This window comes from Coptis chinensis, chromosome 6 (assembly GCF_015680905.1).
Source record: "Coptis chinensis isolate HL-2020 chromosome 6, ASM1568090v1, whole genome shotgun sequence".
Taxonomy (NCBI): domain Eukaryota; kingdom Viridiplantae; phylum Streptophyta; class Magnoliopsida; order Ranunculales; family Ranunculaceae; genus Coptis; species Coptis chinensis.
Window position 1 is genome coordinate 6,859,180 of NC_141461.1, and position 53,321 is coordinate 6,912,500.

General features: G+C 36.8%; 1 protein-coding gene and 1 long non-coding RNA gene across 2 annotated transcripts; one reads left to right on the forward strand and one right to left on the reverse strand.

The window, feature by feature from the left end:
* The first annotated feature begins 12,386 nt into the window (after positions 1–12,386).
* LOC147491150 (uncharacterized) lies at positions 12,387–14,309 on the forward strand. Its single transcript, XR_015200018.1, has 3 exons — positions 12,387–12,491; positions 13,531–13,629; positions 13,942–14,309. It is a non-coding gene; the product is annotated as an uncharacterized LOC147491150 (long non-coding RNA).
* A 19,015-nt stretch (positions 14,310–33,324) lies between these two features.
* LOC147491151 (uncharacterized) lies at positions 33,325–33,957 on the reverse strand. Its single transcript, XM_086567192.1, has one exon. It carries the CDS (start codon positions 33,955–33,957, stop codon positions 33,325–33,327), a length of 633 nt encoding a protein of 210 aa, XP_086423318.1.
* Between the last annotated feature and the right edge of the window lie 19,364 nt (positions 33,958–53,321).

Below are 53,321 nucleotides of genomic sequence, written 5' to 3' on the forward strand. Positions count from 1 at the left end.
CAGTAAAGGATGAACTTCCTTAAGCTGTGTTTGTAGCTGAATGCACGTGAGAGGAGGAAAATTCTCCTTCACTGGAAAATATGATGTGATTCCTAGAGTGGATATATTGAATTAATCGGACGACCTCCAACATCATTGGCCGTTTCTCGCATAATAGAAGTGCAACTAAGAGCTATTTCTAGAGCAGGTTGGTTTTTCAAGCCGGGAAAGACATGCACCTTTGGAAAAACTATATGAATGGATCTTGAGGCGGCAGGAGGAAAGTTCAAGAGTGACAACATCGATATTTTTCTTGGAACGAGCTTGACTATGATGGTGAGAAAACATACCCGGCTAGTCAAAGCGCAGACGGAACAAGCTTCAAAACTTCTCTTTGCGGCGCCTATTCGTTGGATGAGAATACAATTTTTTTATGGATTGGGATATGCAGCCAAAGACTTATATAGGATTATTTGGTTTTCCAATGTTTGGTGGGATTCTTCTCCAACTCCAACTTTATCTAGACTCTCAATTCTTATCTCATCCTCCAACACACTTTGAGTCCAATTCATATTTAACTACCTTTTATTTTTTTTTATTACTAAACTGCCCCTACGTTTAATTTGTAACGGTATAATCCAAGTATCGCTATTCTGTTGGCACGATCGTCAATTCAAATTTCAGATATTACGTGAACGCCGCTTCGGGTACAATTTTCGCAATCGATTTCTTTTTGCAATTTTATTTATGTGCATTTTTTTTTTTTATGCATTTTCGCCATCTTTTATTTAATTATATTGCGTTTCATATACGCTTAGTTTGACATTTTTTCGTTCCGATAATTCCACGATTTTTTTTTTTTTTCGACAAATCAATTTTCCTATCATTTCCTTTTCGCGACGACACTTCGTTATAATTTGTTTCATTTTTTTTCTTCTTTGCCATATGAACTTTGTTAAGATGCCAAAGAGGGGCGGTGTTTCGACCCCACCCACGTGGCAAACGCCCATTGGTAGGAGTCTCCACTTTATTCGTTTAATCGACAGGGCTAAAGCCCAATTTGCAATACCATGGATCAATGTACAGGCCCATTAACTCATGTGTCTAAGGCTGAACCTTAGCCACATGGCTTGCCACTAATGTACATTGATTTATGTCCAGATTCATTTCTTATCAAAGAGATAATTATCAGTTGAGAGTTATATTCTATCACAATGACTCAAACTACAAGAATACTTGATCTACAAGGACTCTCTACTCTACCTATATAAATACCAAACTATTTTTCATTCAGAACTACGTTCTTGAGACTTGATCCCACTGATAATTTGGGTACGTAGGCAACCGCAAGGTACAGTCTCATCATTCCCTCGATCACCATCATTTTTCTAATTACTTTTCTACATTCTTCGTCTTTTTCATCAACACTTAGTGTTTTGATCATATTTGGTCGAAACAACCAAAAAATGAAAAATATAGCCAAAAAGTTGTGATGATATAAATAAATTATCTATTATAATAAAACAAAATGGGTAGACAAAGAGTGGTTAGGATCGCGTGGGGATCTGAGTTAGATGTGTGTGGGGATTTGCATAAAGAGGCGTTTTAAATACAAATTCAATGCATACATTAGATGCCTAATGTAATCAATGTTTCAATTAATTAAAAATAATTTGTGTTCAATACATACATTGGTTATACATTGGATGCCTAATCGTAATTAATATTTTAATTAATAAAAATTTAATAGGAAAAAATATTTTGTGTTCAATACATACATTGGACGTTTTTGACACATATGGGGTAATGTGGACATTTGAAAGGTCTCCTTAATAACATTTAAAGTGTTTACTTAACACATTAAATGCGCCTTTGACAAGTCTTCATCGATATTATGTATGATTTTGAAATATATTAAACCCCAAGATGTAAGCTTGAAATACACTCGAGTATCAACCAATTTAAGATTGTTAGTTTGTAACCGTAGTGTGTAAGGTCTACTTGAAGACTTTTGGGCTTAAAGATAGTTAATGGTTATTTGAAAATATATTAATGCGTTTTGAATACCAAAAGTTATCTTTGGGTGAATATTTCCACCGCTATTATAATAAAACAAAATGGGTAGACAAAGGATCACGTGGGGATCTGAGTTAGATGTGTGTGGGGATTTGCACAGAGAGAGTTTTTATATACAAATTCAATGCATACATTAGTTACATAATGTAATCAATATTTCAATTAATTAAAAATAATTTGTGTTCAATGCATACATTGGTTATACATTAGATGCCTAACCGTAATTAATATTCTAATTAATAAAAATTTAGTAGGAAAATAATATTTTGTCTTCACCAACAAAATGGGTAGACAAAGAGTAGTCGGGATCGCGTGGGGATTTGAATTAGATGTGTGCGGGGATTTGCATAAAGAGGATTTTAAAATACAAATTCAATGCATACATTAGATGCCTAATGTAATCAATATTTCAATTAATTAAAAATAATTTGTGTTCAATGCATACATTGGTTATATATTGGATGCATAATTGTAATTAATATTTTAATTAATAAAAATTTAATAGGAAAAAAATATTTTGTGTCCAATACATACATTGGACGTTTTTGACACCTATGGGGTAATGGGGACATTTGAAAGGTCTCCTAAATAACATTTAAAGTGTTTACTTAACACATTAAGTACAGCTTTGACAAGTCTTCATCTATATTATATATGATTTTGAAATATATTAAAACTCAAGATGTAAGCTTGAAATATGCCCGAGTATTAACCAATGTAAGGTTTTCAATTTTTTATCTATTATAATAAAACAAAAATGGGTAGATAAAGAGTGGTCAGGATCGCGTGGGGATTTGAGTTAGATGTGTGTGGGGATTTGCATAAAGAGGCGTTTTAAATACAAATTCAATGCATACATTAGATGCCTAATGTAATCAATGTTTCAATTAATTAAAAATAATTTGTGTTCAATGCATACATTGGTTATACATTGGATGCCTAATCGTAATTAATAAAAATTTAATAGGGAAAAAATATTTTGTGTTCAATACATACATTGGACGTTTTTGACACATATGGAGTAATGCGGACATTTGAAAGGTCTCCTTAATAACATTTAAAGTGTTTACTTAACACATTAAATACGCCTTTGACAAGTCTTCATCGATATTATGTATGATTTTGAAATATATTAAACCCCAAGATGTAAGCTTGAAATACACTCGAGTATCAACCAATTTAAGATTGTCAGTTTGTAACCGTGCTAGACGGTTTATGTGACGTTTTGTTACCCGTTCATTTTCAACCAATTGGTTTCTTACCAGTTCATTTTCAACCAATTAATGCTAATTTAAGAAATCGCGTGGGTTCTGAGTTAGATTGGGGCAGATGTATGATCTAGAGCATTTTGAAACCCCTTTGATGCTAATTCTCAATGACATTTAAGTCGATTCCTTACCTATATTAAACTTATTAAGTGTTTTTAAAGATTGTATTAAAAGAAATTAATCAATTACAAAAAAAAAAAATGGTTGTATTAATAGTAAGGATTAATACACCATCCAAGAAATTTTCAATTAATCAATTACAAAAAAAACGGATGTATTAATAGTAAGAATTAATACACCATCCAATAAATTTTCTACACCATTTTTGAAATTTTGAAACGCCCGTAGTCTTTTGGAATGACCTTTTACACAATATTATACTCATAATCAATTTGTAACATTCTCATAATTATGAATCATCAAATGACCCATCAATATAATGTACCTACGTTACATTTTAGTCTTTGGAATTATCTTAATTTTTCCACAATTGTTGTTCTTCTTAATTAAAACGGTAAACAAGCTATGATATGAGGTTAATTAGTATTCTCACATTAATTAGCACTATTAAAAGGCACCTCTAAAATGTAACCACTACTCAATAGTCAATAAAAATGACAATTTCTCTTAGACTAGCTCTTAGTTTTATTTGTTTTTGCCATTGCTTTTCTTCTCTATTTTTCATTTTTCATTTTATTTTCTCATCAACATTTTATGTGTTTTCTTCGTTTATTGCTTCTGATTAAGTTTTAAATTATTTCCATTTAATTCTAACTAATTTGTTTTAGTCATGTTTTTTTTTTTTTATGGTGTGTAACTTTGATTTTGGTACTTTTACATATTTTTGTGAAGCTAATGAATACTATTGGCAGGTTTAATGCATTTCTAAAAACCAAGGACAATGATATGGGGTTCAACAATATGACGTAAATTCCATTGTTAGTTTGTTACGTACGTTGTTACTCTGTTCACTCTATGTTGCATATATGGTATTACCAATGTTTAAGACATATTTGTCTTGATACAAATTATATATAATACTAATTAACTGTGTTGTTGTTGCTTTAAGAGCAGTACGTACATGTTTCTTTATCAATTTTAATCTATCTCGAGATTCAAGAAACTATGGCTTCATGATGTTCTCAGAGTTGCTAACCATGCAAGGTAAAACTATATTTGTTCATTTCTCTTGCATTGCCCACAAATATTTTGTATGTTTTTTTGTCGTGCAATTTTAACATTAATAGTAGCAATTAAACATCAACAATTTCTTTATTTGCTTTCAACTTTTTAGCATGTTTGAATTGATTTATTTTGTAGTTTCAATTTGTTGATGATGAAGATGTCTAGGTGCAAGACAATATAGCTTGAGCCTTGAGGTACATTTTTTCTTTTCTTTTCTTTTCTTTTTCTTTGATAAACAACTCAAGGTAGTTAGTATGCTGGTAGAAGCTAGCCATATCCCATAAGTCTAACACAATGTGTTGGTTATTTTAATCGTTTTTGGTATGTTTACAAACAAAAAAAGGAAAACGTTTTTTTTGGCTGTAAGTCCGTAACCGACCTTTAGTTTGGAACGTTATTTTTTGACAATAACATTGAGAGTTGACCAAACGTTACACTCTCTCGACTCTATAAAAACAAGGCTTTACAGTAGACCAACCACACCAGTTTTTCATATCTTTCCTCTCTTTAAGAAAAACTTCTCTCCCTGATAATGGCAGTAGACTATTAGTTCTTGTTCTCTCTTCCAGTTTTGGTTTTTGCTGTGCAGTGATCATCAAGACTTTTATAGAGGCTGTTGTATCCTGGAGGTTTCGTGTCTATCTGCACCAGGAGGAACAGACCCGCAATACCTTAAAGAGAGCGACCTAGTCCGCGCCTCAGCTTCCAATTTCATTGTTAATCCTGTTTTTGCAGATTGTTTTCCAACAATTTTAAGGTAGTCTTTTGTCTGTTTAACAATGGAACACGAGGAAGGAAGCCAGTTCAAAAACGACAACAACAATAATCGCCCTTTCAAGTTTGCCGGTCAAAACTTCAAACGGTGGAAAGCAAAGATGACATTTTATCTGACCTTGGTGAAGGTTGATAATGTTCTGACAGAGAAACGACCTACGGCGGAAGATCCATTTGGAAACCGCTCTTCATCATTCATTGTCAACAAATGGAATGCTGAGGATTTCAAGTGCAAGAACTATATCCTGAATGCACTTTATCGACAACTTATACGAATTGCATCGCTATCTTCCAACATTCTTCGATGTGTGGGATGCCTTGCGGAAGAAAAATATGACACCGAGGAGGTCGGGCTCGAAAAAAAGTACGCGTTGTAAGTCGTTACCTTAAATTCCAGATGGAAGATGACAAGTCGGTTGTGACTCAGTGTCACGACCTACAAATAATTGTTCATGAAATACTTTCTGAGGGAATGAAGATTGACGAGCAATTTCAAGTTGCAGTCGTCATTGATAAGCTTCCTCCCTCATGGAAGGATTTTAGGAACATTCTTAGACATAAATCCAAGGAGTTTTCGATGGAGAGTCTCATTATGAGACTTCGGATTGAAGAAGAATCCCGAAAACAGGATCACAATGAGGAAGTGGCTATGTCATCTGCCAAGGCTAAAGTTAATATTATAAATCAGCATGCTAATAAAACCAATTCTAATCTGAAACCTAATAAAAAGGCAATGAAGAACAAACCGAATAATAACAAGAAAGCTCCACATAAAACCGAACCAAAGGTTAATATGAACCAAAGGCCACCGAAGAGACATGACGAAGTTGTATGTTATACATGCAAAAAAGGGACATTATGCTCGTGAATCGCAAGTACCGAAATGAGGCTAATGTCACCGAGGACACTTTTGTGGCAATGATAATCAAGTCAATTTCACAATGTCTCGAGGGATGGTGGGTCGATCCGGTGCTTCTAGGCATGTCTTTTTTGATAGAAACCGGTTCAAGAGTTATACTACAACCGTGAACCCAGAAGTTCTATTAGGCGACAACCATACTATCAAGGTTGTAGGTTCCGGTGATGTGGAGTTGGTGTTTATACGGGAAGAAACTGGTTTTGAAGGATGTTCTTCATACACCGATATTAGGAAGAATTTAGTTTCTGGTTTTATTTTAAACAAGGCTGGTTTTCAGCAAGTGATAGGTAGTGATCAGTATGTGATCACTAAGTCTGGAATTTTTGTTGGCAAGGGATATGCATGTAATGGGATGTTTAAGTTGAATGTTGCTGACATGAATAAAACTTCTACTTCTGCTTACATGATTGCTTATTCTGTTAATGTTTGGCATGGTAGATTATGTCATATTAATAGGAAGTATGTTAGGAACATGAGCACATTGGGTTTAATTCCTATCTTGAAGAATGATGTTTTTGTACAATGCGTGAATCATGCACCAAGGCCAAAATCACTAAGAAACCTCACAAGTCAGTTGAGAGAAGTACAAATCTGCTAGCATTAGTACATTTTGATATTTGTGAACTTGAAGGTGTTCTAACTAGAGGTGGTAAAAGATATTTTATTACCTTCATTGATGATTTCTCAACATTTACCTATGTTTATTTATTGAAGAATAAGAGTGATGCTTTAAATGCTTTTAAAGCTTATGTGATTGAGGTTCAAAATCAGCATGATAGAAACATAAAAGTAATTCGAAGTGATAGAGGTACTGAGTATGATTCTACTGATTTTAATCTTTTCTTACAATCACATGGTATAATTCACGAGACGACAGCTCCTTATTCACCTGAAATGAATGGAATAGCTTAACGTAAGAATAGAACACTTAAGGAATTAACTGTTGCTATGTTGCTTAGCTCTGGAGCATCCTCAAGTTTATGGGGTGAAGCTGTTTTAACTGTATGCTATGTTTTGAATAGAATTGCTAGTTCTAAGACTAAGGTTACACCTTATGAGCTATGGAAAAATAGGAAGCCCAACTTGAGTTATTTCAGGACATGGGGTTGTCTGGCCTTTGTAAGAAAGCATGACCCCAAAATCTCTAAGCTTGATAGTAAGGCCTATGAGTGTGTCTTTTTAGGCTATGCTATGAATAGTAAGGCCTATAGATTTCTGGATATAAAGAGTAATGTTATTATTGAATCATCCGATGCCGAGTTTTTAGAAGATAGTTTTCCTTATTTATCTAGAAATAGTTGGGGTGCATCTTCCTCTAAGACCCCTACCAAAGATGTTTCTGCTTCTGATGTATCTAGATTGCATGATAGGGACACACAACAGAATCGAACCAAGAAGGAGTAAAAGAGCTAGGGTCGCTAAAGATCTAGGATCTGATTTTGTGACGTTTTCTTTGGATGGAGATCCCTCCTCCATAGAAGAAGCTCTTGCCTCTTCTGACTCTGAGTTTTGGAGAGAAGCTATTCAAAGTGAGATAGATTCTCTCATGGAAAACAAGACTTGGGAGTTAGTGGATTTGCCTCCTGGTTGTAAAACTATAGGAAGCAAATGGGTTTTAAAAAGAAAGTTTAAAACCGATGGTTCAATAGAAAAGTTCAAAGCCAGACTAGTTGTCAAAGGTTTTCGACAAAAGGAGAACTTTGACTTCTTTGATACATATTCACCAGTTACTAGGATAACTTCAATCAGAGTATTATTATCTATTGCTGCTGTTCATAATCTAGTTGTTCATCAGATGGATGTTAAGACAGCCTTTCTAAACGGGGATTTAGAAGAGGAGATTTACATGGAACAACCAGCAGGTTATGTGGAACAAGGTAATAGTAAAAAGGTATGCAAGTTAGCGAAGTCACTTTATGGTTTAAAACAGGCACCGAAACAATGGCATGAAAAATTTGATAATTTTATGATTGCTAATGGTTTCTACATAAACGAAAGTGACAAATGCATATACTATAAGTACCATGATGGAATATGTGTTATAATATGCTTATATGTTGATGATCTACTTATTTTTGGGTCTAATTTGCAAGCGGTAAAAGAGACCAAAGACTTATTGTCTTCTAACTTTGATATGAAAGACTTAGGAGAAGCAGAAGTAATTTTAGGGATTAAAATTACAAGATCATTAGATGGCATATGGTTAGATCAGTCACACTACGTTGAGAAAGTGTTAAAGAAGTATAACTATTTCGATTGTAAGCCTGTTTGCTCACCTTTTGATTCAAGTGTTAAATTGTTTATTAATAATGGTGAACCTGTGAATCAGAAGGAATATGCTAATATCATTGGTAGTTTAAGATATGCTACAGATTGTACAAGACCTGACATTGCCTATGCAGTAGGTGTTTTGTGCAGGTACACTAGTAACCCTAGTGTTGAACATTGGCAAACAATAGGCAGGTTAATGAGATACCTAAAGAGAACAATCAATTTGGGTATTCACTATCAGAGATTTCCTGCTATTCTTGAAGGGTACAATCGATCTCGATTGGAATACTCTTTCAGAAGACTCTAAGGCTACTAGTGGATATGTGTTTTGCATTGGTGGAGGTGCTGTATCTTGGAAGTCCAAGAAACAGACCATTATAGCACAATCTACTATGGAGTCTGAGTTGATTGCTTTGGCTAGTGCAAGTGAGGAGGCTGGTTGGTTACGGGACCTACTCACTCACATACCGGTTTGGCATAGACCGGTACCAACTACCTTGATACATTGTGATAGCACTGCGGCTATCGGGAGAGTCCACAACAAGTTTTATAATGGTAAATCACGACAGATACGTCGTAAGCATAGTACTGTACGGGATTACATATCCAAGGGTGCAGTGACTATTGATTTTGTGAGATCCGGTGATAATCTTGCAGATCCATTTACTAAAGCTCTGGCCAGAGAAAAAGTGTGGACTCTTGCCAAGTATGGGACTGAAGCCTATTGTAAGATAAATGTATATGACGGTAACCCAACCTAGGGACTGGAGATCTCAAGAACTAGGTTCAAAGGGAACAACAAGTCATAGAATGTTTGAGTATAAGACATACAATGATACTTATCTGTCCCGAATTTTAGATAAGTAAATTGTATGTGATCCTGAAGCGATTAGAGGTTGTAGTTTTATGGAAAAACTCTTAATGAAGTTCTATGGTCCTTATGGACGGAGTGCCTAAGCTACAGGAGCACTCTTGATAGAACTCACCTAGTGAATGTGAAAGTATAGGCCGCTTTCTATGAGAATGAAGGCTGATTCTTTAGATCATTCACTTAATCCAGATGGAAGCACAGGGGCCTTTAATGTGCGAAGTTTGTATATACAAGACCTAAGTTCAAGATGATAACTCATTGTATATACAAGACCTAAGTTCATCTTATACTTTATGGATCTTATACTTTGAGTAGTCTTCACTACGCAAAGGTTTAAGTCTTGAACACCTTTATCTATGCTTGATATATTGGAACTAATAGTGATTGCCATATTTCTTTTTATTTTGATTTACGTTATTAAAATAAGTGGGGATTGTTGGTTATTTTAATCGCTTTTTGTATGTTTACAAACAAAAAAAGGAAAAACGTTTTTTGGTACGTAAGTCCAGAACCGACCTTTAGTTTGGAACGTTATTTTTTGACAATAACGTTGAGAGTTGACCAAACGTTACACTCTCTCGACTCTATAAAAACAAGGCTTTACAGTAGACCAACCACACCAGTTTTTCATATCTTTCCTCTCTTTAAGAAAAACTTCTCTCCCTGATAATGGCAGTAGACTATTAGTTCTTGTTCTCTCTTCGGTTTTGGTTTTCTTTGCGGTGATCATCAAGACTTTTACAGAGGCTGTTGTATCTCGGAGGTTCCGTGTCTGTCGCACACCGGGAGGAACAGACCATAATACCTTAAAGAGAGCGACCTAGTCCGCGCCTCAGCTTCCAATTTCATTGTTAATCCTGTTTTTGCAGATTGTTTTCCAACACAATGTTATTCACGGAAGAAGAATGATTAATGTTCTCCAATGAGGCAATGAGTACAATATTGGTTTTGAGTTCAATTTGTTTTCAGTTCAGTTTGAAATTTTTGTTTTTGTCGTTGTAAAAAATATATGCCTTTTCCTATTGAGCACCGTTGTGACTATCATTCATTCTTTTCGCGAAACCTTGCTGCAATCTCTATTGGTAATAATATTATTATTTCTTGACCATATCAGTAGCGAGTTTCTTTTGTATCAAGTAAGATCGTTGGGTACTTGGGTAGATTTGTACATCTTTTTCAACCCCATTTCTTAAATTTTGATTTTCTATGGTATTCCTATGTTATTGATATTTTATCATAAATTAATTTGCTTATTAGTTTATTAACAATAATTCCCCCCACCTACTATTATGTCTAATTTGTTCTACCCAAAACGGTTGATATTATAGTTATATAACTAATTAAGTTCGTGGAGAATCAATTAATATATATAAATTTATTGTATGAACGCATACAAAAATTTAACGTTTATGTTGATTGCATTGCTTTGTGACTTTTAACAGAGTGGTACTACACAGACCTACTTTAATTTTAGACCTACTATTGCGACTCACTATATTTGGATAACGTTAGTTTGCATTGCAATACACATGGACACGTATCTCTATGTAAATCAATGATATGATTAGGACTTTTAACACATCGGTAGGTTCAAATAAGTGGGTCGGTGTAGCATTACTGCTTTTAATACCCGACACAATTGTTAAATTTCAAGAGCATAATACAATGATACGATCTATTAGAAGGCTAGGAGCATTCAACTAGCTTGGTTATATATTTATTGTTTGTGTTGAGAGTATTGCTCTTAATACCCGACACAATTGTTAAATTTCAAGAGCATGATACAATGATACGATCTATTAGAAGGCTAGGAGCATTCAACTAGCTTGGTTATATATTTATCGTTTGTGTTGAGAGTTTGTGTTTATTTTCTTGAAAAGTTGTCTCGCAATGACCTCATCTTCAAAGTCATTTTTCTTAATACTTGATCTTATTTTGCTGATGAGAAGATTGTCTTGAAGTTGTTGGTAAAAAAATATGTAACACAAAAATACAATTTAGCATGAAAGGGTAATATATTGAAAGTTAAAATTATATCACATGAAGAGTTACCAAAATCTAAATATAAAAAACGATATAGCATCCACTAAATTTACAATAATGAAATTTGAAACGGTAGAGTACTTTAGAAAGACCATGCACTCAATTCTTTAGAAAGCCTAGCAAACATGTGGCGGTTTGTATTCCAAACGGAATCATTAAATTTTCCTTTTTCTTTACCAGAAAAATTATTTAATTTTTCAAGACTCCCATTAGTGGCAGTCGTTACTCAACTCCCTTTTCGACTTCCTCTCCCCGCCCCATTACTAAATCCAAAATTTTCTTTTTCTTCACCAGAAAATTAATTGGATTATTCAAAACTACCATTAGTATAGTCGTTACACCCTAGCCTGTTTTGTTTCTCCATTTTCCTTTCCCATTCAATTCAATTATTCAATAGAACCACAATTCACATATAAAACCCACCAACTCCCCACTCTCTCTCTCCCAAGATCGGTGGTTTCCAAACTTGCTCAAACTCACTTGTTGTAACCATCCCCCATAACTCTAGAAGGGTTCTATAAGGCTAAGTCCAATGGTGCGGCAAAACACTAAATATCACGTAAATTGTGATCCAATGGTACGTGAAATCGCTAACCCGCTAACGCTATCGGTATAAGTTTCGCTATGTATACAGTCAATTTTAACGATATAGTATATGCTCTTGCGCCAAAACGAAAGTGGCGCCAACGGAACAAAGAGCCACACGCCGGTGTGAATGGCGGTTACAAAAAGTTTGTTTTTTCTCTCCAAGCCACACGCCATTGTGAATGGTAGTTGTTTTTCTCTCCAAGCCACACGCCATTGTGAATGGCGGTTACAAAAAAAAATCTCTCTCCAGAAAAAAAAATTCTCTACACGCCAGTGTAAATGGTGGTTACAAAAATTGTTTTTTCTCTCTCCAAGCCACACACCAGTGTGAACGGCGGTTACAATTTTTTTTTTCTCTCCAGCAGTTACAAAAAAAAAATTCTCTCCTACACGCTAGTGTGAGTGGCGGCTACAAAAGAAAAACCATTGGGTGGAACAACGCTATCCCACTAACCGCATATACTGTGCTATTGTGGTTTAGTGTTTTAGAGGTTCAAACCATTGGACTCAGCCTAAGGTATAAAACAACTGCAATTTCCAACATTATTGTCTAAGTCTTCCTGTCTTCGTCAATTTCTTAGAACTAACTTTTTTCAATCATTGTTCATTGGACGAATCTTAATTCCAATTTCAGAATTCAATTTGGTACTTGCAGAGTTTTTCATTCTTTTTCTTTTTATTAATGATACAATTATATAGTTCCAATTCACTTGGTAGGTTTTCTATTTTCTGATTTTTATAATTGAACAAGTTTAATGAATCCGATCATGTTTGGTAAGTTTTCATTTTCATTTCATTTTGAATTCAGCTATTTTAGTTTGAATGAAACTATGCAAGTCTTATTTCAGGTTGCGAAATGGTTTTAGATTGCATCGTTCAACTTGGATAACTAATTAATAAACTCCTTCTTTTTCTTTTTATTAATGATACAATTATACAGTTCCAATTCAATTGGTAGGTTTTCTATTTTCTGATTTCTATAATTGAACAAGTTTAATGAATCCGATCATGTTTGGTAAGTTTTCATTTTCATTTCATTTCGAATTCAGCTATTTTAGTTTGAATGAAACTATGCAAGCCTTATTTCAGGTTGCGAAATGGTTTTAGATTGCATCGTTCAACTTAGATAACTAATTAATAAACTGATGCAGATTGTTTTGTGTTTTCTGCTTACATACATTTCGTAAAGACCATTATGGGAATTTTCGTAGATTTATTGTTTTTTTGGTGTTCTCGACTGTGAGTACAATATTGAGAATTGTTGATGCCGTCGTGTGCTCCATCTTACTTTTATAAACCACATGTCATCAAGGTGTTAAATATACTCGGTTTGTGAGTATATTGGAAGAAATAATAACTACGTTTAGCTTTTTTGTTGCTTCAAATTCATTGGAGGTTATACTTATGCCAACCGACATGTATATGCAATGTTAGATGCTTTAGTGAAAACCAAGAAAAGTAGGTGATCCCCTCCCCACCCCGAAGTTGATATGCATTGATTTTTTATTTTTCCTTATTCTGATATACTTGCATGCCGTTTTGTATATTGACTCCAGGTGCAAGTGACGCTTACAAGGAGTGTTGTGAAGGACTGTATGGACTTGGTGTTTCAAGTCCTCATTAGACTTCCTAATTAACAACTAGAAAATTCAAAGGCAAGTATGTTGGAAAGTGGTCCCAGCTCACTTTCACATATTATATGTTACTGATGCTTAATCTTGATATTTTCTTGGGTGAAAATATTTCAATTATCAACGAGAGGGTGTGATAGTTGAGACATGTGCTCCAGTTCTATGTGAGCAAATGGACATCATGCCAGATCTGCAATGGTGCGGAAGAAACACCAACTTAACATAATATTTTAGTCAAGCCTTTATGTAAAAGAAAACATGTTTTAGTGGGGATTAACCCGTTACTAATGGTGGAATGATTTTGTAATGTTATTAATTTTGGTGTTAAATTTTCAGGGTTACGAGTCAAAGCTTTAGTAGCTGTATCTACCAAAGGCTTTGCGTGATAACTGACTTAAGAAGCAAACTCATGTGCTCGATGTCGTAGTCTGTTTTTGTTATGTTGAAGCATTTGCTTGGCAAAGAGGCTTTGTTATCTCAGCTACCAAAGAAAGTTAAGACACGATGGATCTTCATAATTATTTTTATCCATGGTCAATTTGAGAATGTTTTTTTATTTTTTATTTTGCATGTTTGCAATATTATTATTATGGCATGTAGTATTTTATTTTGAGTAAACACATTTGAAAATAACTGGTTATTCATCTGGCTGTTTTCACCTCCACTCATCTTCGTCAACACATCTGTTTTCACCTCCACTCATCTTCGTCAACACATCTTCATTCATCTCTCCCAATCTTTGCAACTCTCTTACCAATTCTCCTCTACTCATTTATTTATTTATTTTCTTATGCAAATCCTATTTTCTTTCATCTTCTCTAAAGTTATTGAGTTACGAATTGATGAAGAAGAAGCTGAAAAAGCCATTAATGGCTGCTACAAAAAAATTCAAATACTATTTAATTTTTTTGCGTTCCAATTCCATTGTAGTTTCGTTGCAGTTTTGTTAGATAGTTGATTATCCATAATTTCGTCGGTATTCCATATATTTACTCAAAATACCATTGGTGGTATGATGTTTCGTTTCGATTCCGTTTCGGTTATTGTATGATGTTTCGTTTCGATTCCGTTTCGGTTATTTGGAAAACTGAAATAATTGTCGGAATTCATCCGTGATTCCGTTCAAAATCACGAACTATGGGTGCACCAACGTTAATACCACAAATAACATAATAAGCACTTCATAACAAATTGTGTCGTAGGCACAGGTGATACCTAGTCTAATATAACAAGGGAGGGAGGTTTTATGACCTACGGCTGGGATTCAATATGAGCGGGTATAAATCGAGGGCCACCGTTCCGCCACGTGTTGGAGTTTGATGGTAATTAAGACTTCCCATTAATTTACCAAATCAAATAATAGTAATTAAGACTTCCATTTATTAAATCAATAAATAATGATAGTTAAAATTTGTTATTAATTAAGCAAATCAATAAATAATGGTTTAATTGGTAATTAAAACTTTTCATTAATTTATTAAATCAATAAATAATGATAGTTAATTTTTTTTTATTAATTTTGCAAATCAATAAATAATGGTTTAATTAGGTAATTAAAAATAATTTTCCAATAATATCAAATTAATTAATGTTTTAGCAATATTTCAAAAATTAAAATAAAGAACTCAGTTCAATCAAAATTTTCAATTTTTTTTTTATTATCAAAGTTGATATTTAAGGAATCAAAAATCCTACACATCGATTGTTCCCACATAGTCACAAAGTGTGATTTTTTGACATCCCGACAACAAGTTTTAGGAGGCCACCCATCCTATGACTACTCCTACATGAGCAAACTTCACTACATAGTTTCCATGAATCCATAAACCGGAAAAAAAATCTCTATGTTGGGATTTGGCGGATGAATTACTTATGTCTCGATTTCAAACAACTCCATAGATGCTAGAATTCATACATGAGTTTATTGACCCTTGCCCCACGGGCTAGGCACCTTTCAAGTACTGTTTCAACCTCGCTTCACGGGCTAGGCGATGCAGTATATTCCCACACGGGCTTTAAAATGGGTATTACACTATATGCCAAAGATTTAGACTATCTAAAATACTAAAATAAAATTAGCAAATTATTTAAGGTTTCTACCATTTTTCCAAAAGCAATTTATTAAAAGACAAGTCTGAAAAAATCAAAATAAAAATAACAAGTTTATTGAGAAGTTCTTATAGAGATGATCAACAGTTCAATGAGGCTTTTTCATGGGTATTTTAATTTCTTAATTGATAGCTTACAAGAATTTAAAACGGATCGGAAAGTTATGACAAGTATGAATTGGATATTACTACTGAGTTAACGGGTTAAAATATAGGATGAGACATACTCTAAAATAGTTGGATTTCAATCTCGGTTCCAATAACATGCGAGACGTTAAAATATGAGGACGACAAAACCATTATGCAACACTTTAAAATGGATAGTTGGTTTACATCGTCTTGATGAACAAATTGGAATTATAGAAAACTATGAGTTAACGAAAATGAAATAAACAAAAACAATTCAAAACCATAAAATGAAATCAAATTATGAAATTTAGGAAAAGTCAGTCCTCCGACATGATTGCACCTCCGATAATGCATGTAGTCAGAAATATATATATATATATATATATATATGAATTAAGTTTCTTTTGAACTACAAAATTTCATGTTCAGTCCGTTGAAGTATGTTCAAAATAATTTTTGTAGAGTGAATTTGACAAAAATCTTTTTCTATTTTTATTTCATGTCTTATACTTTACGGTTACTGAAGTAAGAGATGAGTGTGTGCCGTCATGAGTCGAACAAGAGCAAATTAACATTTGTTGATATACCTTACAATGTGCAAAGGATTGCTCAAAGTGTAGTTAATCTTTGTGGCACTTTTTTGCAGTGAATATTCTCAATTGTATAGTATGGTTCAATTACCTACCCGGTAACTTTGGTATATTTGCAATTTGCATAGGTTTTTTGTTTACATTTTCAATGTCAACAGTGGTTGTGTTGCTTCAATATCCCAAAGTAACAAACACAAAGAAGGTTTTGCCAAAATTCTTTGTGACATGGTGTTCATAGGCGTGTAGAGATAGCACCAAAGAGATAAAAAGACGACAACATAATTTGTGCCTTCATGGCTAGCCAAAAGATAAAAAGACAACATAATTATATCATATTCATATTTTGTAATCATATATATATATATATATATATATATTTTTTTTTTTTTTTTTTAATATCGGAAACTAAATCATTAGGAGGGTGTATATACATGCTAAGGATACATATTGCCAAAACATGTATGATGTATAAAGTTTGTGGACAATCACATTTAATGTATCATATTAGTCAAAATTGTTTCGGTTGGATGAATTTTTCACAAGTACTTTTTGTTTTTGTTTTATTTCTTGAAATTGTGAAAAAATACACGAATTAAAATATATATGTTCAAGACAAAAAACTGTACCAAAATCATAAAATAATGAATCAATAATTATTATTTAAATAAGAGACGAACATAGAGATGATGTTTGTTAAAACTGTGGCTAGGAGAAAATATTAGTGAATCTAAACAAGAAAAAATAATAATAAATAAATAAATAATATTAAAAAAATCAATGCAAATCAAGAAATTCAAAAACAATCCGTGCCAAAGGCACGGGCATTACCTAGTACCTAATATAAGAAAAAGTGGGTGTAAGTGCATCTCTAATTAGAGGTGTAAACATTATAAGATGTAAAATTTACATTCCCATTCTCAAAATTACCTTGTCATATGGGATTATGGTAAGGATAAAAACAGTTATGTTGTTGATATTCAACACAAAGGTTTGTGAATTAAGCTATAAATTTTGTGGGAATTCTCGATAGCATTAAATGTTTAATTATTTAAACCATTTTGTTCTAATAATAACACTGTAATGTGGGGATTCTAGGAAAACCAATCCTTGAATTTCTTTAGCAAAAAAAAAATCCTTGAATTTTGTGATTTTGAATAACGATTCAAGCTATAGCAAGAAACAAATTGAACTTTTCAACCCCTTTTTTCTAATAATAAGAGTTTGAATTCTATGGACCTCTGATTTTGTTCATCCATAATCCATTAAAGTTTAGTGAAATTATTGCATAAAAATAAATTTCAGTAACTTTTTTGGTTAGTTTTGTGGATTTTGAACTGGTGGGAACCCAAAAGCTATAGAATTAATTTCTAAGCTCTACTACTGTTATTTCTAAAGAAATTGGTATTCCAAATGCTTATTACTCATTAATTTTATATGTTATTTTCATTTTAGTATATGTGAGTGTTCACAAATAAGATGTAATTTCCTTTTCCTTGTTAGACTAAAAACACTAACGAGACCCATCTGCTCTATGTTGATGACCTAATTATGTTCATAAAAGTAAACCTTGCTGAATGTGGACACCTAAAGAAGATACTAGATGAGTATTGCAATGCCTCTGGGCAGAAAATAAACTTTGACAAATCTAGTGTCTTCTTTAGTAGAAATGTCAAGTATAGACAGAAAATAAAACTCAAAAGATTCTGGAAAATGAGGAGTTCCTATTATGCTGTCTAGGAAAAAGGCTAAAGACTTTGACTTTTTGGTGGATAGAATCCATAGAAAGGTCAAAGGCTGGAGAGCCAAGGTATTGTCTCAAGCTGGGAGAACTACTCTCATCCAAGCTGTTATCCAAGCTACCCCCCCTATATGTCATGTCTACTTATCTACTACCAGTGGCCACATGCAATAAGATAGACAAGGCATGTAGGGACTTCTGGTGGAATTGGACAGAAAACTCAAAAAGTGTTCACACCATTGGGTGGGAACATATTTGTAAGACCAAGGTTGAAAGAGGTTTGGGCCTGAGAAAGGCTAGAGAAATGAATGTGGCTATGTTGGCTAAGCTTCCTTGGAAGGCAGCAACTGATATCCACTCTCTGTGGACTAGAACTATGTTTAGCATATATGGAAAAAAGTGGATTGGAGATGTGGAAAAACCACCTGACCAAGCCTCCTACTTCTGGAAGGGTGTCCACAAAATCTTCAATGCCATAAGTGGGGGTCTGATGTGGAGAATAGGGAAAGTCACCACCATCTCCATTCTGACAGATCCATGGCTCAGGTGTTTGAATGAACCTATGACTTTGACAGAATTGGGGGTGGTGGGTGACACTCTCAACAATCTTCATGTTTCAGACCTATTCTTGACAGATAGAAGTGGTTGGGACCCCATCAAGTTTAATCAACACTTCCATCCCTTCATTTGTCAGAGAATCCAGGAGGTAATAGTTAGACCTGCATCAGACTTTGATGACAAGATGATATGGGCTATGGAAAAGCCTGGAAGGCTAACTGTTAAGTCCGCATATAAGTTTATATACTCTAAGAAACCTAATATGGGACAAAGCTCAAGTGTTAACCACAAAGTAATAAAACATCTTTGGGCTGCTCCTTTACCTTCTTACATGCAGATGTTCATTTGGAAACTATATATGTATGTGTTGCCTATGGGTGATAGGCTGGCAGAAAAGAAAATATAATGACAGGGGATTTCTCATGTCTTTTCTGTAATAAAGAATTGGAGACTGCTGAGCACTTGTTCTTCAATTGTGAATGGTCTAGAGCTGTTGGTTTAGCTCTCAAGTGGGGCTGAGAATTCAAAGTAAACAGCAGCAACCAAGCTTGAGGGAGAGGATGGGCTTGTACCTATCTTGGTGTAACAGCAAGAATAGTGAGAAGTGTTTGGCTGGGGTTCAGATCATGTATCTACTTCATCACCTGTGGAGATCTAGGAACGAGGTCAAATTTGACAAAATAAAGGCAAATAGGGATCGCATCATCAGACAAAGTAAAGGGTTGGCAGACAAATGCTATGTTGCATACAGAGAAGTTTCCTCTACCTCTTGTAGTTCTATTAGCAGTTTTGATGATAGCATAAATAGAATGTTTCCTGAAATCCCAAATGAAAGTATATTGATTAGATTTGATGCCTCGTTTGTCAGGAATACAGGGTGGGCGGGAGTTGGAGCTATAGCAAGCAATAGTGATGGAGACATTGTGGGAGCAGTTGTTAGGAGGTTCAAGGCTCAGGAAGTTGAGGAGGCAGAATAAGGAGCAGCTGAAGTTGCTGCACTTTTGGCAAAGCATCTCAATTATCAGCATTATGTGTTAGAAGGAGACAACTTACAGGTGATGAAAGCACTCTAAAGATCAGCTTGTAAATGGTCCTTGGAAGCGTTGAAGTCCTCTATAAACTCTACTGTTTTGGGTTTCACTTCATGTATGTTTAATTGGATTAGTAGGTGTTCAAATGGGGATGCAAACTTACTAGCTGGCTGGGCTAACCATCAGCTAGGAAGTGTTGATCTTCCGAAGTGTATGTCTGACATTTCATGTTTACTAGTTTATCTCTAGGTCGATATATATATAATATGGGAAAATTTGCATCGAAAAAAAAAATATGGACCAAAAATATTCCAAAGTAGCAACTTCTTGTCTCACATTTCCATCTGCAGACCGAGTTTTTTCTCATTGTCGAGACAAAGGCTTGCCTAAAGCCTGCTGGGTCAGAAGCCCATTTGTTCATCGTCGGCTTTGATCTTGGGTCTACGTAGAGAACCTGGTCAGACGTAAGAAGACCTTTACCAGCTTGTAAATTTTCGTAATAACCACTGACGAATTTGGTTGGGGATTGTGGATCCAGTGGTACTATGATATTGAGATTGGCATTAAGGGGGCAGAAGTTAAAAACTAACAATTCATACGTATTATCGCATCATGTGTAACTTATAAAAAATTACTGAAGTAAATGGACCATGTTTTTTTTTTTTTTTTTCGATAAACAGTGCAATATATATAAACTTATAGAGATAAAGGAACAAAGTCTGCATCCAACATACACTTCGGAAGATACTGCATTTCCAACTGGTGGTTTGCCCACCCAGCTAGCTGATGAGCATTCCCATTGTAAATTCTACCTATCCAATGAAACTGACTGAATTCAAAACACTTAATCTGGTTCATAACAGAGCTTATATAAGGCTTCTAAAGCCCAAGAGCTTCCCTCATTACTAAACTCATTAACAACATTTGCACAGTCCCCTTCAAAAAGGTATCGATCCTTCCTCATATTGCTAGCCAGCAGCACTGCCACTTCAGCTGCCACCATCTCAGCCTCTTCAAGTCCTTGTGCCTTGAACCTCCTAGTTGCTGCTCCCACCAATTGACCTTCATCATCCCATGCTAGACATCCAACTCCTGCCCACCCTGTATCCCTATGGAATGACGCATCAAATCTTATTAGAATACAATTAGGTGGTGTAATTGGGAATAAAGAGTCTAAATTATTGTTATTCAAGAGTTTGAGAGGAGTAGTCTGTAAGTCAGGATCACTGAAGGCTCGGATACACTCGTCTGTTGCCATGCTACACTTTTTGAGCAAACTTCCCCTATGAGCAGTTATGTGCTCAAACTTGATCCCATTTTTGGCCTCTCATATTCCTTGCAAGAGAAGGCAACTATATATCCCTGCTCTCCTTGTTGGTTCTGCACTGCTAGAGCACCAAGCCATCACCTGTTGCACCCAATCCCTTAGGCCATCCCCTTGTAAGTTTTGGATTCACACACTTATCTCGGAGTCATACCAAGCTATTCTAGTCCAGTTGCATTCAAAGAAGAGATGTTGGTCTGACTCCAAAGTACTTTCACATAAAGGGCAAGAGAAGTCTCTCACCATCCTCCTCTGGCTCAACAGCATACCCAAGGGTAAAACTTGCATATATAGCTTCCAAAGGAACAATTTTGTACTAGTAGGAGTTGTGCTCTCCAGATATGAGCCATCGTGTGGTGGTCATAACTAGATGATTGCCTAGCCCAACTTCCTTTGTTCAGGTGCATGTATACAGACCTAACAGTCAGATCCCCTTTTTTGGTCCCATACCACTTCATCTGATCTTTTTTGGACTCCCTGTGGCCTAACCACCACCTATTGTATCCTTTGGCTAAGAAAGGGGTGGAAAAGGCTATTTAACCTCCCAAGATCCCATCCATTACCATTAGCTAAGAACAGATCCTTAACATTCATATCCTCAAGTAATGGGTCATCAATTCCCATTTCCTTAAAAGTTATAGGTAACCCATCATTGCAAAGCCAAGGATCATTAAGAACAGATGTGGTGGCTTCACTGCCAAGCCTCCAAATGAGCCCATTACTTATCTTAGCAAAGGTTTTATGGATTCCTTTCCAGAAATAAGAAGCAGTCATTGGGGGTTTAGCAGCATCTCCAATCCACTTTTTACCATAAATGCTGGCAAAGATTTTAGTTCACAGGGATTCTAGATCTGTTGTAGCCTTCCATGGTAATTTGGCTAGCATTGCTATGTTCATGTCCATATCCCTTCTGAACCCCAGCCCCCCAAGGCTTTTGGGCTTGCATAAGTGTTCCCACCCAATGGTATGGACACTGTTTGTTGTGTATGATCCATTCTAAAAGAAATCTCTACAAACTTTGTCAATTTTATCACAAATTGACACAGGCAGCAGATAAGTAGCCATGACACACAAAGGTGTTGCTTGAGCAACTGATTGGATCAAAGTTGCTCTCCCAGCCTGAGAGAGCACCTTAACTTTCCACCCTTTGATCTTATTATTGACTCTCTCCACAAGATACTCAAAAACTTCAGTCTTTTTCTAGGAAATCATAATAGGAACCCCAAGGTACTTATCATTGGGTGCAAAAAGCTTCATCCCCCAGAATTTCTTATGTTTTATTTGACTTCTAAACTTTACATTCCTACTAAAGAAAATGATGGACTTTTCATAATTTATCTTTTTCCCAGAAGCCTCACAATACTCCTTTAGGATATCTTTCAAGTGAATACTATCTTCAAGGTTAGCCTTGGTAAAGAGAATCAAGTCATCAACATATAGCAAGTGTGTGATTGGGGGGGATCCCTTTCTGATTTTGATACCATGTACATCACCATTGCTCTTTGCTGTGGCTATCCTTCTAGATAGGGCCTCTGTTACCAAGATGAACAGGTAAGGTGACAGGGGATCCCCTTGCCTGAGCCCCCTCTCAGATTTAAGCTTTTCCAAAGGAGATCCATTCAGGAGAACTTGAAAGGTTACAGTAGAGAGACATTGAAAGATCAAGGTTCTCCACTTCTGACTGAACCCAAGGTTCTCAAAAATACCATCCAAGAAGGACCATTCAACCCTATCATAAGCCTTAGCCATGTCCATCTTGAGGTTTATCCAACCAGCAGTCTTGGTTTTCATGTGTTTCATGTTATGAAACACTTCACATGCCAACCCAATATTATCACATATACTCTCGCCTTTGATGAAATCCCCTTGGAAGGGGGGAAACAATTTTATTAATGTGGCATTTAAGCCTATTAGCCAGCAACTTAGCTATGATCTTGTAGCTGAAGTTGTATAAACTAATAGGTCTAAACTTGGTCATGTGATCAGGGTTGGATATCTTAGGTATCAGGGCAATGTAGGTTTCATTAAAGGTAGGAATCAACCTCCCCTTACAGAAAAAGTCTCTCACAAAGGCAGAGATACTAGGTCCAATGATATCCCAACACTCCTGGTAGAACACCCCCTGGAAACCATCAGGCCCAGGAGCCTTCAACTTCCCCATCTTCCTTACCACTTGCCAGATGTTCTCTTGACTAGGGATAGCAGTCAACAACTCATTTTCTCTCTCAATGATACAAGACTGAAAAAGATTAAGAAACTTGGGATTTGGCTTAAGGTTATCAGAGAAAAAGACATCTGTGAAGTAGCTATTAATATTAATAGCTTTCCCCACTTCAGCCTTTCCCTCCTTCCAATTCCCATCATCATCCTTTATTTTCTCAATCTTATTCTTTCTTTTTCTGTAGATGGTAGAGATAAAAAAACTTGGTATTCCTCCCCCCTTCCTTGATCCATTGGTTGGTAGATTTCTGTTTCCATAAATTCTCCTCTTTAGTGTACCAATCAAGAAAGGTGGATTTGAGCTCTCTAGCCATATTATGATTACTAGCATTATATGGTTTCATCAGCACCTGAGCAAGCTTTTTTTGGGTTATCTTTATGTTATGAAAGATATTTCCAAAAACATGCTTGTTCCAACCAATTAAGTTATCTTTGGTGGCATTCATCTTGGCAATAACATTACAGTCAGGTAAATGTTTCACCACAGAGTTCCAAGCATTATCAATACAGGGATTGCAAGATTTATCTTTTAGCCACATATAAAAAAAACAAAAAGGTCTGGGGGCATGAGATTCCTTTTTATTCATGATAATGTGCAAAGACAAATGGTCAGATGAAGCATTAACAGAAGTGGTGACACATGCTTGTGGGAACATAGCCAACCACTCAGGAATGGCTAAGGCTCTATCCAGCCTTTCAAGCACATGCTCACCTGGTCTCCTGTTATTGTTCCAGGTGAACTTTGGCCCTCTAAACCCCAAGTCCACCAAACCAAGGTCATTAATCAAACAATTAAAGTCCTTCATATACTTCTTCAGCTTACTCCTGCCCCCAACCTTCTCATCCAGAGATGATATGACATTAAAATCCTCAAACAGACACCAAGGTCCAGGGACTAAAGGGGCTACATCCATCAACTCATTCCACACCCTTTTCCTTTTACAGGGAACAAGGTCTCCATATATAAAAGAAAAATACCAGCTACCATCACTATTATAATTCGTAAATTTACCTGTTATTTGGTTTTTTGTAGCCCCAAGAATCTCCGGCTGCACTCCTTCCTTCCAGAGCACTGCTAAACCTTCACTGAGCCCTTCAGCTGGCACAGAGAAGCAACCCTCAAACTTAATCACCTTTCTAACCTCCTCTATTTTCCTCCTGTCCAGTTTTGTTTCAGATAAACAGATCACATCTAACTCCAACACCCCAATTTGATTCTTTAGATGTTGAATTGCCGTGGTAGAACCAAGACCCCGACAATTCCAGGCGTAGATCATCATTTATACGAAGGCAACTGTGTTGATCACCTTTCTAACCTCCTCTATTTTCCTCCTGTCCACTTTTGTTTCAGATAAACAGATCACATCTAACTCCAGCACCCCAATTTGATTCTTTAGATGTTGAATTGCCATGGTAGAACCAAGACCCTGACAATTCCAGGCGTAGATCATCATTTATACGAAGGCAACTGTGTTGGGACAGCCGCTGCGAACCTGTCACACCCCAAATTTCCAGACAATATTTAAAACAATTATATTTAATTATCTGGAAACCCGGGGTGAAACAAAACCCAAAACCCTGTTTTCAAACACAATATATACAAAAAACTGAAATAAAAAGAAACGAAAAGGAAAAATCCTTAAATCACATTATTAAACTATAAAGAAACTAACCAACTCTTCAGAAAATCTTAAACCAAAAGACTCCAAGAGCAACTCCAAATCACGTCTCCTTATCCACTGCACTCCACCATCTATGTTCCCAAGAACACATCCACGTTGCAAAACAAAGCAAACATGGGTCAGCAAATTGAATTTGCTGGTATGAATAGACTAACAACAAAATATATATAATAATCTTTCAAATGAATAAATATAACATTACAAACAATTTCAACTTGGAAGACAATATAGTTCCGTTTTCCAAAAACGGCGTGTAGTTTCTTCCCAAGTAAGATTTCACCCCCAACATACAAATTCTAAGAATCTCATATAACAAGATTTCGTCATTTCCACTTTCCAAAATAACTCACAATACAATACCACTTACATTCCATTTATTAACTGCACATATGATAACCTAATTAAAATGAGTTTGGTATACCTTACCTTTAAGCCAACACGCCGTCTTAGGGTAAGATATTTACGCCCCTTGAGAAAAAGATTAATAGATCCTACCCTCTGCAAAAACGAGTTAGACATCACAAAAATGATTTATCTCAGCCAGTCAAAATTCCATTCATAACCAAACCTCATTTAAGACATTTAAGTCTAATTGATATGACCTGTTTAGGTCCCAAGATATTCGGGAATACCACTTATCATAATACCTATATCAAGGGTAGTCATTCATATGACATCATTACGTCATAAATTTTTTCAAGGCGTGCATAATCATAGATCTCGGACTATCACAAGTCATTAATAGTTTCGTAATAACATATCAAGTTATAGTCAATTCACAATTACATAGAACTCACAATCATTTATTAGTATTATTCACCGTCACACTTCATATCCATAACATCACACAATTCATATATTTTTACTTTAGTATCACTCGTCTACTTATGAGAACGAGGAAAAGTCACAACCAAGGAGTACATTCATCCCTTGTGAGTATCAACTCATACAAACCACGTAAACATTTCTCATAAGAAATCATAGACATCATATGCAATAACTCCATCACACGTAAAATCAATATTTTTACTTTGCTTATTAATTATCTTGTTGACTCCTTTATTCAAAGACACATTCAACCTTTAGTTCCTACTCCACGCATTTGCACTACACACATTTGCCAAATCACACATATCCGTCGCCTCACTCACACCGAGTACCACTACAAGACATACGCCCCAAGGGGATATCGCCTCAGAAACATACTTTCATCTTGTAAACTCGAACTTGTGAGTCACAGCCATCTCGGGCTTTCCATACACATAATCACAAAGCCTCTTTTGGGCATAACAAAATATCAGGTCATTCATGGCACATTCAATGAATACCTTGGGTCATTCCCGCCACATTCAAGGAATACCCATCATAACATTAACGGACCATTCATGGCACATTCAATAAATGCCCCCGAGTCATTCCCCGCCACATTCAAGGAATACCCAAACCTACATTCCCGTACATTCAAGGAATACGACCAACCCGCAAGGCGAATACCTTAGTTCCTCTCTAGGGTAGTCCAAACGATTGGGTCATTCATGGCACATTCAATGAATACCCATCTATCACATGACATCACAAGTCATAAACATTTCTTTTCATTACCAAATTCTCGAGGTGGAGAGTTCTAAAGATGTGATGACACATTAAACTTTCACGGACACTTTTACACTTTGGATTTTTAACACTCATGAGTTCTCATATTATTATAATATTTTTATTACAAACAAACATCGTCTCAAACAATAATTCATTACTAAAGATTCCAAACACAATAACTAATCAACTCACCTCATTATCAATTATATAAATCATAGATATCAAAAGGTTCAATCATGAATAACACATTAGTTAAATGCTTCGTGAATACATGTTAAATAACCACAATCACGTTCACATATAGTTACCACAAGAACTAATATATAATATTTAATATAGTATAGTGGCTGCACTTTTGCTCAAAGCTGCCTACGTATCCAAATCTTCGAGATTGGAATCAAGCCGCCCGTCAGTTCTTATCAGCCACATAGTCAATGCTATAGTTTTTCCTACATTCATCCAAATGACATGTAACTTAATTACTTAAAAACTAAGGTATGTAGATATACTTTTTCATGTAGAACTCGAAGTCCCAACCTCAGCCTATCTAGAAGAAAACTTAAGTCGAAAACGGTAAAAATCCTAATCTTCAGCAAATTAGATTTCTGACGGACTATCTTCCGAATGACTCAACTCTTTCCACAGGTGTCCAAACGAGACAAGGCTTTTTGTGTTGAAAAGCTGACACATAGAACTTACTTTCTCATGTTTTACAAAAACACTCGATCTTATTCTAAATGTGCCAAAACTAGGCTCGAACACAGTGCGAAGAAACTGACACAGCTCGAATTTCTAAACAATAACCAAGTGAATATTTAAAATATAAATATTCAAACATCACTAGGTTCACTTGTTTAAAAACCCAGACTATGACGGAGGATACTATACATACAAACCCTAATAGCCATGTCTTAAAAGAAACAACTTAAATTAAAATAATCCCAATAATTATCTGCCATTTCTTTATTAAGATATCATCCGTCCAAATAAAATATCAACCAAGCTCTCATAAATAAAATTTCCTCACTACCATGTTCTCATGCCATGAAAAAGTAAACTACGTTATTACATTCTTCCAATAAATAATCAGACCTAAACGAAAACTAATAGACTGCTCCAGGCACGAATCCCAATCACACGCCGCGGTTCCACTGCCTTCCACCTATGTTCCCAAGAACACACCCACGTTGCCAAAAACAAAGCAAACATGGGTCAGCAAATTGAATTTCTTTGGTATGAGTAGACTAAACACATATAAACATTTCAAATTCTACTTATCCAACTAACACTTTATATCTATCATAACCTAATCATTCTCCGGCTTGGAAGCGGTAGTTCATCATCTCAAACGGCATAGTTTCTTCCCAAGCAAAACTTCCATATTATTAACCTCCATTTTATTAACTCATTCTAATAACTCTTTTTTAATATCTGAATAATTGAATTACACTTACCGATATCCCACAGTATAAGGGTAGGACCGGCCCCCAAGACAAAATATTATTAAGTCCTACCCTCCTGCAAAAGAAAGTTAGAACTTGTATATATCATATGTACATATCCTATATGTATTCAAAAGTAAGCCCAAACACACTTGCATCATCAAATAAATTTCTCTTATCACTTAATCAATTACTTTTCTTATACACCCACCCTTTAGTACCTACTCCACGATTTGCACTCCACACATTTGCCAAATCACACATTCCTGTGTGCCTCTCTCCCACCGACTACCACAATATCATAGCCATCTCTGGGCTTTCATACACATATTTCACAGCCTCTTTGGGCATAAAAACTCAGGTCATTCATGGCACATTCAATGAATACCTTAGGTCATTCCCCGCAACATTCAAGGAATACCTATCATATCACTAACGGGCCATTCATGGCACATTCAATGAATGCCCGGGTCATTCCTGCCACACTCAAGGAATACCCAATCCTACATTCCCGTACATTCAAGGAATACAACTAACCCAAGGCGAATACCTTAGTTCCTCTTTAGGGCGGTCCACTACAAACTGCGGTCATTCATGGCACATTCAATGAATACCCGGTCATTCATGGCACATTCAATGAATACCCTTATATAACACTAACGGGCCATTTATGGCACATTCAATAAATGCCCACCTACATATGACATCATCGGTCATAAAACTCAATTCCAAAACTTGAGGTGGAGAGTTCTAAAAAGGGTGCGGTAAGTTTTGTTTACGATTATTGAAATTTATTGTATATATTATTTCAGAGAATATAGGAATATCTTGATTCAATTATTTTTTGTTTACGCGTTATTAATTTCATGAATGTATAAGTGTCATAACGTTGTGTATCGCAAAAGACTGAAAAATCACAAAGCAGTAAATACACGTACACAAGTATATTTATAAAGATCCTAGCCTAAGTCAAACATGCTAGTAGTCCTAGACTTATCCTAATAGACCTAATCATAATTTTAGGAAAAAGTCAAATTTTCGGGTCAACTGGTCTAAGTCAACTCTGGTCAAAGTCAAAGTCAAAGTCCACTCTGTCAACAGTCAACATTGGTCAACCCGGTCTAAACTCCAAAAACCCAAAAGCCCAAATCCTAAGGCCCATAGTCTAATCTAAAAGTCAAATTTTTAAAATTCAAAATAAAAAGATATTAGCCCACGATTTTGGCCCAAGCCCAAAATCGTTTTTGGCTACTGTTCATCTCCTTCCTCTCCAATTTCAACCAACCACCACCGACCACCACATAGCCGCCACCGGCCACCTATAATTAAAACAAACCCAGCAGTTTGGTTCAGGGAGAAAAACCCTAACTACCCATATCAACAATTCACCATTCTGTTATACTGAAGAAATTCGACCGACGCCATTAAAGGTTTTTTTCAAGCTTCAATTGTCAAATTTCCAACACCCAATCCACCACCAACAATCCCCCTCAACCCAATAACATAACCTCACAACAAAATCTAAACAAAACGAATCCAAACAAAACCAACCCAAACAATCAAAACGCTAGGGGCCGGTTTGGTCACCATTGAAGCTCTTAGGAGCTTTCAACAAAGACACCCAATCCTCATCCCAACAGCACCCTATCCAACACAAATCGACCAAAACTCAATCCTATCATAGTTTAACAGTTTCAAATCTCCAATTCAAACAACAATCCCTAGCAACTTGATCTACATCAACACCTCAACCCAAAACCCAATAAAAACGGCTTACCCAAACTCCAGCAGAACAAGCTTATATCCAACGTATATCAATAACTAAATATGATTCAAAATCATCTTTTCATTTCTTAAGTTTGTTTACACCGTACCCCGACTAATTCGATCACAGCAGCAAACTAACGAACAGTATGTAAAAAAAAAACAGTATGTAGAATAACATGTTTATCAATTCGACAGAAAAACAACAATCGAAGAATATGCAGAACAAAAATACTGAGGGGAAACCTAGGTTTTTCCTCGTACCCATAAAACTGTAAATCTCAAGGTGAGGTGAAATAGAAAAAAAAAAAAAAAAAAAAAGACTACTTTGTTAAAATCGAGCGGCCCAACGGCTCCCTAAATCGAAACCCCGTCTCTCATCGCGAAACGATAATCTTCCTCGTTCAAAACCCTTTTTTTTCTCAATAAAACTCTCATTTTTTTTTTCTAAAACTCTCGTTTTGTTTTTCTCCAAAAAAAAACTCTACGTGAGAAACCCCTATTTTCTAGTTTTTCAAACCTCAAAGAAAAACAAGGGTTTTAAACCTATCTACTTATCGACGGGCTTTTATCCTAACAATTTGGATATCCTATTTCGTTTTCTATTTACATTATTATTATTATTATTACTATTAATATTATTATAGGAAATGCAATAAAAGACGAGGTGTTATAATATACACACCTTTAAAAGGATCTCGCCCCGAGATTCAAGGTAGAGTGTCGAGAGAAGAGCTCGGGGGTGCATCTCGCCTTTATCTTATCTTCAAGTTCCCGTGTCACGCCATTTTTCCCTTTCACTCCAATCGCACTTTTACCAAGTTTACAATCCTCCTCCTAAGGTGTTTCACATCCCTATCTACTATCATGATAGGCCCCTTTGTAAAAGTTACATCATCGTTCAACTCTAGCTCTATTTGGCCGGACAACCTCGATTAGGATCTTTCACACATTTCCGTAGCATAGACACCGTGGAAGACATCATGAATCATCGCTAAGTTAGGCGGCAAAGAAAGACGACACGCCAAACTACCAATGGAGGCTACTATCTCATATGGTCCAATATATCGTGGACTCAACTTCCCTTTCATGCCAAACCTCATAACTCCTCTCATAGGGAAACCTTCAAAACACAAAATCGCTTCTACGAAAACTCTACCCGTTTCCTCTTCAAATCTGCATAACTTTACGCCTACTGCGGCCGCCTTAATCCTTTCTCTAATGACTTTAATCTACTCAGATGTCTCTCTCACTATCTCAGGCCCAAGCAATACTTTCGGTCTCCCACATCGCCCAACAAGCGGTGATCGACATGGGACTTTTCACACAAAGCCTCAAAGGGTGCCATACCAATGCTCGACCGAAAACCGTTATTATATGCAAACTCCACCAAAGGTAAATGTTCCTCCCATCCTCCACCAAAATCCATTACACAAGAGCGTAACATATCTTCTAATATCGATTCACCCTCTCCTCCGTCCCATCCATCTCGGGGATGATAAGCAATACTCATCGCTAAACTAGTGCCCATAGCACGCTGAAAACTCTTCCAAAACTCGGAAGTGAACAAAGGATCTCGATCTGAAACAATACTCACTGGAATCCCATGTAACCCGACCACTTTCTAATGTACAAGGAAACTAACTTATCTCAGATTTTACGCGACGTCAATAGGAATGAAATGAGCAGATTTCGTTAGACGATCAACAATAACCCAAATAGATTCATTACCTCTCCGAGACTTAGGCAAGCCATCAATGAAATCCATAGAAATGTGCTCCCATTTCCACATCGGTATCTCTAATGGCTGCAATAATCCAGAAGGCCTCTGATGCTCTGCCTTAACCTGCTGACAAGTTAAACACTGAGAAATATATTCTCCGACATCTCTTTTCATTCCTTCCCACCAAAAGGTCCTCTTCAAGTCTTGGTACATCTTCATTCCTCCAGGATGAATTGTAAACCGAGAACGATGAGCTTCATATAATATTTCCTTCTTTAACTCTGCATCATCTGGTACACATAATCTCTCATGAAATCTCAATCCTCCATCGAATCTCTTTGCCCAATCGGACGGACAATCATCTAAAATATCAATGACCAGATCATCCAACCGACTCAAAAGAAATCGGTCCCTGTGTTGCATGGCAATCACTCTACTGAAAATCACCGGCCTAACCTCCAAACTGCATATATACCTCTCATCTGTATCTGGTGTAGTCCGGACATCATAAGCTGCTATAGTCTCTAAACTCTTCCACTCTTGCACCATAAAAGTGGTCAAAACACCAGGCAATCGACTAAGTGCATCCGTAACTACATTGCCCTTGCCTGGGTGATACTGAATCTCGAAGTCATAACTACTTATGAACTCCATCCATCTCTGTTGTCTCATATTCAACTCCTTCTATGAATAAAGATACTTCAAACTCTTGTGATCTGTGTAAAGCTCGAACTTCTCACCATATAAATAATGTCTCCACACCTTCAAAGCAAAAACCACTGCCGCTAACTCCAGATCATGAGTAGGATAACGTCTCTCGTGTATCTTCAACTGTCGTGAAGCATACGACACCACCTTCTGGTTTTGCATTAACACACAACCCAAACCAGTTCCACTAGCATCTGTAAAAACCACTAACTTTTCCCTCTAGTCGGAATTACTAGAATTGAGTTGTAGTCAACCTCTCGTTTCAATTCTAGGAAAGCTTTCTCACAATCATTAGTCCACATAAACTTCACATCTTTCCTAGTTAACTTGGTGAGTGAGCCGCAATAAGTGAGAACTTCTCAATAAATCTCCGATAATATCCAAATTTAACCCCAAGAAACTTCTAATCTCTATGGCCGGTGGTTGGTTGTTTCCATTCTTTCACTCGGCAAAGAACTTTTCGTGGTCTACAAACAATCCCTTCACTAGATACCACATGTCCCAAGAAACGAATTTCTTCTTCCCAAAATGGCACTTGCTAAACTTAGCATACAACTTATGTTCTCTCAACGCGTCAGATTACTATCTTCAAATGCATCTTATGTTCTTCGTGTTTTGTGAATACACTAAAATGTCATCAATGAAAACAATCACAAATTTATCCAAAAGGGCCCGAATATACGATTCATCAGGTCCATAAAGAATGCAGTGCATTCAACCCAAAAGGCATCACATAAAAACTCATACAACCCATACCGAAGTCCTAAATGCGGTCAAAGGAATACTCTTCTCTTCAACTCCCATCCGGTAATAACCCGGTCCTTAAATCAAACTTTGAAAATATCTTAGCCCCTTTCAACTGGTCCAACAAATCATCAATCCTAGGAAGTGGATACTTATTTTTATAGTCACTGGTTCAAATCCACAAGTCAATACACATCCTCAAAGTACCATCCTTCTTGGAAACAAAGATAGCGCACCCCATGGTGAGTTGCTTTCGGTCGCATGAACACGGTCATACACACCTTAAAAGATTCAAACCCATATACTCAAAAGATATGGTTAAGCCAAAACAAAATCACTAAACATTAAACTCTTACCCCTTCTTAAGTAATTCCTCGACTTGCACTTTCATTTCGGCCCAATAGCTTAGGTGCCAACCTCGTAAGTTCGACTTTGAAACCGGTGCCCCCCGGTAACAAGTCGATACGAAACTCCACCTCCCTCTTGGGTGGCAACCCTGGAATCTCCTGAAAAACATCCTCGAAGTCTCTCACTACTTCCACATCGCTGATATCCCTCGTGGGTATCTCTATAGAGCACAGGAAGCTAGACATCACCGAGTCCTCCTTACTAACACAGGTGTGAATCAACCTCGGCATGCCAGGTGTATTCACTATAACCTCCCTCCTTGCACAATCCAAGGTAACATGATAACGCGTCAACCAGTCCATACCAAGTATGAAATGGAAACCCTCAAACCCCAACACGATCAAGTCTACCATAAAGACACGTTCTAAGAAACATAACTTAAAACCTTTGCACTCGTCATACAAGATAACAGAACCTCCTAATGGTGTCTCAACACACAAGGGCTTAGGTAAAAGGGTAGTTTTAAAACTTCCTTTCTCAACATACTGACGAGATATAAATGAATGTGAAGCACCCGAATCAAACAAAACTCTGAATGTAAACTGAGATGAACTAAAGGTACCTTCAACATTCCCAGGTCCTGGCATAGCTGCATAGGCTCTAGCACGAGTGGTCGGTCTTTGGTGCTCGCGTTTCGATTACCACCGCTTGGTAGGGCAATATCGAGATAAATGCCCCACTGCTTACACTCCCGGCAAGCCCTTTTCAACAGAACTATGGCTCTAAGAGTGGGTGCCTGGTGTAAAAGTAAAAGTAATGTCGCCGGTCGATACGGAAGAGGGAGCTCGACCGAAGATGGGGACCCCGCCGCCCATCGATTCCCCCGAGGTCTATAGCCTCCGTCCGCCCGGTGGCCTATAACCACCCTGCTGATGAAAAATCCTCCCGGGGTCGGAATACACCCCTGCTGATGAAATCGTCCCTGAAATCCCTGGGATGGTGGTCTCTGAAATGGAACCCTCTGAGGTACATCATAAGGCCTAAACCGATTCGGCTGCCTGTTCTCAAAAGGCCTAGGACCAACAACTGGTATCCCACCAAACTTCCCCTTCCCCCTCAACTCTCTTATGGCTGCATTCTGCTCCTCATATCTCAAGGCCAAGTTCAACACACGATCAAAAGTGTCCCCATCAAAAGGAATCAACTTGCTGGACAAGTGACTCTCTAACCCACGTATGAACTTTTGGTTTTTCTTCTTGTCAAGATCCACAAGATAGGGAGCAAACCTCGATAACTCATTAAACTTGGTCACATACCAAATCCGCGGACTTCCGTCTTGAGTCAACTCAGAGAGAACTGTTGAGCCAACCGCTTTTTCTTGCCCAGAATGAACTTACTCTCAAATCTAATCTTGAAGTCTTCCCAAGTCAAAGTTCTAGTGTCGGACTATGGGTGAGAGCTTCGCCACCAAAACCTAGCAAGCGTCATCAAGTTGGTGAGTACGCCAACTCCCTCGCCGAACCTCAAGTAAGTGCATACACGCAAAAACATTTTCACAACTTTGAATCCAAGACTCTGCTGCAATCGCATTCCCAACACCAGTAAATCGCTGCCCACCAAGAGTACCAAATTCTTACTTATCCCACTAACACTTTAAATCTATCATAACCTAATCATTCTCAGCTTGGAAGACAAGTAGTTCCGTCATCTCACAATTCATATATTTTTACTTTAGTATCACTCGTCTACTTATGAGAACGAGGAAAAGTCACAACCAAGGAGTACATTCATCCCTTGTGAGTATCAACTCATACAAACCACGTAAACATTTCTCATAAGAAATCATAGACATCATATGCAATAACTCCATCACACGTAAAATCAATATTTTTACTTTGCTTATTAATTATCTTGTTGACTCCTTTATTCAAAGACACAGCCCAACCTTTAGTTCCTACTCCACGATTTGCACTAGACACATTTGCCAAATCACACATATCTGTGCGCCTCACTCACACCGAGTACCACTACAAGACATACGTCCCAAGCGGGATATCGCCTCCAGGAAACAGACTTTCATCTTGTAAACTCGTAACTTGTGAGTCACATCCATCTCTGGGCTTTCCATACACATAATCACAAAGCCTCTTTTGGGCATAACAAAATATCAGGTCATTCATGGCACATTCAATGAATACCTTGGGTCATTCCCCACATTTAAGGAATACCCATCATAACACTAACGGGCCATTCATGGCACATTCAATAAATGCCCCGAGTCATTCCCGCCACATTCAAGGAATACCCAAACCTACATTCCCGGTACATTCAAGGAATACGACCAACCCCCAAGGCTTAATACCTTAGTTCCTCTCTAGGGGTCCAAACGATTGGGTCATTCATGGCACATTCAATGAATACCGGGTCATTCATGGCACATTCAATGAATACCCATCTATCACATGACATCACAAGTCATAAACATTTCTTTTCATTACCAAATTCGAGGCGTGGAGAGTTCTAAAGATGTGGGACACATTAAACTTTCATAGGACACTTTTGCTTGGATTTTTAACACTCATGAGTTCTCATATTATTATAATATTTTTATTACAAAACAAACATCGTCTCAAACAATAATTCATTACTAAATATTCCAAACACAATAACTAATCAACTCACCTCATTATCAATTATATAAATCATAGATATCAAAAGGTTCAATCATGAATAACACATTAGTTAAATGTTTCGTGAATACATGTTAAATAACCACAATCACGTACACAATCACGTTCACATATAGTTACCACAAGAACTAATATATAATATTTAATATAGTATAGTGGCTGCACTTTTGCTCAAAGCTGCCTACGTATCCAAATCTTTCAGGATTGGAATCAAGCCTTCGTAGTTCTTATCAGCCACATAGTCAATGCTATAGTTTTTCCTACATTCATCCAAATGACATGTAACTTAATTACTTAAAAACTAAGGTATGTAGATATACTTTTTCATGTAGAACTCGAAGTCCCAACCTCAGCCTATCTAGAAGAAAACTTAAGTCGAAAACGGTAAAAATCCTAATCTTCAGCAAATTAGATTTCTGACGGACTATCTTCCGAATGGCTCAACTCTTTCCACAGGTGTCCAAACGAGACAAGGCTTTTTGTGTTGAAAAGCTGACACACAGAACTTACTTTCTCATGTTTTACAAAAACACTCGATCTCATTCTAAATGTGCCAAAACTAGGCTCGAACACAGTGCAAAGAAACTGATTTCTGACGCACTGTTTTCTGCCAGTCAAACTTCCAAACACCATAATTAATTCCACAGGCCTTCGAATGCGATGAGGCCAATTGGAATAGAAAGAATACTTCTAGATCTTACTCTTTTATGTTTTATAAAAATTCTAACTCTCACCCTAACTATTTTAAAACTGGACTTGAACACAGTGCGTAGAAACTGATTTCTGACGCACTGTTTTCTGTCAACCAAACTTCTATACCTTATATCTATCTCCACAGACCTCGGAATGCGTCGAGGCCAATTGGGTTGGAAAGAAGACTCAGAAAACTCACTCTTTCATATTTTGGCGAGGTTTTGAATCCGAACCTAACTATATGAAAACGTGGTTCGAAAACAGGCACAGATCCGGATTTCTGCAGTCAGAAAATTCTGACGTGCTAACTTCCGAACACCATAACTATATCCACAAACCTCAGAATGCAACGAGGTCAATTGGGTTGAAAAAAAGACTTCCAAACCTTACTTTTTCATGTTTTAACAAGGTCGAAAATAAAACTCGAACAACGCACAAGATTATCTCAATGTCAAGAAAAACTAGACTTGAACATAAGCAATGGTCATGTATGTTACCAATAGCTATAACCGAACCTTAATGAAACTAAGTAATTGTATACCCACGTCCATAGATCTATATCCATGAAGACACATCTATCAATAGAGAAACTTGGCAGTAGAATGCTATCTAACTCATGCTTAACCACCTAAGCACTTTAGAAGTGAACCTTAGCTGTAATTATAACAATCTAAAACACTCAAAAGTTAACTTTAGCGATAACCAAACCTACAACAATTGGTAACAGTAGCAACTTTTGAGACCATTCCAAACTTCATACGTACAATACCACTATATATTTTAATATATCATATCATTACTTAAAATAGTAACCCTTATAGCTATAACCAAAACGTAGAAAAAAAATGAGAAGTTCAAACTTTTAACTTTTGAGTTCTGACACATCTAAATAAATTCAAAGTCAACAATAACCAACTGCTACTGACTATCATATACATACCCGGAACATATATGTATATATATATATCATAAAGAAAACTTGGCGACGTAAGCCAATTAACACGCCATTTAATTCGATCAAATTAATATTCTTTTATTTCACCTCAAGGATTCCATTAAATCAAATAACTAAAATTACTAGTAGAACACATATAAATAAATCAAATAGTTTTCTCAAAAGAAAATAGAGTTTAGCCTACTCACTTCTTTAATTTATCGGGCGAAAACCAACAAAACCGAAATTCACACCGTTCTTGGCGTGATATGAAGGTTGTCTTCTTCCTTCGGCTTTTCTCTCTCTCAACCAATCTCTCTCTCTCTCTCTCTCTCTCTCTCTCTCTCTCTCTCTCTCTCTCTCTTTTAGATCCCGTCTATCTGTTTTTCTCTTCCATTTCAAAAACCCCCAAAAACTAACAAAGATGGAGAGTTCGGTTGTAACAAAACCCTTTTTACTCTCCCACACTTTTGTCTTATCTTATTTTATCTTTATCCTTTTCTTTTCTTTTAAATATTCTTATTACTTTTTAAATCCTAATAATAGGGAAAAAATAAAGAAAACTAACGGGGTGTTATAGAACCCTTTTGCAGATCCAGATCCTGAGCTTCTTGTGTATCCACTGGAGATGGACATGTCCACAGACTGATCTTCCGATTGGTTGATGCTCCCAGCCCAAGCCCCGCTATCAGACTCTCCATCTTGTGCCCCATCTTGTTCCTCATACTCTATCATATTAGCTGCTGGGTTCCTTAGATGTGAGTCATCCACTGCTATAGGCGTGGGTTGAGTCACGCTATCATCAGAGTCATATTGTGTCATACTTTCCCCTTGTTGTTGCTGGGGGATTACTAATTTACCTCTCCCATGCTATTGTTCACTCGATTCGCTGGAGATGGAGATGATATGTGCTTTTGGTGGTATCATCTTATGCCCTTTCCCCTTTTTACGCATTTCATTAGCTATCAAACGAGCTTTTTTTTATCTGCTAATCGCATTCCGCACTCCTCGTCCTAGCAGCCCCTTCTATTTTGGTTTGCTTTCCATACTCAAAAATTTTCTTTTTTTTTTTCTCACAAAGCTTTCCTCTCTCAGATTAGGGTGGGGTTAGAGTTTTGAAAAAAGGAGGAGCTGATGTCAACTTTAGATTTGCCTTCTTTCCCCCCTCTTGGATTTTGAGTAGTCAGGTGTTTGTAGGCTTTGCCATGCCTTATGACCAATCTAGCCGGCTGGAATATCGAGTTTTTTATGGCATTAAACTCAACTGTGCTTCCTAAAACAAGCCTCCCATCAACTACAGTGGAAGAGATAAGGGTTGCATGGAAATCTAGAGCAGCTCTAGGGTTTGGTGTAGGCTGGTTATCAACTTCAACATAGTCTGGAGATTCGTGCCCTTTGGTCTTAGGTGGGTGCACGCACTCAAATAAGTTTCCTCCAACATGCTTTCTTGGGCCTCCTCCATTATGTCCCTTGTTGGGCTTCCACCGTTGGACCTCCATTGTTGGGCTTCCTCCAACGTGTCCACCCTTTGCAGGCCCTGATCCATATCTTCAGCACCCACCCCATCCATTTCATAAGGCCCAAGCCCTAATCCAGTATAACTATCAGGCCCTATGGGCGTGCTTAGAGAGAGGGCATAACTGTTCATCTCTGTGTCCTTATCAATCCTATCCTCTGTATCACTAGCCGTTACTGTGTCAGTTCTGCCTTGTTTTGTCTGTTCCCCCATATTGATATCCTTAACAGCTCTATTTTGTACAGTAGCCCCATTTTCCCTCTGAACCAGATGCTTATGACAGCTATCCCCTGTCGCACGTGCCTTCTAAAAAGCAGCGTGTTTCCCATAGCTTCCCTTGTTGTCGGCCGGAATCTCATCATACCGTGGTCTTTGGGGGGTTCCTGATAAGGTGATGGGTTGTGTGCCTTTGCTAGCTTTCCTATTAAAGAACTTATTGGCCCTAAGCATGCTTGTGAAGAGCGGTTTGATATCTTTGGTGGATCCCCCACACTTAAGGATATCATATCTGTATTGTGTTCTAATTCTGCAATTGTGATGATCATGCCCAATGAGTCAATGACTCCACAAAAGTAGCAGAAGATGTCAAGTTTTTCATACTTAAAAGTCACATAGAAAGATGATCCTGTTTCCAATCTGTTTGTAAGGTCTTTGGTGAGCCTTTCTTTGATGTCCATGTCCACTCGACTTTAGCCACTGGCTTCTTGAATTCCATTGGGCATGAGAGATCTACATCCTGGACTTTCCTAGCTCAGCTCCAATTTTCTCCATATTATCCTTGTTGATGCGTAGTCTTGGTAGCCCCCAGACCTGCACCCAGAAGTGCACTCTGTCAAACAAATATTCCTCTATATCCTCTGTTCTTTTCCATTTTTTAACCGAGAATATATGTTCATAAACTATCCAGGGACCATTATCAGTGACAAACTTATATTCACTCCCTAGTTCAAACACCACCTTAACATGTTCCGGAGAGACCAATTCCATGGTTATCTCTCCCCTTGTTTGCCAAATACGGTGTAGTTCTTTCCCTAGATCCGCCATATCAATTGGGTATCCTCCATACAACTTACCCATGACTGTACTCTATTCATTGGTATTGTCTTCTTCATTGCAGCTTTCTATTTCAATCTCTTTTCTAAAGGAGAATAAGCTTTGTAGCTTCTACTGAATGCTTTCCAATTTGCTGGCATTGGTTGTTGACGATTCTCCTATGAGGATTGTTGGTGTATTGGCCATAATCTTTAACATGTAGATGCTACAGGTTTACTAAACATATGAGAGGGATATATTGCTAGGGGGTATGGATCTATAGAAGGGGAGGTTGTGAACCAGAAAAGGGGGTATGGTCTCAAAGTGCCAAGGTTGCGAGACATGGTGTAAACAGGAACCAAAGGTGGTTTTTAGCTGCTATGGACCATGTTATAATATAGACTTCATCTTCATTCTATTGGCTCTGCACTTTTTTGCATACAAATGAACAACACACAGCTCATTTTCTTGATGTTATATTAGCTACTGAAATCCAACTGTTTCGAATGGTTACAAGTTTATATTGATTTCAACATGAACCTTGATAAAACCCAACAACTTAATTAGCTACTTAAATCTCAACATTTTTCAAATTGAAATTTCGACATATTCTAAAATTTGGAACTTATAATTTTTATCTTGCAAATTTAACATATTTACTATTTATGAAATTAGACATTCACGTAGTAGAATTGGTCATGTCCCTACATAGTCCATAAAAGAGGTAAAACTCGTACCTGACAGAGTTATTATTATTTCAAACTGAGAAAGTCCACTCGCGTCAACATGTCCTCAACCTACCCGATGATTTTATCAAAGAATGCTCAACTACCGTTAACCACCTGATTCATGATGGCAAGTGGGAGTTGTTTCGACCAAATATGATCAAAACATTAAGTGGTGACGAAATAGATGAAGAACGTAGAAAAGTAGTTAGAAAAGTGATGGTGATCAGGAGAATGATGAGATTGTACCTTGTGGTTGCCTACGTACCCAAATTATCGATGGGATCAAGTTTCAAGTCTCAAGAACGTAGTTATGTATGAAAAATAGTTTGGTATTTATATAGGTAGAGTAGAGACTCCTTGTAGCTCAAGTATTCTTGTAGCTGAAGTAATTGTAATTGAATATAACTCTCAATTGATAATTATCTCTTTGATAAGAAACGAATCTAGACATAAATTAATGTACGTTAGTGGCAAGCCATGTGGCTAAGGTTCAGCCTTAGACACATAAGTTAATGGGCCTGTACATTGATCCATGGTATTGCAAATTAGGCTTTAGCCCTGTCGATTAAATGAATAAAAATGGAGACCCCTACTAATGGATATTTACCACTTAGGTGGGGGTCGAAACAGGAGTCTTCCTATAGACTTTATTCACTTATTACAAACTCACAATATACCGTTGGATGTATTCTTCAATCCTGTGACCATGATGCTTGATGAGATTGTGGTGCCTTAGAAAATATGGTGAATTCACTGTTGCTTCAGCACATAAGGAGATTCGATCCTAGAGAAACACGATAACATGGCATAAAACCATTTGGAGTAAACATATTCATCCAAAAATTGCAGCTACTTTATGGAAACTAATGCACAACTGTACGTGCAGCTACTGGAGAGAAAATACAAGGAATTGGTTTATCAACTGTGATGAGGTGTTTTGTGTATTTAGATACATGTGAAAGTGTCACACCCTGAATTTCGATAATTCAGATACTATTAATAATATCTTTTTCCTCGATATCCGAGATGTGACAACAACCTCAAAACCCAATCTATTTCATAACCCTAATGAATAATAACACATGCAGAAAAATCTAAATAATATAATACGCAAAACAATTAACTCATCATTATGAAAAACTTGCGATCAAAATTAAGTTACAAACTTCTTCACTTAACAATTCGGAAAATAAATTAAAACATATGTCCCCAACAAATTCCACTACATCTCTGAGGAAAATGAAACGACATCTTATTAAAAATAAATGCTAACATCAATCACGAGCAGCACGCCACCTTCTCGAACATCAGCTAACCTTGTCCATGCTGATCGACTATGTTCATATAAGAACACACCCGATTAGCAAATATGCAAATCGGGTCAGCATTATAAATAATGCTGGTATGAGTAGCCTTAAAAAAAAAAACCATTTAGATATACATAATAGTTCATTCTTTATATATATGGAAGGTAGTTCCTCCACTGAGGCGCCTTAGCTTAAGGTAGTTAGTTCCTTCATAAAGGCACCTTAGCTTCTAACTAAAAGTAAATAAAACTAATAGTATCTTAGTACCTACCCTTTATGCATGCTCTATCGCAGAGTGGATCCTCTCTGTAAGAATAATTAGTTTAATCCACTCTCCTGCAAGGCAATTTGTAATAATCATATCATAAAACAAAACTTAACTTATAAGTCTTAAATCAATAACCACACCAGAGGAAAGTATCATATCAGTAACATTTATCAAGTGTCCCTAATAACACGTCGTCTCTATGTTTTATCTAGTTTCTCTAGCTACCACAATCGCTACCCAACGCCGAACATGTACATCCACATACCTCCTCTCACATACTGGACCACTCCGTGCGTAATTATCCTAAGCGAGATATAGCATACTAGGTAACCCTCACACGAAAGTCATTATGTGAGTAATGCCACTATTCGGCTAAGCTAGAAGGGTCATTCAAATTTACTGAAACGCCAGAATGGCCAATCAAATTACACACGCCCTACACAGGACTAATCACATGAGTTGTGGTAGCTAGGTTATAGGATTTTCGTTACGTAATTTATTCAAATGTATGCATTTATGCATCTTAAAATTTCCCTTTCTTCACGTGTCAATATTTACACAAAATCTACGTCAAATCTATATTAGATACTGACAAACAAGTTTATACAAGTGTCACCAACATCCTATCATCGGATTGGTCCATAAAATTCAATCTATAACATTTTGAAAAAAGTCAACAGTCAACAGTCAAGCCCAACAGTCAACAGTCCTAACCGGTGGTCATCCAAACCGGTCCTCACCCAAACCCATAATCAAAAAATAGTTCAAACCCTGATCCTAATCGACTTGGCTAAACTGACCCGGTTCAATAACTTAAGCCTTAACTCAGCCCATAAACTAATTTGGCCCCACTTGAAATATCTAACCGAAATAGATGTTAGAATACTATGTGATCCACTTAAAATACTATGGACCAGCCCACATAAAAATTTAAAACCGGCCCAAAAACAAAAGATGAATTTCGGCCCAAGCCCAACTAATTACTAACATATCTAATAACTCTTAACCACCGACCGAGAGCACTGGATCTCTCTCTGTCATCTCCTTCCCAGCACCAGCAGCTTGATTCCAGCCACCACAAACCTCCACACACCACCATACAAAAACCAACCGAAATTAGTTAGGGTGAAAAACCCCACAACTTTAATTCACCAAGAAACTCCAAATTTTAAGTTTCGAAATCACTCCCCCAACCATGGATCCGACCGCCATTAACGTCTCCTTCCAACTTTCAACCACACTCAAACCCCCCACCACCACCAATCATCAATCAACCAACACATAATACAAAATAATAGTTCTAAATAAAATATCAGCACCACCACAGTATCACAGTTCAAAAGTATACATGACAGAAGAGGATGTTTGGGGCTCGCACCTCCATTAACACTATTTCTCCACTTCAATCAACTACACAATACTCACAATAATAGTTTATATCCATATATGGATAAATAATTAAAATTAATTAGTGGTCACATCCATTTTATCAGTATAGCTTGGTTTCAACCTCAGGCAGAATATTTCAGCACAGAACATAATGAACAGAAAACATATATATTTTTGACAATAAATTCATAAATTCTAAATAGACGAAAATCATAGCTTTAGTAGTCAGTGAGAAATAAAACCTACTCACCTCTCTGTTATCGCGAAAAAGAAAAAATAGAAGAAAACTACGCGAGAACCAATCCCAAGCTAGCTCACACAATCCGCCGTTCTTCTTCGTTTTAGCTTGTGTGTGTTGTTTGTGTTTTTGAGAAAAACCTACTTTTTCGAGAGACCATTCTAAAGAATTTTACCCACCATATATTTTGCTTAACTTTCGATTTTACTAAATATCCCTATTCATAACTATGGAATATTATTTTCTATTAAAAGGAGTATATCTATTATGTTCCTTATGTTAATATCTTGTTTCTTTCTTATTTGAAACTTTCCGAATATTAAATATAATCCTTGTTGAGTTTCTGGTTCTCTTAAGATTTTGTGTGAAGAAAAGGATAATTTTTTTTTGGCTTAAAGATTTTGGTGAAGTTTTTTTGGGCGTGAAGAAAAAGGGTTTTGAAAGTTTAGTTGGGGTTTTGTCTATTTTAGAGTATTAGGTAAATAGGATTCTTCAAGCATTAGAGTATTAGGTAGATATAATTCTCCAAACATTAGAGTATTAGGTAAATAGGACTCTTCAAACATTAGCACAGATCCCGAGAAAATAAGGACCACCACTTAAGCCCTTATAACTTGCTTAAAAACTGAATTGTTTTGTATTACTAGCCATTTGGCCCGGCCTATGGCCGGACTTGCTACATAATTAGCTAATGACTCAAAAGCCTAAAGTCTACTTGAATAAATAATATATGTATATTGATAGCTAATGATTCATTTCATATTTTGTTTGAAGAGTTTATGTTTTTCTATTTTTTTTAAAGAGATTGCAAGCTCTCAAATTTTGATCTAGTACGTGTAATGCGTATACTTTTTATGGCTGATGCATAGATAACATTATTGTCAGAGTTTTACCTCTGAATTACTATAAGCACGAAGAGTAGTGATAGGTTGTGGTTTCTCTCGAACATCATAGAATACCACTCGGCCATTATTAGTTCCAGTAGCGAGTATCCAACCATCATCTCTAAATACCAAAGAAGAAAAAGGTGCCTCGTAAGGTATACAAAATGTGGGCCTTCTACTTCCTAAATCAAAAGTGTATAACTTTTTATCCAGACCAATCGTAGCAATAATCTCCAATATGGCCACTGCCTCACCCAACTAATGCTCTAGTGTGATTCAACTACAAATCACGTCGAACATAATCAATTTGATATTGGATAAATGAAAGGATTTGCTTGAAGAAGATGACTTAGCCATTGTTCTTGACTCAAAGGATCGTCCACGCTGCATCATAGAATTTATTTCACAGAGCCTTCAAATGCTACCTTCGGAGGATTCAAAGCGAGACCTCTTGGTATATCCATCTTGGCCTAGCAAAGCACTTCATTATAGTCATACGATTTGATTATGCTTTGGCTTATGGTAGGCTCAATGCATTGTAGGAATCCAAATTTACTTGTTTTCATGAAGGAATTGCTATTGCTATTTGTGAACAGCTCATTGGTATCCCAATTCCTCTCTCTTACACTCGCTTGACCTCAAGGTTTTTAGTGTTTTCGCATCTCACCCTTCCGGTCATACTCTGGGACTACGACTGCAGGTGGATCGTTGTCCCTGCTACTTTTATCAGTGCGGCCTCCTTGTTCTGCATTGAGGAAGTATGTCTCTTTAACAATTTTGCATTACGTTTTACTTAATTACGTTCAGAGTGCATCCTGTGCTTTCTTATGCTATTTATTCATTTCTGACCTGTGAATCCTGTGAGGTAATCTTTATCTCCTTCTCACTACATTTTGTTTGCTGGTTATATTGATTCACGTATACATGCATCACAGTATCCATATGCATTTATCTATACAGACGATTCCTATAAAAAAAATCTATACAGACGTATAGATAACTGTATATATTTGTTAAGTTTATTTACTTCTTGCTTGGTAACTCCTTTGAGTAAACCTAGGTCAACAATCTGCATGACTGCCTGGGTAACGTGTTTGGGTTTGGTTATATATGAACCAAAACTTTGGAGGGCACAATTTATGCTGGGGAATTATTTTGAGGGCTTTGTCTACTTTCTTATTGCCGAATGAAATACGTAACTATGATGCAAAACTTAAATAAAACTTTGTTGTTGCTGCTAACAAAGCTGCAAAGGTTTGATGAAGTTCTGCTCACCGGTGGTCATGGCTTTGAAGTGAGACTATATACCAAGACTCTATATGCATTCATTTAAAGTCGCTGGCTAGACTATGGGGGTGTGCCTAGGCGCCTCTAGTCTTGAGGCACAATAGTTAAACCTTGAGAATAGGCAATGGGCCTAGGGGCAGGCGTATCTAGAGCGCTGGTGTTGTTATCTAGAGCGCTGGTGTTACGCCTATCATACAAAAAAGAAAGTGTTACTGATTGCACACGGACACAAACTTAAGTATGGTCATTACAGAAACAATGACCTGTCATCAACTACAAACGCCATTTAGTGGTAAAATGGATCAATTCAAACACATCAATGAGCACCCACCCAAAAGCAGAATAAGGTATGGTGGGGGGTTGGCGGGAGATAACAATGTGCTGCAATCGTTATGCACAAAAACAAAAACAACATTTATACTTCTTAATGAAGAACAAAAAAATCATAATTTATAAAATAATATATAATAATATATCACCTTATTTTCCCTGATGTAAGAGCAATTTAATGTATTCAGCAATTTAAAGTTTGATCTCTAGTTATTCCTAATATAAGTGTAAATCTCCAGGAAAATTCAAATTTGATATGACCGGGACAGGTCTATAATGTACAAAGTATCCTGTAAACTTACAGATTGTGAGAAACTTGATCGATGGAGATAAAGCAATCTCCAAGTTCATCGATCTAGTAAAAGTACAAAATCTGCAGGTGGCAAGATGTGATGGATTTTTCTCTTTTCGTGGTCTTCCATCACGGCAAAACCTTTTTAGTTCTCTTATCTGAACTTTCTTGAGAATCCAAAATATCCAAAGATGTTGAACTATATCACCGGTATAGCTTGTTTGGGGAACAAGCTGTAATTGGGTGACACATCATCCTCCACCACATCCCATCGACTTGAGAACTCGCAAAGCGAAGAAGAGCAAAGAAAGAATCAATCGACACCCTACTCCAAAATAATGGAAAGCAGTAACCTCCTTCCCTAACCTAAGGAGTTTAGTCAGATCTGCACACTTAATTTCAACCCTTACAGCCAAGGAATTTAGATTTCGGATTTGTTTATCAATTTTCAGCACTTTCCCACTCGACCAGTCAATATCCAATAAATCAACGTCACTATCACTATTGCAGCCTCTTCTAAGTGAAATGGCAAAACATAGGGGGAGTCCAAGTCTGCTCTTCCTGGATCGACAGCCCCATGTTCGGTCTCCAACTTTAGAGGGAAATGGGGAAGTCTCAAACTTTTAAAACTCGCATCTGAGAGAGTTCCAAAGCATATTCTATTGGATCAATACAAAGGAAAGTGAATCAGTCGGAAATGAGTATGCGGACACCATGGTTGAATTTATTTGTTTTTGATTGCCACATTCAAGCAACATAGTCAGAGCACAACTCCCATAGAGATTATCTAGACTGCCACTAAGCACCAAGGAGGTGTAAAAACTCGATTTGCTGTCATCTTTGTCTTTCCTCCTATGGCAGTCAAAAGTATAATAAGAGGAAAGAAAAACTATTAGGTCCACCCTGAACTCGGGAGCCCAAGCAGTCAAATTCATATTACCACTTCATATTCATCTCCTAAACATTGCTTTCATACGGGCCGCCTTTGAAAACACCCTTGCGCCTTTTTTCACTAAAATCTTCCACCTAGGCGGCCCGATTGACCACATAAAACATCAGTCCCTACGATAATTATATTTAAACTTGAGGACTACTTGTTCTAAACATCTTGAAGACAGAAATGTCATCCAACACAGAAACTTGTGCCATGACCACATGAATGATTTCCCCCACTTCCCAAAGCAGTTTCTTCCAACTTGGTAAAACGATCTAATGTTTTATTATGATCCAGCAATCCTTCTATCTCGAAAGGAACAGTAAAAGTGCATTCTCGGAAATACAATTTGCATGGGCTCACGGGAAAATTTATTCAGGGATGCTCTACTACTTGAGTATCCCTATATTCTCGATGAAGATTACTCCTTCAGAGAGCAGAGAAGGATGATTATCTTTACCTAACTCATAATAGAAATACTTAAAGAAACTCCTTGTATGTTTGGTACGCGAAATACTTATGGAATAATTTAAACAAAAAAAAAATATAAGATCAAATATGTTGAAACCAAGAAATCTGTCAGAGGATGGTTTCTTGATTTCAAAAAGAGGATAACACTTTAACTCTACCAAATTTCCAATATCTCTATATTTCATAGCTCGTATGATAAAAACATATTGCAGACCAAAGAGACAAACCAATTATTTTAGAATTCTTATCTTTGTGGTAAACTGGAACAGACCCAAGGCTAAAGTCAGCAGAGGACTGAAAAATTTACCCTCTATCTAAAATCTTAACATGTTCATGAGGTTAGCAAAAGTTAAATGTCTCTACATACTTAGAAATAAGGATTTTGGACTTGTCATTGGCTTTACCAAGACAAATGATGGTGGTAAAAACAGCCTTTCTTGAGCATTTATAAATATAAGTAAACAATAGGCAGAATGACATCCACAAAATATCAAAAAAACAATACACATAAAATTCATGCACAAACTGAAAATGACACAAACATAATACCTGAGGGCGTTACGTTGACCACGAAGTTCAAGAGGGAGTTTACGATCATCTCGCCTTTGTACGTAATAATTTATTTGTGTTTTAATGACAAAGAAAAATTGAGAGGGTTGAAAGTAGAATTAAAATGGCACAAACTAAATTCATAAGTTTCGTCTTACAGATAGCAGTACAGAAGGAACCCACCTCTAAATCATTATTATCATTTTTTTCCTGGTTATCTGCTTCTATGCAAGTTAATGCGCTAGGAACTTCACCCTCGAATCTTCATCCTTGCGGTGTTTAGAGTTTCCTGCTTGAAGTGTCTACTGATTGTATGTCTTTAGAAATACCTTCTCTTTCTTAAATTCAACCAGTTCGACTTCCCGCTTCAAGTATGGTGCGAAATTCACAAACCTTGCATTTCCAATGATGTTTTCTTTGTTACGCCAAACTTGTCCATTCTTTCAGCCTTTCTTCACTCGAAACATGAAAAACCCAAGTCGCCTCTAGGTAGTCCCCAAACTATATGGTCAACATCTACACTTTCCTCAGGCATACTGTCACCTATCCTTACATAGAAATGAAACCCCAAGCTGCTAGTATTGAAAGTTTCACTCAGGTTTCTTTTCCGCTAAGCAATCTCATTATAACGATCACTTATCTCCAGCAAAAATTTGCACCATATTCACATGTACTACCATAAGCGCTTTATTGAACAGAAGCTCTTGTAATATATTCCGAATACGTTCTAGACTCGTAGCATGCTCAGAATCGCAAACTTGAGATTTTGGATAACTCAGTGAGAAGAAATATCCCCTAGCCCACCTCTTGGGATTATATTCAATTAATTCAAAACTCTCATTGCAGCTGTCCTCCAAGTCCGACTCAGATTTATTATGCGTGGATGACAGCCGTTTCCAATGCTCTACAAGTCCTTCCCTTACAGCAGAAATATCTACGGGTTCCCACGTTCCTTTGGTAATAATATTAATCCAATCGCAATCAACTCTAAGAGAACAATCTAAGCTATGTTTAACTGATAATCTTTTAAAGTGAATTCTCCAAATATGTTCCAAATGCTTGTAAGAATCGGGGAAATTTCTCATCACAAAGACAAAAGACTTTGAATTCTCATTTCTTATATTCATCAAAAATAAGAATGGTTCAAATATAACCTCATTTGCCAAATTATCGTCTAAAGAAACTGAAATGAGACCTAAGATCAAGAGGGACGACATTGAGGAAATTCAAAGATCTCATCGGTATTCAAAGATTCCCACCAAAGGCTTACCTTCTTCTTGCATTCATTAATAAGACATACAAATTGATCTTTTGCAGAACAAATTCTTTCTTCAGGGTCTTCTATCCTTATTTCACTTTCGCTTTCCATCTTATCTTCAGCTGGATCATTGGGGTTTTCAATCATGGAAAGATAGTTACATACTTGAATAGCTTCATTATACCCTTCTGCATCCTTAGAACGATGGAAAATCAAATAAGTCTTTTTTTTTTTTTTTTTTTGGGTCGGTAGGTTTAAGGAAGGGTTTTGTTGAGAATAGAAGCGAACTTTGGAGACTTAACTTCGTGGTCTCGAAGAATTTCTTAATTTAATTTTGGAAGAAGAGAAGAATAAGAGAAAGAGTTTGAAGAGATGATTTTTTTTTTTTTTCTAGAAGTGGGAGTGTTTTGTAGAATTGAAAAAAGAGTATGAAAAAGGTTTTTATCTATTTTGGATTACGAACAATTGAAATAGACAAAAAAGGGCGTACAATTCTTTTTTTTTATGTAAAATCTGATGTGTCAGTCTTAGAGAAAAAAATGGGGCTGACGTGGGTCACTGGGAGCATTCTCAACTACTCAGTATTAATGGTCTTTGATAGATAAATAAATATTATTTAAGGTGCATACACAAAATATAAATACGAAGTAGTAGGCTTATTTGCGGTCACTACACAACTGATCGCCTTAAATAAAATCAAGTACATGACGATATACGTTATTTTAATTTTATGTATAAAGTGGCACAATTATATGTTTGAAAACTCTTATCCAGGGTGCTAGGTGGGCATAGATTCGACATAATCCAGTTTTGTTGTCCCAGTTAAAATTGTGTGTCTAGCTATCTGAAAATCTTGTAAATCATTGATTTATATTGACATACATACACGTATATCATCTCGAAGCATAACGTACATATCAATAGTTGTATAACTGCCTTGGGATATCTAGACACAATTTTGGCACAAGAAAACTCTATTATGCTATAAAGTTTGGAAATATCGTGCATTTTAAATACCTTAATTGATGTCCCAAACATAATATTTAAAATGTTTATCATTCACGCATATATATTCGAAATCATAATTCTACAACAAATATTTAAGCTGGTATAGAATGACATGAAAAATAAGTACATTATCCTACAAATAAAATATGGCAATTTCAATAAATTAAACTACAACATTACAACATGTTGTTTAATTTTCACAATCATCAGCATTGATTCACAATATATTGATTAATACTTGAAACGTATTACATAATACTATGATTGAAACTACACAATATTGGTCAAAGTGCAAGGAGGCCTACTACACGAGATGCAGGAATAGCGACGTGAACTAAATGCCCCGTCCAGGCCAAGGAACTTACTCCGAAGAGTCCTGACAAATGATGGTTGAGGCGAGATTTGGCATTTTTGAACCACGAAATGCTTGGTTTCCATTTCGATTGTAGGTGTAACCAACCCACTATTAAGGATATGGCAGAAAGAAATAATAAAAAAATACTTTATCCTATTCTGCTAATTCTCTTCTTATTGCACCATGTCCAAGCTTGATGATAGCAGTGGCGCGCTGTCTGCGGCGGCTGTTGCTAAGGAAACACTCAAGGATCGAGTCACCCAACTTGATGGCAAGGTCGACCATTTGGGCGGACAAGTGTAGACTATGGCAGAAAGGCAGGAGAATCAGGAATCGTTGGCCACCAGACTCAGTGAGCGCGCTGATCTTCATTAGTGCACAAGCCAATTGTATACCACCACTGATAAACACCATAATAAGCGATATTCACTGGGCCCATAGCACCTCCTCGAGTAAAGGCTTCCACAGCCGGTTGACCAAAATGAGGATCTCAAATTGCATGAGCAATAGGTGTTACGTGTAAAGGGTCCTGTACCCATGACTCAAAATTTCCTTGCCAAGCTACATGAAACAGATTTTCGGAAGTCCACAGAAAAATTATTGCTAACTGCCCGAAGTAAGAAGCAAAATATTCTGATAAAGGCGTTCTTCAAGTAATATCATATGACTCGAAGTCATGTAATGCGGTAGCAATACCAAACCAAATCGACGCCAGTAGTGGGTCCCGAGCTAAGCCTTGGCTAAACCTTGGAAATCATAATGCCATAATGCCTTTCAAATCCTCCTAGCCATTATCCTACTGCAATAATTCTTGCTAAGAAGAACGCCTATGTTGTGGCAATTCCACCCATAATGTAATGGGTTACTCCTATAGCACGTCCTTATACAATGCTCAAGGCTCTAGGCTGAATAGCAGGAGCAACTTTTAACTTGTTATGAGCCCAAACGATAGATTCAATAAGTTCTTGCCAATAACCGCAGCCTCTGAATAGAAACATTAAACTAAAATCCCACACAAAATGAGCACCTAAGAAAAAAAAGGCCATATGCAGATAATGACGACCCATAAGACTGAATTACGGGATGCTTGGGCCCATAAAAATATGAGAGCCACCCATTAATAGTAATGGAACTCTGCGCAAAAGTTTCCTCCGTAATATGAGTTACCACCTCTTGATCATTTATACTACCCCAAACATCATTTGCATTTTTCCAACTGAAATGGAATATTACTACTTGAAATAGCATTGTACATCCGAATAGACCTAAGAAGACATGATCCCGGCGGATACTTGACATGTCCCTCCTCTTCCGTCGGTCACAAGGGAAACGAAAACCAAGATTTGCTTTATCAAGTATTAAACGGGAACTACGGCGAATAGAACACCTTTCAACAAAATCAATACCGTCACATGGATCGTAAATGCATAAATATGGTGTACCAAAAATATGCGGTTCCTAATGGAATAGGTAACAAAGCCACCTTGTAAGCCCTCGCTACTACCCCCCAAGTCAATTTGGTGCTTGTTGTTGCACCAGTGCTAAAGCATGGGTGTTTTGTATCCATGCGCAAAAGACGGGTTGTAATTGTATAGCGGTATCTGAAAACATATCTTGAGGGCGCCCTAAAAGCTCATGGTATCATTATGAATATACAAATCAAACTGTGAAAGCCTAGAAAAATGCATGCCCAATTCAGATGTGATATGATTGCGTCGCGGTGCCTAAGTACCACGATCTAAAATATCATTGTATTGAGTAGTTGGATCATAGTCTCTTACCATAAAATGGCTGCATCAAAAGCACCAACTATGAGAAATCCACCGATCCACATATGATCGTGAACAA

Bases quoted from the DNA above. Each gene is read 5' to 3' on its own strand.
- LOC147491151 (XM_086567192.1), bottom strand. From the start codon at position 33,957: ATGCCAGGACCTGGGAATGTTGAAGGTACCTTTAGTTCATCTCAGTTT.